Genomic DNA, 72,089 nt, shown 5'->3' with positions numbered 1-72,089 from the left:
CTGACAGAATGATTTAAGGTAGATATTCTGTGTATGACACTAAAAATTTTAGGAATATAATTGACACTCATGGCTTTAAAAGTAAAGGCGGCATGATAAAGCAGCAGATGGTTATACTGATGACATGAAAAGACAAGATTTGGGTTTCTAAACAAAGATATGTTCTAGTATAATGATGAATAGACTCTTGGCAAGAATCTAAGAGGTCCTCTGGAGGACTGGAAATACTATTTGAGGTACTCATGAAGGGAAGTTCAAACTAAAATTTAAAGGAAAGAGAAAAACTAACTTGGGGAAAATAGAGGGAACAAGGAAAGCTAAAAGACCAATTCTACCATTGGAAAAACTATAAAATAATTCTCTGGAGAAAGTAATAGGTAAAATGTTACTTCTAGGTAGCTATGGGCTAAGAAATAGATGCTATAAGTTGATTAGGCTTGAAATTAATTCCTGGTATTTGCCTTGGAGGTTCTAGTCATTCATCAAAGTAGACTAGACTTGGATATTTCTATTAAAGCAAGAGAGTGTTAGAATAGCAGATAATCTAAAAACATAATTGTCTAGATATAAAATAACATACATTTGTAAGCAGCAATAAAATATCAAGATACTGCACTCATCCTACATTAAAGAATCACAACTGAGAGGAGGCGATGGATATGAAGAACAGATATGTACAGTCTACTGAAGAAGTTTGGAGAATCCAGATTGTAGGGACCTCTACTCCTCTTTGGGAAGTTAAGTCCAGGAAAGTAGCAAGAATCTAAAATTTTCCTATTGCTTGTATGATTCAAGGAGAAAAGATATGTATTAGAGAGTCTAAGCAAATGGGCTTAGGTCAGAATTATAGAAGGCATGTTTTCTCAGCAGGGTTCATGGAAGACTGAAATATTTTCTGCCAACAAAGTGAAGGTGCTTCACAGATCCAGGTGACTGAAAGGCCATGCGCAGTTGAGATGAAGAGGATGTAGCAATGACATTCATAAACTAAATTTCCCAGAGAAATAAAAAGGTATCACTGGGTATCAGTGTGGAGTCTTTACAATACTTATGTCACTCAGAACATAGAGAAACTGATGAGGATGCTGAACTGGTTAAGATAAAGTTTCTGCCTCTTTAGAGGCAGAAGGGGAGTTTGTGATAGAAATTTAGTGCAGTTAAAAACAAAAACAAAAACCAATGGTATTACATTTTTTGCCCCCTAGGATTATATACACTGCCCTTTCAAGCAATCGGGTAAAAAACGGCCAAATAGAGTCTGGAAAAGAAAACATTCAAGGAAACATGATGGTTGTCTTCCAACATTCGAAGGAATTAAAAATGTAATTTCTGCTGGGTATAGTTTCAGGAGACAGATGATATTTTCAGTGAGTGGAAATTATAGAGTGACATATTCTTGGTAAATTAAGCAAACAACCAATTATATTGGTGACAGTCTTTTAACAATGGAATGAACTCTGTATTGATACATTAAGCTCTGCCACTGAGACCTGGAAGAGAATCAATATGAAGGGCTATAGAAGCAACTCTTCAGTTTGGAAGACAACAGTGTGCTAGTCTTTCTAATGTGCTATCATGATGGCATGAATTTTCACAGTATATCAAAGCCTCAGCACATGAAGTAGAGACAGTTACTCTGACTAGGAAACTAAAAGAGTGCCAAAATAACAAGAATTTTAACCTGTATCTTAACAAAATTTAAACAAAAAAGGACTTGTGAAAATATGTAAAAACACTCATCAGCTTAGCAAGTTCTGTTTGAACGGTTATGCCTTTTATGTTTTGCTGAAGCATTTATCCAACTCTGAGACTAATGTATGATAAGACTCTGTCAAGGATAATACGAGTTCTGTCACACATCTACAGCAATAAAACTTGAAATTATGTGAATTCATTCTTGTGGGGAAAGTAATGACATGAGGAATTCAACATTCACATTGGGAAAAGACTGTGTGAATAAAGAATGTTTGTCATTCTTGTCATGCTTTCCTAACTGTGACAAAGACATGTAGGTGACAGAGCTGTAACTGAGTAGTTAATTCTTTTGCATCTTATCAGCTCTTTACAATGGATGATTAAACACTTGGCTAATCACAAGTTATTTAATGAGAGAGTTTTTATATGATTTTTTAATTTAAGAGTTGTTAATTCAGTGGCTGCAGGGATCATTTTATGAGATATCTCATAGAAAATGTTTTAAAACCACTGAGATATTCACAAGCAGCATTCAATTATTCATAACTGTGTCTCTAGCATTATCTTACCCTCTATCCTTATGGACACTGGCTTGGATAATCATCAAAATAATTACTTCTATCACACTGGATAGCAGGCATCATTAATTGAAAATTGTTGATGTAGAACAGCATCAATATTAGATCAACCGGTAGGAAATCTAATATATTCAATTAAAATAATTCATAACAAAAACACAAGCTAATAAGTATAAATAGGGATGAGGATGCTAACAATATTCATTTATCATATTTAATACATTAAAGTTTATGCACACAAAGTTGATTTTTATATATGATTACTTTGATAAACAAAAAGAAGATATAATGAAAACATTTTAATTACTGGTGGAGGCTTTCAGTCAGTCATTTGCAGAATTAGCACTCAGAGCCTCAAGCTTGGTACACCTAATAGAGTTGTATTTCAAGTGCCATCAATAATTTCTTACAAATTTGGCTTCATTTGTTATTTGTTAGTTTATACTAAATGGTTCTTAAGCCACACATCATTCATAGACACTCAACATTACTCATGATTGCAAATGAAAATAGCACTGTAGGTACATAGCTACATAAAATGTCATAGCTACATGGAATTGCATGGTAATTCCAGAAAGTGAGGTTTTCAATATATTTTTATTTTATCTTTGTCATACCGTTTCTTGTGCTGAACAATACACTATATTAATGATATCTACTGTTCATGGAATGTATATGCTGTAACTATTTTAAGTGTTTTAAACATATTCTCATTTGATCCATACAACACATGATACAGGTACTATTTTATTCTAAGTTGACCACATGGAAACTGAGCATCAAAGAAGTTAACTAACTTGTCCAGGATGTCTAATAAGTGGAGGATCAGTTTCTAAGTAGGTTTTGAAGTCTATTCATGTCACCACTAATCTATGCTGACTCTTGTACATGGTCCTTGTACTTTTAAAAAGTTGCTTAAATAAGTCTTTCCTTTTTATTTTCACTTTTGGATGGATCCCCAGCTCTGAGAATGTTTATTTAATGCCTGAACATTCTAGAAAGAAACATCATACCATCCTTAGCAAATTTAATTGGTAGACACTAAAAATCAGTTTAATGACCTTTAGGCTATCACTGACCTTGAAAGTATATAAAAACTTGAATATTGATTAGGAAAGTGAATATTTCTTTAGGAAGAAGAGTAATTTTAGAGTGTAGTAGTCTCTTTCCCTCTTTCAACTTCATAGTATGGTGGGATTACTTCCCTTAACCGAATCCAAGGACACCAACTAGTTTCTTGCCACATAACTAACCACCACAAAATTTAAAGATGGAAAATAACAGCCATTGATTTTGGTTTTAATTATGTGGCTCAACCACTGGGGCTGCATTCAGTTGAGCAGTCCCTGGTTTCAGCTGGACTCACGCCTCTGCCTTTAGCTATGTGACAGATGAGGGAGGGCTGACCTAGGGAAAGTTCAGCTGAGATGGCTTATGTGGATTCCGTGTGGCCTCTCACCCTCCAGCTGCTTCGCCCATACTTATCCACATGGCAGAGGTGATAGGGCCCCAAGTGGGACAGTAGAAATATGCAAGATCTTCCGAGTACTAGCCTTGGGACTAGCCCAACAATGCTTTTTCCTGCTCAGACTAAGTCCCTTTTTAAGGGTGGAGAAGTAGACTCAACCCTCTGATGAGAGGTGCCGCAAAGTCATGTTGCAAAGAGTGTGGATACAGGAAGAGTAGAGAATTTGGGCCATTTTTGCACTTTACACCCTCAAGTGAAGTGTGCTCTGAAAGAACCATCCAAAGAGTTTGGCCTGTATCTTTTGAAATGCTGAAAATTCAGAGCCTGGCACATGACTCACTGATGGAAAAAAATAAAATCAATGCTATAGGAAGAGGAAGAGAGATGACTCCAGAGGAAGAAAGCCCTACTACCTTGTTTGTAGTAACAAGTAGTCATGTTTTCTGTGGGACATGCATAAACCCCTCAGAGTTACACTGTAAGTCCTCTATCCAAAAAGACCTCCTTCAGGTGAGCCTCCTACGGAGTGGACTGCAGAAAAATAAGAGCAGAGGGGAAACTATAAGTAGCTAGATAGCAAAGACTTTTGGTCCTGCTAAAAAAGTATAGTCAGAGGAACTCAATAATTTGTATCTTAGAAGAATAACAACCAAAAAAAAATTTTTAATCCACAATATAGAATATAAGTATTGATGACTGTTGCCCACACAGCATATCATACTAGATTACAACTCCAGTAGTCAAGTAAAATTTTTCTGATCCTGTATGTCTTGTCCCTTAGGTTCAATAGTGGAGGTCTGAGGTAACAAAATAATTGGAGATGAGGACTAGGTCAGAAGAGCAAGGGTAGGTACTGAAGAATCCAGCACATCAGAAAGCAGCTAAGTGACACTGTGCAACCAGAATGCCACCATTTCTTACCACCTCTACCACCACTGCCCTGGTCTGGGGCATTAACTCTTAAGAATTATCACATTAACTTCCTCCCTGCTTTTACCCTTGCCCACTACAGTCTATTCTTGACACAGCCAAAGTGATTCTGCTCAAAATAAAGTCAAACCATGTATTCCTCTGTTTAGATTCCCTTTCTCTTAGACTAAAAATCAAAGCCATAAAATGGCCTGAAGGCCTACAGCAGACATAAAGGTGTGCCGCTCAGATCTCCCTTAGAAAAATAATTTGACATCCAGCTGCTTATATTAGCTGATGGCTTCTAGCTGAAGGACATCAGTATCTGCTGCAGCATTTAAAGCCCCACTCTTCCCAAGCAGTCCCCAGCCAATGACGCACATACAGTGGGGGTACTAGACCTGGCTATCTATTCCTGCCAACTGCAAAACTACTCTTATAGGCCATCTTTGCTCTGAACCATTAGTTTGGCTGAGAATATACCAAATATGAATCACAATGAGGTTGTCCCTGTTCAATTCTGTCTCCTTTCCTCTTGCATTTCACAGATATTAGATTTGCATTGCAGTCTGAAGCCTGTCCCTAACCAATTCTGCCCCTTTCTGCCTCTTTTTTAAGATACAGTATAATTGATTTACAATATTATATTAGTTTCAGGTGTACAGCATAGTGACTCAGTATTTTTACAGTTCATACTTCACTAAAGCTATTACAAGATAACAGCTATAATTCTCTGTGCTATACAATATATCCTTGTTGTTTATGTATTTGATACATCGTTTGTATCTCTTAGTCCTATTCCTCTAATATGCCTCTCCCTCTTCCCTCTCCTCTTGGATAGTTTGTTTTCTATATCTATGAATGTTTTGCTATATATATTTGTTTGTATTATTTTTTAGATTCCACATATAAGTGATATGATACAGTGTTTCTCTTTCTCTGCCTTATTTCACTAAGCATGATATTCTCTAGGTCCATCCACATTGCTGTAAATGACAAAATTTCATTCTTTTTTATGGCTAAGTAATAGTCAGTATAGATATATACCACATCTTCTTTAGCCACTTGTCTGTTTATGGACACTTGGATTGCTCCCATATTTTGGCTATTGTAAATAGTGCTGCTATGAACATCGGGGTGCATGCATCTTTTCAAATTAGTGTTTTTGGGTTTTTCCAGGTATATATCCAGGAATGGAATTGATAGGTCATATTGTAGTTCTATTTTTAGTTTTTTGAGAAACCTCCATACTGTTTTCCGTAGTTGCTATACCAATTTACACTCCCACCAACAGTGTACGAGGGTTCCCTTTTCTCCATATCCTTGCCAACACTTGTCAATTGTAGACTTTCTCATGCTAGCCATTCTGACAGGTGTGAGGTGATGTCTCATTGTTTTGATTTGCATTTCTCTACTATTAGTGATGTTAAGCAGTTTTTCATGTACTTGTTAGCCATCTGTATGTCTTCCTTGGAAAAATATCTATTCGTCTTCTGCTCATTTTTTTGATTGGCTAGTTTGGGTTTTTTTGATACTAAGTTGTGTGAGCTGTTTATGTATTTTGGATATTAGTCCCTTGTTGGTCATATCATTTGCAAATATTTTCTCCCATTTGGTAGTGTTTTGTTTTGTTTTGTTTTGTTGATGGTTTCCTTTGCTATGCAAAAGGTTTTAAGTTTAATTAGGTCCCATTTGTTTATTTTTGCTTTTATTTCTAATAAATGAATTTAGCAATGTTTCAGGATATAAGATTAAGATATAGAAATCTATTGCTTTTCTATACACTAATAATGAGCCATTAGAAAAAGAAAGTTCAAAAAATCATTTAAAATCACATCAAAAATTATTATAGAACCTAAGAACAAACTTAACCAAGGAGGTGAAAGACCTGTACTCTGAAAAAAATAAAATACTGATGAAGGAAATTGAAGATAACACAAAAAAATGGAAAGATACTGTATACTCCTGGATTGGAAGAATTAATATTGTTAAAATGGCCATACTGCTCAAAGCAATCTACAGACTTCATGCAATTGCTATCAAAATACCCATGACAGTTTTCACTGAACTAGAACAAATAATCTTAAAATTCATATGCAACCACAAGAGACTCCAAACTGCCAAAGAAATCTTGAGGAAAAAAAGAACAAAACTGAAGGTTCCACTCTCCCAGATTTCAGACTACACTACAAAGCTACAGTAATCAAAACAGCCTGGTACTGGCACAAAAACATACACATACTTCAATGGAACAGAATAGAGAGCCCCGAAATAAACCCATGCATCTTTGATCAATTAATCTACAACAGAGGAAGCAAGAATATACAATAGAGAAAAGACAGTCTCTTCAATAAGTGGTTCTGGGAAAACCAGAATGAGATTAGAACATTTCCTCACATCATATACAAAAATAAACTCAAAATGGATTGACGACCTAACTGTACAACCTGAGGCCATAAAAATCCTAGATGAGAGCATGGGCAGAACACTCTTTGACATAAATCTTAGTAATATTTTTTGGATCTGTCTCCTAAAGCAAAAGAAATAAAAGCGAAAATAAACAAAATGGGACCCATTCTTCATTTTTCATTCACAGGATGCTGCCCCTAATAAACTTCTTGCACTCCTAACTCTATATCAGCATCTGCTTGCTGGGGGACCCACACTGACCATGACCTGGCCTTTGTGTTTCTGTGACCTTATGTCTCCTACTTTCCACCTCATTCTCTCTACTTTACCTTCACTGGCCTCCTCACCATGCTCTGAATGTGCCAGGCCCTTTCTCTGTCTCCTCTGCCCACATATTAGCATGGCCAACTCTTTAACATTATTCGTATCTTTATCAAATATCAATTTCTCCACAAGGCCTACCGAAACTAATCCATTTATTTCTGCAACCTGACACTCTCCTACCACCATGTTTAGTACTTATGTTCTCTCTTACTCTGCTCAGCTTTTCCCATTTTCTCTAACGTGTAAGCTGAATTTAAGCTCCTTATGGGTAGAATCGCTATTTGGATCACTGAAATATCTCTAACACTAGCATGTGCCTGCCACGTCACTATTTTTTTTTAATATTAAATTCCTTCTTCTGTGCTATAGATGCAGCCTTCTTATCGGAGTCTGGCCCAAAATGGGAAAAGGAAAAGCTCTGAACTGAATAAAAGGTAGAAACTTTAAACCAAAAAGATTTTCAACACCTGTAATTGAGATCTGATTTACCTGGATGTGACAGGAAGACTGTGCAATTATCAAGATATTGTCAGGAACACATGACGAAGAATCAACAGGACAGGAGTGTTGAGGAAAAAAAATAGTTGCTTTCTGTTTGTATCCTGCTGAATCCAGTTAGTCCAATATATAATATTATACACAAAACAACTACATTCTAATCAGATCTGTGGTGCGCAAGAAATAAAATATAAAAACAAAAAACCTACAGAGTTAGAGAACTGAATTTAAGTCTAACCAGAAATGACTAGTTGGGTAAACTAAATGGATTTGTCTTCTCTCTGACAGATTTCTCACCTACAAAATGGTAACAGTTACACTTAATTCACAGGGGTCTTGTGTCACCCTAATCTACTCAAAATAGAGAAATGTAAAAGTAACCTGGAAACTATAAAAATTGTCATGTTGATATAATTTGAATTCACAAAGAAGTGTTGTTTTTTCTATGATTATTCTCTGATAAATATTTTTGGCTGATCTAAATCCAGAGCATGACAACTTATTAACAATTCCAACAAGTATATAGAAAAGAAAAAGGGAAAGAAATTGAAATAGTTTCCTTTATTAGATGTTTGTTTTACTTCTGGATCATCCCACCCATTTTTTTTTTTACAAATGACCCCTATCTACCTTAAAGATGACAATGGAAAATAAAGGAAAAACTCCTCACTATTTTAGAAATATGAGAATGAATCAACTCAAAACCCTGCATATTCATTCAAGCAGAATTATTGAAGAGCACAAGATCTTTTTTTTTTCAAAAGGGAAAGTATTAAAAGACAAATCAGTGATGTGTTACTTGGAAGACATGAACAAGGGAGATGGACTTCCAAAAATATAGAATTTATCACCACTATTTCAAAGATCTTTTAATTAAAAGGTAAACTCCAAATCAAGGTATGACTTGTATCGGCTCAGCCAATGATAATCATTTGAAGAGGAATAGACAGTTTGATATGTTTGAAGGATGGCTGTAACTCTTTGTTTCTACTCACAGTTTGAATTGGGTGGTTCTGAGTAGATGATAGAGTAGTATGAAAAAACCAAAGTATAAAGAAATGTGCATGTTAGGTTGCAGCAATTTATTTTTGGCTGTTTCGTTACCTTAGTGATAATCTTGCAAGGTATTTAAATCCTGTTCATTTCTAAACACAATATTATACTCATTATAAAACAGACACACCATTTCACACACGAATTCTTTTGATGGTTTGATATTTTACTAATATTCACATCCCTAAACCAAGTCTAAATAATAAAATGACAAAGAGATGGGTAGAAAAAATTTGTTCACTGATTTCAGCTGCTTCAGTTAGTCAGAGTCTATATGTTTGATTCTTTTCCTGAATTAACCAGTGGTTAATGAACACAACTAATACAGCCAACATAAATAACTGATGGTGATAAATTATCTGACTTATCTGGGACCATTCTGACTATTCTAAACCAATAGTCCATTCATTATTAACATCAACACAACAGTGGACCAGTCTAACAGCACATTTACTACTACTAGAAAACAACTGAATTGTTAGGAATGCCAAAATATTCTGAGTTGGATCTAATTCTTTGAGCACACTATTTACAACAACTTCTTTGAACAAAATAAATGATGTCAAAGACCCAAAAGTATTCATCCTAATAAGGACAAATAACAAAAAGTCACAAAGTATCCCACATATAGTTTAGAGTTTTCATAAGTATATGTTTAATGACAGTAATCACTCTTCCTCCACAGAAAAACAGCATTTATGTCTTTCAATAGCTGGGCCTGAATGATCTTATTCAGCTTTTTGATTTAATTTAATCTTCTGGTCCTAAGAGCAAGTGAAGAAGTTCCATCACAGCATGCAATAAAGTTCCTTATACTTCACTCTCTTGAGGTATATCTCAAGTCCCACTCCATCCAAAAGTCATTCCTATGTATTCCAGCCAATTGGGGAGCACCTACTGTGTACGAGATCTGACTCTACTTTCAGGATGAATGAATAGTGATATAAATTACCTGCCTCCAGAAAACATATGCACCTCGGGCCTCAACTGTCTCATGAAGATTAAGAACATGGAACTTGGAAAGAGCATCTAACTCTGCACTGGAGAGAACAGGTCAGGGAAGACAGCACTGAGGAAATGACAGTAGTGATGTGTAATCAGGAACAAGAGTAAGGTGAGCAGCAGCAGTTTGCGATCAAAGAAGAAGAAAAGAGATGGAAGGAGGGAGATGAATTTCACTGTGTTTCAGTCTATGCTAGATTTAGAGCTCTCTTCTCTCTGGGCTTCTGCTCTGTTTCCCTCAAAGAGAAACAAACAGTTGTAGCTCCCCATTGTTATAAAAGAGTTCCACGGTCTATTGCAAACCATATTGTCAATTCTCTGCTTCTCCATCACTCTCACTCAGTACCCAGCACAGCACTGCGCACAGAGAATGTTCTCAATAACCAGTGGGTTAAGTGAAAATAGAAATTTCAGAATAGGAATTTTTTAAAGATTGTATATCACCTTCAAAAAACCACTGTAAAGACACATTCAATCTACATCTTTATACAGATCCACACCAGTAGGTATTTCACCAAGTTCTTCATCTCCCTTCCTTTCTTGTTGTCAGAACAGCATGAGGATTTTGTGCATACTGACAGAATTGAGTCTGTGATGCTAATTTCTTAAATAAAGTTTAACAGAGATCAGTGCCAAACTGCCTTTGATGCTTCCCCAAAGTACAGAAAGGGCAATGTGGCTTAGGGATAAAAACTGACCATTTTTCACCCCAAAATTATTCTGTCATTCCATGTTGAATGAAGCAATTCTATTTTTTAAAGTTATTTGTAGACACTTCGAAGAGAAAAGATGCTGTCAACGTATGTTAGCATCGATTTTTTTTTTCTGGCATAAATGCTGAAACTGGAAAAGTAGATATTAAAAAATAGACATATCTCTAGATTTGATTTTTGCTTTTTTTGAGGTTTCTGTCTGACATTCAACCTTTTTCAAAGCAATTACAGTAACAAAATAATATGCTTATTAAGAATGTATTCCCTTTTAAAAGACTGGTTTTTTATTTGAAGAAGGAAAAGAAAGGATTTTAAACAGAGAACCCAGTGCATAATATTTTAAATTAGAATAAATATTTTAAAAGGTAGCCACATTAGCAAAGTTTTCAAATTATGCCAAAACATGAGAGCATGTTGTAATTCTAAAAATGCAGAAATTGCTGCCTTAAGTGATATGCAAATAGACTTATCATTCAGGTATGGCCTTAAATAACATTCATTTCCCTGAAACTCATAATTAGGTCAAATACACCATTATCATTCACCTTGAGGTCGGTTAAGAAAGTACAGCTTTATATAAAAAAATTAACATAGGAAGTTACTCTTGATGTTAAAAAGGGGAGGAAAAAAAATCCCTAACGTTGATATTGAAAATGAATGTATCCAGCTGCTATATGAGGAATTCTCCCTTTCCAGGCAATCTCCTCAGAGCCAGATTCATCACTGATAAAATCAGGTCACTTCCAGCTTTTCAGAATTTGAAAATTCTATAAGTAATGAATCTATGCCCTTTCCAATAACATGACTTTGCACTAAGACCCTCACTTGGTTAAGAATGAAGGGAAAGAAGCACATATGGAGTCTTTTCTACTTCTCTTTCTCTTTTTCGCCTGCTCTAGGGCTCTTCCAAAGGGCCGGCTGATGATCGATCCTTGCACTTAATAGGTTCTTCTAAGCCAAGAACCTATTCTCTACTTATTCAAACATGGAAGGTTATGTTGGTAGAGCTGACTGCGAATCCACATCCTGAGCAGTTGACATAGCCACAGCAGGACTGCCTTACTCACTAACCACAGTTAGAGAAGCTGAACCAGAGCACTCAGGTATGATGGAGCCAGCTTCTAGGAGGCTTTATGCCCAGACTGTGCTTGAAATTGATTCCTGCATTAAAGGCATGGAAGCCCAGCCCACTGATATAATTAGGTCCAGTGACCAGACTAACAACTCTTTTTTCTTTCTTTAGAAAGGTAGGTCAGAAGATGGGCAGGGATTTCTTCGAGAAGTTGAAGGAACTTTTGAGAAATTCCCTTCTCAAAAGACTGAGACAGAAAAAAGACAAAGAAGAGTTAATTTTTCTACCTAATATTCTAATGTTAGCTTAACTCAGCATTTTCCAATATGTGTTTCAATATAATAGACACATCTTTGAAAATCCATGGATTTTTCCATTTCACTTAAATTGTGATGTCATTAGCTTTTAATGTGTTAAATCAGTGGTTTTCAAGGTTTCAGGAGGAGAGAGAATAGGTAGAACAATAAAGCCATTGATTGTTAGACTAGGACAACTTGTTGTAGAAGTTTTTTAAAAAGTGGTTAGACAGAATTTCAAAAATTGTGAAGTTGTATCCCTGAACAGACAGAAGGCTTTGGGCAGAAAGAGGGAAAGAAATAATGCCAGTAGACAACTGTAATTAGCAGCTCCATGTGCCATGTACTTTTCAAGAACTTAATACATACTGTCTCATTTAAATCTTTATAATAACTTTCTGATATTATCTTCAGTCTACAGTTATGGAACTGTGGAAACTAAGGGAGAGGATTTAAGTAACTTGCTCAAGTTTACACAGCTATAAATGGCAGAAGGTGAGTTCAAACTCAGGAATTCTGGGTCAAGAGCTGATGTTTTCATGTTACACTCTTCTACTTCTGCTATTCTGCAGAGTTCTGACATACTTTTTCTCACTTGCAACAACTTCATCTTCACAGGGTCAAACTGTAGGTCAAAAGGTAGGAAGGAGAAGAAAAGGTCATACAATAGAAGTCTCAGAGAGATTAAGGAGAGGTTGCCTAAAGAGAGAGTCATACACCTGGCTTCATGTTTGGAAATCTGGAAGGAGACCACCTTTTCCACCAGGGGAAGAAAAAGTGCCCCTGTGCCTTCATGGGCAGCCACAGTGATAAGTAAATGGTGTCACTGACATTTAGGCACAGAGATGGCTTGAGTTATACTTCTCTGTGGCATCAAATCAGTACAGAAGTCCCTGCATGTGTTAGAGGGGAAGAGAAAGACAGCTGAGTTAAGAGGAGTTGAGAAGAAAGCCATAGGACTTCTCTGACACAAGGCAATGTGGCTACAAGATTGAGAGACTAAATGCTGGCTGAGACTCAAAGATCTGCAGTGTCAATGCAAACCAAAGTGAGGTCCAGGCATCAAGGATTTTGACCACACCAGTAGGATGGACCATGGGTACACCAGCACAGATGACAGTGGTGATTTCTAGCAAACAAATCAGTGGACAGACTCTAAAGGAAAACAAGTCCACTGCTTAAGACCACTTATGGGTCCAAGGTCACAATCCCTACCCCTTGGTATCATGGACACCAGTTAAGTTCCCTCTTGATTCCAGGTTTGTATAGGATTGGATATGGAGGCCAGAAGAGTCTCTGAATTTCTGAATATTTACCAAAAAGTGTCTTTGTCAGAAATTGTTTTGAATTGGGAAGATCTGAGATACAGTGAAGATAACCTGATGTACAGTGTTCAATTGCAAGTAGCAGCTGCAGAAAGCACTAGTTCTGTATGTTGTTAATAAATATTATTGAGAAATTTATTTTCTTGCTGCATAAGATTCAGAATACTGAGTTGAAAAATACACAGGTTTTCATGGTATAGGAATTCTCAGAAATTAAATTAGGGTCATTAACAGTGTGAATCTGAGAGCAGATTATATAACTTCAAGTTTTAAAATGCCCCAAACATTTTTTCCATGTTAAATTTTCCATATTAAATTTTTATGTTAAATTTTCCATTTAGTATAATTAGCATTTCACAGAACACTCTTTAGGAAAAAAATGGTTTGTTTCAGTACAAGGGATCTATGTGATTATCAAACACAAAGGCAGGATCCAGGGTAAATATGGTAACTCACACACAGTCATATACACACATACAGGAGACTGACAGTGAGAGAGAGTTCTAAATCTCCTTGCAGAGTAAGCATTCCACAATTACTTATTAATATTTTAGTGACAGTTACCAGACCTGGCAATCTTATTCAACTCATCTGCATCATATATTCATTTTGTGCTAGACAGTGAGACAGTAAGGTTGTTTTTTTCCCTTCAGATTAATTGTCTTGCACAGGGCCAACTGAGTACAATTAGATATACTAAGATGGTTTAAATTTTGAATTAATATTTGTTGAGAAAAGCTAAGCAAGCTTTCTTCCCTGGGTGTTCAAACACATTGTTCACTTTAGTACAGAGAATCCGAGGCTGTGGGATATTTTCCCTATCATTTATTACTGTGTACTAAAATTTTATCTGAATATTTTCCAGTAAAATCTAGATGACCATAGGATCTAATGCTAAAATCCACATATTTTGACTCTTTTTTCTAATCTGCATAAGTTGCACCTGAAAAATTCAGTTGTATAAAATAATGAACATTTTGCTCCTTAAACCCCTCTTTTAAGGCTGTTCCATTTTACCGGATTAATCAACCTTCAGGGACATCACTTTTAACTCTCAAAACAGGTGTTGCAACAGGTAGAAAACAGGTAGAAAATCCATAGCACATTATAATCAGTTATTCTGAAATGATCCTAATGTTGTACCAACACAAATAAGCTGTTTAAATTCATTTTTAGCAGCATCTGTTGCTAGTGGATTTAATACCTGATTGTTGGATCAGGATTTCTAAATCCTTTCATCCAGGAAAAATACTAGGACCTAGTTAAACCATGTGTCAGATAAATCCTTATCCTAAGAGTCGAGGTTTCACCTGGGGAGGTTATCATCTTTGTATCCTTTGTTAGCTCATCTCTTTCCAGTTAAAAGAAGCAGAGTCACATTCTGGTTACTTTAAGTCAGGGAGGCACATTATAAGTAAACATAGAAAAGCAAGGAAAATCACATTGCCTGGAAGTGTATATTACCACTCAGAAATTAGCAGTTTACCCAGATGTCCAAGAGCAGCTGTGATGTCCTTGCTGAAGAACTTGACTCTAAAGGATGCATAACTAGGTCTCTCCATTCTAATGCTTAACCAGTTGGTTGGCTTATGCACCACTCTCAATAACTGGCACTCTCTCTGTATCTCACAGTCAAGCCCCTAGAGAGTGGATTAGATGAGATGAGATGAGATAAGATGAGATGAGATGAACTGACAATTGAGCAAGCCTCTCATATTGGGCCACATCATAATCTCTGCAAACCCATGTCTGTTTACATACATAAATCTATTCTGGCTTCAAGTAAACCCTATCAGGAAGGGAGGTAACATTGTAAGATTTCCTCAGAAAGAAATCTAGGAGCTGTAAGCACTGTGAATCTAATAAATTCTTTTTCAGTGCATCTTAGTGTGAAGACTCTTTCAAGCACTTTAAACGATATAAGATCTTAGCCCACCTTTAACAAACACACTAGCCTGCCACAATTCTATAGATGTCAGCAGAAGACACATGATTCCTGAATCAGAGACAATGGCAGTTCATTATTCATAGCCACTGCTATGTACCTCTTTGCCAAGCCACTATTCCCACAGGGCAACAGAAAGAGGGCAAGGGAATACCTGCACAAGAAGAATCCCAAGCTTAGGAAACCTGAATCTTTTACATGGGCAGTAAACCTGCCTGAACTTTTCCCCAGAGGGAGACACTGTCTTTATTATATCTGCTTTAATATGAATGTTTTTGTCCCTCCAAAATTTGTATGTTGAAATTCTAATGCCAAATATGATGGTATTAGGAGATGAGACCTTTGGGAGGTGTTCAGGTCATGAGAGTGAAGCCTTCATGAAAGGGCTTAATGTTCTTATAAGAGACACCACAGAGATCCCTCACCCATTCCATCATGTGAGATACAATGAGAAGTCTGTAACTGGAAAGAGAGCCTTCACCTGATCATGCTGGCACCCCAGCCTCCAGAATTGTGAGAAATAATTGTCTATATAAGTCACCTCATTTGTGGTATTTCCTTATGGCAGCCCCAATGGACTAAGACAATTTTGGACAGTAAACAAACCTGAAGTTTGCTGCAGAGAGAAACAGCATCTCTATATTCCAGGACTATTCACTAGACAAACATCCTTGAAGGGTATTTCAGAGAAAAAGGCAGTGAGTGCCTCTGCTTCTAAGACATGCAGAAATACAAAACTGTTTCCCAGAAGGAAACCCTAGCTCAAAGGATACTATACATGATTTATACGAAGAGGTATAATCAAACCAAAATAATATTGCCAACAAGAAATATTTGAGTTACATATGAAAATTAAAAACACCAAGTATAAAGTGCTCTTTTCAACTCTCAGAGTCACTGGAGGAATCCATCTATGCTTTTGCCCCATTCCAAGACCTCGACAAGATTCTGCCTTAAACTCATTGCTTCTTTTGTTTAGTGATTTTATGACAAAGTACTGAGAAAATAGACAGCCTGTTACTCAAACACCCAGGGTCTCCACAGAGATAACTTGTTCCCTACCTATCTTAGCAACATTATTTCCTTCTTCATCTTTTTTTTTTCCTAAACTGCTAAGAGATATGAAAAAAAAAACTCTACTGCTCTCAAGAACAGAGAAATCACTGCAAGATTCCTCCATCCCAAATATTTACTAGTATTTTTCTCTTAGGAAAGCCCATTTGCATGGTTAAGAATGGACACTTCAGGAAAAAATAAATAAACATCCAGAAAGTAGCAGGATTTCACCAGGGTGTTTGTTTTGCTTTGCTTTGATTGTATTTGCTTAGGCACATATGTTATATATTTCTGATTTCAAGATAATAACTGATTTTGGCAGAGACTTCATGCCTATCCAACATCTATTTTCCCCCTCTTCTATTATAATATCAGACCTATTCAGACCTTTAAGATAACCAGTCACAGGAATACATTACTTGGCTTTTCTTGGAGCTACACATTGCCATGAGGCTAAGGTCTGCCGGGACCTTATGATAATGATAGAAGCAGATGTGCTGGAGGAAAATTAGGGAAGACTCTGTGAGGGAGCTGATTCTGCATGGAAGTGTGCTCTTTTCACCTTTCCCTCCACTTTATCACTGCTAACGTGGATGTGAGGACTGGAGCTTTTGCAGCCCTTGCAAAGGACTGTGGACCAAGTTAGAAGTAGCCTGGGTCCCTAATGACTTTCTGAAACCATTTTACCAGCTTTATACTCTCTATCTCCAAATTCCTATTATATGAGACCATAAACAAACAAACAAACAAAACTTCCTAATGTATTTAAGTCACTATGTTTTTTGTTTGTTTTTGGAGGGGGGTATATGTTTCATTCTTTGCAGCCCTAAATAACTGCAAACTATGTAATAATCCTTACAGAAAATCTGGAGAATATATTAAAAAATATAAGAAAAGCAAAACCACCTGTATTTTTGACTCAGTGGCAAAATTTATTCAGATTATCAATGTGTTATAAATGAATGAATCAAAACATCTCTAGGAACATCTATGAGGAAACAAGCACTTTATATTTAGAACTTTATTTTAATATTTATTTTTAACTTACTTTCTAAGCAGATCCTATTCTTGGCTTTAGAAATCAAGGATCTAATTTCTACTCTGGAGGTCCTCAAAAAGGTCCATGAGCTAAAAATACCATCACATGAGATTTTTGCTAGGCCTCAGGGTTTCGTGGTGTGTCTAATGCCCTACATTCATAGATATTTTATTAGGAATATAATGCAAGCCCATGATACATTCAAATGATACAAAGTGTACAAAATGAAAAGGAAATGTCTTCATTAAATCCCCTTCCCTTCCTATCAAAATCTAAATGGTAAACAAGTTTTATGCTGTCGAGTAAAAAATGCAAAACCTAAAAGCTGAGAGTTACGTTTTATTTGGTGGACATTTTTGAGGACTTAAGCCTGGGATACAGCCTCTCAGGTAGCTCTAAGAGACTGCTCTGAAGAAATAGGGGAGATGCCAGGATAAACAAGAGTTTCGGCAACAAAGACCAGGTAGTTGGAAAATTAAAAGATTACTGTTAACTAAAGAAAGCCAGATATCTCAAGTTAAGGAATTTAGTACTTTTCTATGTACCACAGAATGCAAAAGTCTGGGTTCATAGAAATTACTCCTTTGATGTGTACCTAGCTATCTAGGGCCAGTATCCTGTTCTTTCCCATCCTGAGTTAACCTCAGGGTGCACTGTTGGGTGTGGCAGGAGAAGCCAGGCTATCTGCTTGTCTGCATCCTGAGTTACCTCTGGCTCAGTCAGGAGCAGCGGTAGTGGCTGATGACTTGATGGCTGTAGCATCCTTTGTTTACTGATATGGCAGGCAATATTTTTCATTCACATGTATTGTTCCTAAAAATTGTCATGTCTCTAAGACATATATATACACACAATAGACACTTATTTTATGCAAGGCACTATTTTTAAATCCTAGGATTCACCAGTGAATAAGGCAAATACTTAGGCCTCCTGCAATTTTCATGGGAAAATACTCTTCATGAAAAGAATAAATAAAGAAATAAGCAAATAAATGGATGTGTGTGTGATGGAGTGTGATATGTATGTTGTATCAGTTGATTTTTTTATTTAACAATATATCTTGGAGATATTTTCATTTGCATATTCATTTCAAACATACAGCAGGTTTTCATTTCACAGTAAAGGACCAACGTTGCAGACATTTCGGAACTTAATGAATGTCATGAGGTATAAGTTTATGAAAAAAAATTGTATCATCAACTCTAATTTCCTTATTTTAGAAATGGAGATACTGAAACATAGATGTGTTCAATGACGTAGCTAAGGACATACAGGTGGAATATGGAGGATGAGTCTCAGTTGTGGGCCTTGGTATTATTTCACACATTATTAATACAGTTCAAAACTAAAAATTAAAACTCAGATCCCTCAATTCCAAAATACTATACTTCCTCTTTAAGTAATTAAGTAATACAGTTCATCATCATTTGGGGTGAAAATGATTGTTTCTCAGAGCAATGTTTGGCATAGTCTCTATTCAAATGTCAGTGCACTTGATAGCTAAGTTATAAAATTAATTGCTAGCTCAAGAACAGATCCCAGGAATGGACAGGATGCAAAAATTCTATTGACAATGCTGTACAGTTTAAAATATTTATATACATGTATGTATTGTATACATACATATATGTGTGCATCTGTGTATGTTTATATAAATATGTTATATGTATATGCACAATAGGTAATTCAATTTAAGAAGAACTGTGACCACATTTTAGTTACAGTAGCTACTTGCCTGGATTGATGTTGTGGCCATGGTAATTATTCTTCCAGATGAGCTGGCTGAAACTTCAATCTCATTCTGGTTAAAATAAATAATGTTTTAGTCAATGACCTAAATTATTAACTATTAGGTCTAGATGTTTTATAAACATTCAAGAATGTTCAGTTGCCTTGAGAAGGGACCACAGTACTTTCAAATTCATAACTTTACTAAGTGAATAATTTGACATTTGTTTTGAAAACATAAGGAAATAAAGAAGTGATAAGATGTGACAAATATAAGAAATATAAAAGTGTAAAAAAATCTTTACACTATACATTAATCCTCCCATAAAAGATTTCATTAAATTAGGTGTCTGTGTTAAAATAAACATATGAAAGACCTAGAGATTGTTGAGGAAACAGAGACCAAGATTTTAAAAGAATAGCAACTTAAAAACCTGGAAAATGTATTTGAAAATTTAAAATGAACCCTAGAGTGATGACATTTTTTTCTCCTGCTCTTCAAATAAATGAATGGGAGAGAGAAACTGTTTTAGCTTCTAGTGCACAAAAAGAGAGTAGGAACAAGTTGAATTTTGATCAAACATGAGTGGCTTCACCAGCAGCATAATTAACATTTCACCTCATTTTGGGAGCCCTGAGGACATGACAGTTAAAGGTAAACATCTACCTGGGTGATTTAGGTGCTCACCTAATTTGAGGCTAAATAATCTAGCCATCTGAGTTCACCCAGCTTCATCATTCCCTCATCTTTTATCCTGTTAAACACACTTCCTCTCCAGACATTTTGTCCATCAATTTATGGTGGTAATCTCAGAAATGAAATTGCATGCCATAAATAGTTTCAAAATACAAACTGCTATTCGGAACAAAATTTAAACACGGTAGGTGTTTGTGATTTAAATTACCTGCAACAAAGGCAGCTTGTGTTGCAGCTTCTTTCAGCCATCCAAAATGAAGAGAAACTGCTATTTCTTTTCAAGCCTTTACTATCTAAACGTTTTCACTCACAGTAATGATTAAAATAAAGACTAAGATTGAATTGAGTGGCAAAATCACAAGTTGAAGTGTTAAGATCATTTTCCAAGATAAAGATTTCTCCATGATGATGGAGAAGTTTTTTTTTGTTGTCACTGAAAAGCTGAAAATGTTTAAATAAATTGGATAAAGAGAAAGTACAATTTAGAAGAGAAATGTAAGCACAATTTTTAAAAAAAAGCAGAAATCAGAGAATAAAATGGATCACAGATGCATAACAAGGGAAAATAATTTTTCACATAAAAGAACTTGGAAATTGGGTCTTCATAAATATGAACAAAAAGGATAACGCTAATGTTCTATATTCTGTATAAATCAGTTTCTAGATCTTTTCCATTTAAATAAAAACTGTAAATAATAAATGTATACAGATTTATTTATTTTAAAAAGTGTGTTGAGTGCACCAGTTCTAGTCCCTGTTTTTATTACTGTGGAGGATTCACAGATCAAACTAATACTGTGTTTATTATGCAAAAGTTTGGATGTGGTTAAGATCATAGTAAAAAGTCATCAGAGGAACAAATGTGAGAAGAAAAAAAGGTAAGGAAGCTAGTGAATGGGTGGTACCTTTTTCGGAATTTGCTTCTTTACTTACCAGTAAGCCCTTCTCCTCTTACTCCAACCCCCAGGTTAAAATATAAATGTAAATGCTATCTTCCTGTTCTCAAGAAGTTCAAGGAAATAGATCATATCTGTAAGCAAGTAAAGTTCTACTTATATTTAGAATATTTCAGTCTAACCAAAAAAAAAAAAAGTTCTCTTCTGTATACCTTCTTTAACTGAATTTCAAGACTGATGTGTGATGTTCCAGCAAAAGGGAGCCAGGATCAGTACTTCTTCAGATGAAACATACATTCACAAGTAAGGAAGCAGCTGAGGACACAAACAGGCTTCAGTTAGAAGGATCCTAATCACGTGTCCTTCCCTGGTTAGGAAATCATCTCAGTGTGAGACTGCTTTCTCCTTGGGAATCCTATTTTTAGTTGAGAAAATAATAAGTGTCTGCCTTGAAAATGGCTCCTATGGCTTAGAAATACCCTCAGTGTGTGTGCTGTCTTTTTTTTTACTTAGTGAAAGAGAGAAATTGGCCAATTCTCTCAATGTAGCTGTTTTCCTTTCAAATTCCTATGTGTTGGTTATACATCATAATCTTCATTTGAGGATTTTATCTCAAAGGGCAGTACTCCCTTTACTGGATAGATAACCACACTTAGATCATTGATCACGTCTTAGAGCTTAAACATTTTACCTTATATTCTCGTTACAGGCTTTACTCCTCAACCCACTCAGTATGAAAAGACTTGCCACACTCCCATTGAATCAGATTCAACAAGTCTCATTTCATAGAAAGGAACTTTTGCTGGAACATCACAAATCCCTGGTCAAAGTAACCATTTTCAGGAAAAAAATTCTTGTACTTAATGTTGTTTTTAAAAAACAAAGTGTATTGACTCACCTGATATATTATTATTCTGATCAATCCTGAAACTATTCTTACAAAAAGAGTATGTTTTCTACATAATGAAGGAATTAAAGTTGCTTATATATGTGAAATTGCAGCTGATGGTTAAATGCTGATTTTTTTGTAAGATAATCATTTGGTATGTATTGATATTTCACAGAAAATAACATTAATTAAATCTAGATGTCTCAAATGGACTTCTTATAAACTATCTAGCACACATTTATGATTACAAGATAGAGAACAGGTGTAAGTTTGATATGAAGAGTTCTTTCTTTCCTATAATGTGGGTAAAGATGTAGAGTTTTAACCTCTAAGTCAAAGGGCTTTGAGATGTCAGCCTTTATTTTTACCATCTATCTCTGAATACTTCTTTATCTTAGAGTCATGTCTCCGCAATGTAGCTGAGTCAACAAAAGTTTGCCCCAAATATTTTTATGAATAACTATTAATTTAAGGTTGCAACCTCTGGCCTTAGCAGAATTTTTATGAAGTAGGGCTAAGCCAAAGAAAATGAAGCTGACAGTTTTCTGTTTCAATGCAAACAATACAATATAAATTTTATGAAAGAAAAATAGATTTTTAGTCTAATAGGGAAACAATATAGATTTCAGATTTAAGCTGATAGCTGGAAAATGAGCAGGAATTAATCAAAGAGTAGATAAAGGAGCACTTTTAGTGGTAAGATTAACATGTGCAAAGGCCCTGAAGCAGGAGAGAGCTAGATATGATCAAGAAAATGAATCTTAAAAAATATCTTGTGATGGAAGCTTATCAGCTAGGATAAAAAAACACAGATGCTCTAATAAATAATACAAAGTCACAACAACCTAACATAATGAAAATGTATTTTTTGTTGCTGTCCAATGCCAGTGGTGATTCAGGCACACAGGCTGTTTCCATCAGCAATTTTAGAACACTTCTCTTCCAAGGAAAAGAGTGAATCACATGGGAAATGTTGGCATTATAAATGGGGTACCTCCCTCTTATTCACACTCCATTGATAAAAACTGTTTATTTGTTCCCAACTTAGGGGAAAGAGTAAATAAGAAATACAGCCTTTCTTTTGTGTTCAGAAAGGGTAAATATCTATGCCATCTCTACCCCGAAGGGAGAAGAGAGATAAAAGTTGAAGCCAGAGAGCTAAGCAGGTGTCACATGATACAGAGTCTCATAATCCACCAAGATACTGAATTACAGGTAAAATAGGAAGTCGATGGATGACTTCGAACAACAGAGTGATATAATTTAACTTATACTTTTACAAGATCACTCCAATTATAATCACTCTAATTATAAATGTGGCTAGCAGGTAGGGAGATAGGTATACTGGTCTGAAGCTCAAAAAGAGGGCAATTTGGCAACAAAATCTAGAATTTGATGCCCTATGGAAAGTAATTAAAGTAAATGGATATGGATGAGCTTACTATAGAAGGAGAAAAATCCAGATATTTTCCAAACAAAAAGTGACTCAAATAATACCGTTTTTTATTTAACTCTTGTTTTCTATACAGCTTAAAGGCCAATGAAATATCTTCAACTTTCAGACCAATAATCATTATTATACTATACATTCAGAAAAGGGAGGGGAAGGAGAGCGTGTGGACCTGGCAATGTGTTTTCCTTTTACCATCTGGAAAGCACTGACACAGTGTGAGTGGCTTTATTGTACCTACTTCTTGGACTAATTTTGGAAAGAGCACAAATAACCTACATTTTTATTTCCAGAACATTTCTTTTTATGTGTGAAAAGATTTAAGTATATTGGATGAGTCAAAGGATACGTTTCTGTGAGTCACTGAAAAGTAAAGAATAGAAATGCCAATTTCAATCGCTAGTAACTGACAGTTTTGATAAACATTTATAAAACAAGACTATCTGTACCATAACATGCAGCAATATGAAACTGCAATGTAGAGTTCTCCCTTCACCAAAAGTTCCTGAATACAAGAGCTGAAATGACTGATAAAGAAGGGTCATCCGTAAGGCATCACAAGTGGGAAGGAAAAAGCACCAGAGCCAAGTTATTCTAAGTCAGTTATATTTTCCAGAGGAAGCATTTGCTTGCAAGTAAAAATCTGGTTTCAATGACCATTAGGGCTAATTTACACATTCCCATTAATTGTCATTTGGTAATACAATAAAGAGAAGGTATGAACAGATATGAAATGGTCTTTGCCTTCTATAGTTACCAGGGAAGACCAGAGTAAGAGAATGACCCAGACAGTAGGCACTCTATGTATAAAGCTCCACTTGGCAGAATCTTCAAAATCAGCTAAATACAGATATTAATTTCATTTCTTACCCAAAGTTATATATCTGACATAACTGTTTCACCACTGGTATGCCTTAGTTGGCATGCCCATTCAAGACTGAGTAATAAGAGCTCTACCCCTAAAGCAATTTTTCCCCCAAAAATGCTAATTAGTGTATTGATAGCAAGCATTCTTAAGTTGGTCTTCATTCTTTTAAATTGAGGTATGATTGACACATAACATTATATATCTTCAGGTGTAAAAATAATGATTTGATATCTGTATGTATTGTAAAATGATCACCACAATAAGTCTAGTGAACATCTGTCACCATACATAGTTAATTTTTTTTTCTTGTGATGAAAACTTTTAAGATCAACTCTCTTATCAACTTTCAAATATGCAAATAATACTATTAGCTATAGTCACCATGCTGTGCATTATATCTCCATGACCTATTTATTTTATAATTGGAATTTTAAAACTTTTGACCCTTTTCATCCATTTTGCTCACCCTCCCACACCCACCTTTGGCAACCACCAACCTCACCAATCTGCTTTCTGTATCTATGAGCTCATCTGTTTGTTTGTTTTTATGTATAAGTGAAATCATATGGTATTTGTCTTTCTCTGACTTTAGTCACTTAGCATAATGCCCTCAAGGTCCAACCATATTGTTGCAAATGGCAAGATTTCCTTCTTTTTAATGGCTGAATATTCCACTGTACTTCTATACCACAATTTCTTTATCCATTCATCCTTTTATGGGAGGTTGTTTCCATGTCTTGGCTACTGTAAATAATGCTGCAGTGAACACGAGGGTTCATATATCTTTTGGAGTTAGTGTTTTTGGGTTTTTTTTTTTGATAAATACCCAGGAGTAGAATTGCTGTATCATATGATAGTTCTATTTTTAATTTCGGGGAGAACTTCCATACATTTTTGTAAAGCAATTTGTTTTAAAGCAACAGGGAAGTTGTATGGAAACAAAAGATTTCCAAAATTCTACTATTCTAGTTGCCATAGAATGTTATAAATATGTGCATTTGTAGGGCTCAAATAGACTTCAAATCTTTTTTACATCACAAAGATTCTTTGAGAATCTTGTAACAGCTACATACCTCTCATTCAGGAAATAAAAGGTCACATATAGTGACATAATTTTTAGTTCCTTTTTTGTCTCCTGAACTCAACTGTGTATCAGAAATTTATGGTTTAGAGATTTATCTTTCCAAATCTAGGAGTCGTACTCATCATTCCTTCCACTCTTGGTCCACTACTATAGCCTACCATTATTCTTATCTTCATTCTATTTTTATAAGCATGCATTCATTCTGTAATTTTTACTGACAGAAGGATTTGCTGACTCTGCAGTGTGCTCCATAATCAAATTCACATAGAACTTGTCATCTGGTTTAACATTCCCTCCTTAATAATGTAACCACAGCCTTCCTGATACCCTCTCAATTGGAGATGTATATTTCCAAAAGCTTTATCTTCTCTACTCTTCAGAATTATGTAGTTCCATTTCCATAATGTGACACTCAACACAGGACATTACTTGATCTGGGTTTTCACCATACTAATTTTAAAAACTGTAGAGTCAGCACTTTTGTTTTATAAGTTGTATTTCTAATAATATATCCATATCTGGCATGGTCCCAGTTTTACTGTAACTAGACCAAAGACAGACAGACAGGAAGAAACTAGTGGACAGTTGTCACTATTTTAATATATTTTCTCTTTTATAATATGTAAAAATATCAAATCACTATGTTATACACCCAAAACTAATATAATATTTTACATCAATTATACTTCAATAAAGTATGTTTTTCTCTCAATGCAAAAAAGAGACAGCTTTTTCAAAACCAATGAGATTCAGAATGGGCTCAAATGACAAAAAAAATCATTAGAGATTTTCTTCTAACCTACTTTATAGCCTCTCTCATCATTCCTACTGGTTTGCCTACACATTAATTATTTTTAAGCTTATTCTATTCTGGAAAGTTAGTGACTGTGAACAAATGCAAGAGTTTTTCCTAATCACTTAGCATGTGGTTAGAATTGTTAGAAAAAAAAGTAACAAAATTTTATTTCATGCACATAATATATGAGCCCAAATCCAAAACTTTATACTTATACACTTATCCCAAATCTAAGCCATCATCATTGGAGCCTGAAGATTTTTACCTATAGGGACTTCATGAGGTCTTTCTTCTTTCCTGGACTTTAAGATTATTTTGCCTTGAGTAGGAGGAAAATAGAATGATTATAAAATAAATTGACAATAAAGAAACCAAGAGTCAACAGCTTCAAAGGAAAAAATATGCAAAAAAAAAAAAAATCCAGTAGGAGAGGGGCCTGGGAGAATTCCAAGAATACAAAGGACAGTAATTAAATTGTTTTAGTTGCTTCCAGACAAAGAGCTTTAGCCTTAGTTTGGATTAGTCAGCACCACAGAAGGGAATGGCAGACAATAGCCACCAATGAGAAGCACAGGGTGGAATTAAATAGTGAAAAGGCCAAGCAATTATCCCTATGTCCTGTTGTGGAAGGGCAGACCTTTACTGTGGAGCATGGATGCTCTTGTCTCTAAGGGCTTCCTTTTCTTATGGAGCAAGCAAATATATTTGCTACAGCAAGGAAAAGATCCAGCTTCTTGAAAAATACAATGTTATTTTGGTGTGCTTAAAGACATCATTTCTGCAGGACACATTTGACATCTTTAATATCTCATCTAACTTTTATTTAATACAGGGCTGGAGCTACAAGGATATTCAATAGGAAGCAAATTCTATAGTAGAAAAAAATGGAGCATGAGAAGTCCTGGATGCTCAAAATTACTTTCCTCTTCCTTTTTCAATGTCTAATGTTTCACAGTGAATCATCTCCTGGGTTAAATGCATTGTCTCTGAATGTCCTCTTTACAGTGCAGATTCTGTTGCTTTTTTAAAAATCAGGAAATGCATTAACCAATTAGTAATCACTAATTGGCCTGGATTTGGGTATAAGCAATTTGATCTATAATAGGTATGTTAGGTTTTTTCACTGGGAGCAAATTTGGAAACTTAAACATGGAGATACCCAGAAACAACTGACATAATTGTACTGCTAAAAATAGCTTGCTATAATCCAGAAGAGGAAAACTAAACTCTCAGTTTGGGTTAGCACCCTAAGGAGAACTTGGAATGTGGAAAACTAAGTGAGGAGAACACTGAAAGCAATATCCAGTCTCAGTGTTGCTAAATTTTGTGTGCATACAAAAATGAGGTTTACCTAGGACATTCCAGGTTTACTCCTGTTTTAATTATAATTATTATTGCTATTAACTACCTTTTTACTCTTAGAAGGGTCCTAATTTGGTCTATAAATTTTATGGTCACACTATCAAAAGCCATCCTTTCTAGGTATCTCTTTTCAATAGAAGAGAAAAGTTTTGGAGGGGAAATGTTTTACATGTGGATATGAAAGTAAATAGTGATATTGTTGAAGACATTAGATGCCATGCTAGGGCATTAGGAAGTTAGTCTTTACAGCCAGTCTGTGGTTCAGAGGGAAATTTGTTTTTCTCGGTGTCTGCTCTGTAAATGCAAGAACTTCCCTTCTGCTCATGAGTTCACTTTCTCACTTAAAGGAGCATGTGTGTTTGGTCATACCACACTGCTCTCTTTTTTCTATGCTAGCCATGCCATCTCCATTGCTGGTTTATCATCCTCAAACCAATCTTTTAATGCTCTGGTTCCTTAAGTACTGATGTCTACCACATTTAAATCTCCAGTCCAGTCTTCTCCTTTGAGTTCCCAACAGATACACAGTTATTTGACTTTTATATTTAAGTGCTCAGAGACATCTTAAAATGGAACTTTTTACCTCTGCCCATAATAATTTCCATTTCAGTAAATGGCTCAAGTCAGAAACCAATGAGGCACAGCCTCATTTTCTCTCACTCATCCTTAATAAACAATCCATTAAAGGAGTCTGATCAGATCTACTTAGAAAGCATACCTACAACCCACTGAGTCTTTCCTATTCCATTTTATTCATTTTATTCTGGTCACCATCCCACTTCACCTGACCTACCACAACAGCCTTCTAACTGGTCTCCCTACTTCCACTCTTGGCCCTCCAACACACTCTCCACATCTTGGCCAGAGATATCTTAATATACAAACCAACCACGTCACTGACCCTTTAAAGGCTGTCTATTGCATATTGAATAATATTCCTTATTATGGCTTGTAAGGTTGTGTTTGACCTGGCCCCCAGCTATCACCTCGACCCTATCTTATAACACCCTTCTCCTTGGGCCTCATTCATCATCCTCCTTGCTCTTCCTTGGAGACACCACAGTTTCTCACTTTAGGTCCTTTGAACACACTTCTCTTTCTACTGAAATGCCACTCTTTACATGCATAAAACATTCCTTTCTCCCACTTTAGGCTTTGGCTTAACTTTCACCTTTTCAGGGACTACTTCTTTGCCAGTCTTAGTCCCTTCTTTCTATAACAAATTGCAATTTTTAATCATCTCATATATAACTACTTTCACTAATTTACTGATTTTTCAAATATAAGCTCCAGGATAGCAGTGGCCATTTCTGTGCTTATTATCTGATGACTCCAGGGCCTGTAACCCAAGTAAATACTAAAGTTTGTTTTCCAAAGCAGTCTGCTCTAGAAATGATTTAAAAGAAAAAAAAAGAACGTAGAGAGACATATTTTCTCTACAGATCACTAAAACACGTCTCTTTAGGTCTGCTTATGGGATCTACAAGCTAGTTACTAATACACAAGAAATTAATCCCAGTGTTAACTATGCAGTGCCCACTTTACTAACTCAAAGCAGATATCTGTGCTTTATTTGACGGGCACCCTTACCATTTAAATGCTCAATCCCACACTTCAAGTCTAGCATCCAATTAAACTGCATGGGGGAAGTTCACACCTTGGTATCTGCCTACATAGCTATCTATTTATGTAGCAAAAGCTGTCAACATGACAAGAAGAGATAGAATTTTTTCCCCTGTTCAGGAAGTACACTAACAATATTAACAACAGAATTTAGAGCAAATTGAATCCATGTACTTCTACCCATCTCAAGGAACATGAAGATGAGTAAGTATACTTTTAAGTTGCTCCAAGTGTAACTACAGGTGGACTCCCTGGTTTCTAATTTTCTAACTTTCTACTTCATAGTTCCTTGTACCTTTCTGTTCTTCTTCCCTATCCACCACTAGGGTTGCATACATTTATGACACAGTGATCACAATGAAGATTTAGGTGGCCAAAATGCAATCTCTCTCTCTCTCCAAATGCATGCCCACATACATGTATACATTTATTTAGCCATTTAGAGTTGGTCATATATATTACAGGCCTTTACTCTTCTGTACTTAATATGTATAGTACACTTTTGAATGAATGAATCAAAATATAAAACATTAAGCATTAGCTAAGCATTAGCTAAGCATTAGGGTGGCTGGGTGGCCCAATTAGGACATTGTCCAGAATATGAGTAAACTGGAGCATAGTGAAAGAATTTAACCAATCATGGTGTCAGGTAGCTCTTTTTGGTGACAAATCATCCCCAAACTCAGTGGCATACAATAACAAACACTTATTCTCATACTCATAGGTCTGTGGCTCTATTCCATGTATATTCATCCTGGACCCAGGCTGAAGGGACAATAGCCACTTGGGCCATGTTCTTCTCATTGGAAAGTTCCGGAACTTCAGGAGGGACAATCAGAAACATCCAGTTCTTCCTAAAGTATATGCCTACAACTGGCCCACTGCCACCTCTGCTCACATTCTTTTGACCAAGTTAAGTTATAATGCCAAATCCAGTAGCAGCAGGGCAGATAAATATACTTTTCTGAAGAAAGAGAGATGGAAAACAAGTGAATATTTGCTAAATAATCTACTCTACTACACTCCACTTTCTTTGTTTACAATTATGCATGTGTCTTCCCCATGCAAAATACTGCTCCCTAAAGAAGATACTTCAAATATTGCATCCAATCCAATCATGGCACCAGACTTTAAGTCCAGAATGCTGTGGAGGGGAGGAGGAAGAATTTCCACCTATATCTAAATTCAGTTCCTCTTGATCCAGAGACATAAGAACTAAAGGGGCAAGTTATATGCCCCCACATTGCCTATGTGGAAGAGGGACAAAATAACTCCAATGATATTACTATTCAAAAAGCAGAAGACTTTCCAGCACACAGCAGTCACCACTCCCCCAAACTTCTATTATATTGCTGGAAAATATCACAAGTTTGCCCTACTCTGGGGTGGGTTGTTTTCCTTCATTAAAGTTCTAGTTATTCTGCCAGGAACAGCTCCCTCGTCCATTGTTCCCCATAGTTCTTGGCTCTGTACTCTGAGAGGTCTTTTCCTTTTTCACCATTTTGGACATGTATTTCTGAAATAGGGCAAAGGACAATATATGCCTTTGAGTGGGAACAAGAGGTCCTTTTTTATCTCAAATAGATCTCTGACTCTTTTTGTTTAGGCTGGCAAATGTTTTGCCAACATAGCTCTTTCAAACACTTGCATCTCAAGCATAGCTCTCTAGGTATTTGATTCTAGACAATTACATGTGCCCAAATCCATTCCACAGTTGTTTTCTAAGACAGGCCTCTTTCTATAGATTTAATTATGGATACATTGAGTCCTTTGGGCTTTTTAAAGACCCTATCCTTAGGTTTCTCTTGAAAGTCTTTTTTCCAATTGAAAGAATCCACTAAATATCCTCATAAATTCTTCCTGTGTGCTAACAAAGACTGTACTGGCCACAGCTTTAATTTGGTCTTTAAACTGAAGCAATACCATAATGGCCACACTTCGGATTTGTTGAGAAGTAATGTCATTTACAACACTGTGATTTCTGAATTATTTATCTTCCCTCTAAATTCTGCTTGCAAACAATTTGTTTTTCCTCCAAGCTTCTTTCTTTCTTGAGTACTTCATCAAATGCAGTTACTTGCAACTGGCTCCCACTTTCAATGTTTTGCCTCAATAGCACCTAGACCAAATTTACACGATTATTCACTATATATACTTTCTTCTTAGTCAACACAGGTGCAGTTTTACCAAAATTGTTGCCACTCACTAAAACGGCTCACCATTTTCCCATGCCCAAGGAAAACCCCTTCCTGCTTACCACTTGTTCCCAAAGTGAGTGGCCCACATTTCAGGTTTTAGTAATGTCACCAATCTACTATTAGATGTTTCTGTAGCAGAGTGTCTGTCATATTAGTTACCTAATTCTATGTAATAAAGTACAACAAACTTATTAAAATAATACACATTTATTATATCACAGTTTGGGGGAGTCAAGATATGGCTCAGCTGGCCTCTCGGCTTCAAGCTCCCACATGAAGTTGCATTCACAGTGCCAGGGTAAGGTCTCCCCTAGAGGCTCAACTGCAGGAAAGGCTACCTGCCCATCTGGGTGGCCGGCAATACTCACTTCCCTGCAGCTGCAGAATTCACAGCAACTTACTTCTTCAAAGCGAGCGATGAAGGGACTCCATCAAGAGAGGTCCTATATATATGGCCCTATGTAATCTCACACATGTAATCCACATGCATCCCATTACCTTTGCCATCTTTTGTAGAAACAGGTCACAGACCCTGCCCATGCTTAAGGGGAGGGTATCATAAAGGGATGTGAGTACAGGAGATAAAGATCATGGGGGCACTACATCTGCTGTTCACTCACCACCACCAATCTCCTTTCTAAAGGGGCAACTACATTCTCAGAATCTTCTAACTAGTATATATGACTCTGGGTTAGAGTTTGCCAGTGAGAAGAACTTCCATATAATTTGGAAAATAGAAGTGAAGTAAAAGCCATTATTCACAGAAGGCTGTAGCACCCAGATGTAGAGACTTTACAGACTTCTTCAGGATCTCTCATGTTTTTCATGGCAGCATCTCAGATTCTCCCGTAAGTTCTGTCTGCTCCACATACTCCAGTGCTTCTAGCCAAAGTCATTACTGGCTGTTTCTCTGACCCTCTATCTACCTGTTTTAGACCTTTATTACCTTAGTTTCTCCCTAATTCATGTAAACTCTAATGTGCATATCAAATATCTTATTCCCATAATAGTTGTGATGGTTCTATTCTTTGACTGAACCCAGATAGATATACATGCACTGCAGACTTACAATTTGCAAACCTGTGTTACAACTGAATTATCTTGGGAGTACTTTTTAAAAGCCTGTACTCCAAGTCAGAATCTTTAGGAGGTGGGCTCTCGGATCTGGATTTTCAAAACAGTTTCCCAAGTGATTTTAATACAAAAATCAGTTTGGGGAGCCAATGAAGTCACATTAACCTGTATATTAGGAGATCTGGACCAAAGTCTCAGCTCTTTTATCAGTTAACAATCTGACACTTAATAAGTCACCTAATATCTCCATGTCCCTGTATGTCACGTACAATATTTCCTTATATATGAAAAGAGATTAGATTATTTCTAAGGTTCCCACGATCTGAAATTTGATCTTGTGACTCTATTTCAAACACAAATATCTTTATCTGGGTTTTAATCCAAGCTGCATAACTTACTAGATCTGTGACCTTGAGAAGGTCACCTCAGTCCTCTAGGCCACAGCTTCCTCATCTATAAAATGAGGATGGTAATAGCGTCTACCTCAATGGGTGGTTATGAGTATTAAATTCATTAAGTCATATAGTGTCTGTAAAATATTTAAAATAGTGTCTGGAATATTATAAGCACATTATAAGTGCTTATTAAAATAAAATTTAGAAGCAATTTGGAGGCTAACAAACATTTACTACTGGCACTAATATTCTAAGCTAATAGTGTAACATTGTAGGCAATAGGGATAGACAATAAATATGGTAAGAACAGTACCTTGTGGAGCTCACAAGCTGATAGGAAAGATACAGATACAAAGAAAGAATTGTAAGAGAATGTGGCAAGTGGTCCATGTCTAGGGTTCCCTAGGAGCCCTGGAAATGATGAATGAGTTTTGTCTGAAGGGAATAGGGGCAGACTCTCTGAGGAGATGACATTTGAATTGTTTAAAAGAACACTGTTTGGCGGACAAAGTAGTAATCCAAGAGAGTAATTACATATTCACAGAGAGAGAAAGAACAGATTGTCAAAAATATTTTTCCTCGGGCAATATATAGGCTTTCAAAGTAGATATTTCACGTGAAATATCTATAACATTGTAGCTAGTTGGAACTGTGATTAGTAGCAGTTACCAGAACACTCAACTTTGGTGGTTAAATAAGTATGAGAATAGACAGCTCAGTCCTGATGAGGTGGCTTAATGACATCTACTAATGGGGACACAGGCAAGGCATCTGCATATGGCTGCACAATCTGTGCAGCGCACAATACAAGGGGCCGCCAGTGCCATCAACTGCAAAGTAAATCCAATCCTCCATCCCCTAGTCTTAGGCTCTTTCTATCTCTCACATCACCATCCTTAAAATGCAGGGATTGACCCTCATGATGGAAGACGGTTGCTGTATCTCCAGGACCTCATATCTGCCTTCCAGACAGAAAAGCGGGGAAGGGCAAATGGGGTGAAAATGATTTATCCTAATTAGGTTTTGGCTTTTATTCAAAAGTGATGCTCTTCACTGGGACTTTTCCAACATCTCATTGCCCAGATCCATGGCACAACCTGGCTGTTAGTATGGTGGCAAGATGGAGCAAGCAGCTTTCCAGAAGATGAAAGTAATAAAGAGGATTTAATTGGAGGTTGACATTTATTGACATAACCCATTCTGAGATCATTTTGAGGGCATTATGCAATGTTTTGAGCTTCAAGATTTCTACGTAATATACAGTATTTAAGAGGCAATAACCTTCCCCCTGCTTATTTCCTTTCTTTCTACTCTGCTTGCATCTATGCACCAGTCACGCTGGACTTCATTTCTTGGACATACCGTGTTCTTCTTTGCTACAAGATCTTTGCCTTGCTCTTCCTTCTGTCTGAACCTATTTTCTCCTCTCTTTCCCCTTTCCTAGCTAATTCCTACCCATTACTCAAGTCTCAATTTAAATGCCACGTTCAAGGAATTCACACAAACTCCCAGGCCAGGTTAGTTCTACATCCAATAACACTGTATACTCAGCACACTTTAAATTCAGTTCCATATCTGTCTTCTGCTCTAGTTTGTAAGCTTTATCTAGGAAGGGATTCTGTCCTGGCTTACCTACCACAGTTGCTGGACAATAATATAATTTTGCTGACTTATTTGATCAATTGTTTAATCAAAGAGATGGTAAAATTGTACGAATTTTTACATGTTTTAGCTTTCCCTAAAATCAACAATGTAGTGTTATCTATATGCCACAGGAAATACTTCAAAATAAACTGACTTCTTGATATCACAGAAATTAAGATGTTAAAAATATACTAATAATTTATAAGAGCCACTGATAGAAGTGTGTCTATATGAGATCATATTTTTCAGGGCCACATAAATGGTAACCTTGTCTAAGAGACATCAATTGAATCACCTCTTTTACCCTTCAATCTTTCCCCTGGGGCTACCACTAGTAACTTAAGATGAATGTTCATGCCTTTTATCCTTTTAGAAATATGAGTAATTAAAAATTGACTTTCAGGATTTCATGCTTCTTCTTAAATTCAATATCCTGGTCTAGTTAGTGCATTCCTTGCACACATCATGCCAGTTTCTAAGATAATTTATAATTTTTTTTTCATTTATCAAATACACATTTTTTTCTCTACTATATATGAAGTATTTCTTCTCTGTGAATTTTAATAAAAATTATTTCAGTGGGGTGAAAAATGCACATATTAACCTCGAATTGCCATATATAGGTCATCTAGAAATGAATTCATTTTCTAAATAAATTAAACCACTGTAACCATCAAGAATGAACATCAATGTGTTGATAATTTTATTATAGTGCATTTTATTACCTGAAATTTTTGTGACACTTCATTAATAGTAAGCCTAACATGATAGAAGAAAGGAGGATAAAATTTAAAACCTCTCTTCTGATTCTGAAACAAAGGAAATGAATGGTTTATGCTTTCAGTCATTTACGATCTATTGTTGGTTCTTAAAATCTCTGTCCTTTACTAATTTGCTGGCTTCTGTTTTCCTCTGGTCACCTTTATCTTTAATATAATCAAAATGGTTAGTCTACTTCATGAAAATTTTTTTCCATAGGGAAATCTGCTCTGTGACTCCATTCTACTTTTCTGAGTTTACAAAATATCCTTTATATCCTCATTGCCACAGATGTTGGCTTTGTTGTAATGCAATTAGACATGAAACAATTAAATGATGCATAAAGAACATCAATGTCAGATTAGGCTCCCAAACTCGTTAGTAGAAAGCACAATGATTACCCCAAGAGAGTATATTTTTGAAGAAGCAATAGTCAATGTACTTTCCACTTATTTCCTATCTCTTTTTAGAAGCAAACAGGACAGTACTTTATTTGCTTCAGTAATCATGCTTCCAGAAACTAAAAGAAAAGAATCTCATCTATGTCAAGTTATGGTCAAACTCATTTTCTAAATTGAAAAGAATCTTGAAATTGATGGTACATCAAGCTGTGAAAACGAGTCAAGTGAAAAAGGAAAGCATACAATTAGGCTTGTTTCTGGTTGGCTTGGACACTAGGGAACAGAGAAACATAATCAGTAATCTTGAATGTCTAGGGATATACAGGTAAACATCTTTTTATTCTATTCAAAGTTATATCAAGCAAAAAATTAAAGTTTTTAAAAAGTAATTAACATTAAGTGAAAGCAAGATACTTAGGAGTTTAGAATATTAAACTACTTGTTAGTTAGCAATTGCTCCTTTGGGATACACATTTGGCTTCAGTTAAAATGGAGACTGAAAGAACCCAATTTGATTTGCATCGTAACTTCAGTATAAAGCGCTTACAATGAAATTCTAGTTTCCCAAGCACCTGCTGAGCCACATTACTACTTCTGCGGACCAGAGTATCCTCCAATGTACCATATGACTCTTCATTTATTGTTGTTAAAGTACTCCTTGTTGCAACTTTGAATAGTATATTTTTTATTATTTTGATGGGTCATTTTCAAATTAGAGTTTTAAGTTTATAAGATTTTTTTTGTAAAACTCCCAAATTCTATAATAAAAATTAGATAATTTTTTAAAAGAAGACATAGTATATATAGGATCTGAGATTACACATTTAGGTGTTCCCCTGCTCAAAAGAAGTATCTATTTATTTACATGTAATTATTTTATTTTCAGTCCTGTATTAGTCAGGGTTCTCCAGAGATACAGAACCTATATGATATATAGAAATATATAGAAAGAGATTTATTATGAGGAATTGCCTCAAATGATTATGGAGGCTGAGAATTCTATGATATGTCACCTGCACACTAGAGGCCCAGGGAAGCCAGTGGTGTAGTTCCAGTCCAAACCCAAATGTCTGAGAACTGGGAACACCAATGTCCCAGGGCAGGAGAAGATGGACTTTCCAGTTTAAGAAAGAAGAGCAAATACACTCTTCCTCCACCTTTTCTATTCTAATCAAGCCCTCAATGGATTGAATGTTGCCCACCAGCACTGGTGAGGACATCTTTACTTAATCTACCTTTTCAAATGCTAATCTCTTCTGGAAACACTCTCACAGACACACCTTCAGATAATGTTTTACCAGCTATCTGGGTAGCCCTTAGCCTGGTCAAGCTGACATGTAAAATTAACCCTCACAACTCTCCATTCCTTTGATAACCAAAACAACTGTAACCAAATCAAAAGTGCTTTTAAGTTTTTCAAAGTTTTATTTATCTCCTTTTCTGTCCTAGAAGTGTATCTAAATCCTTAAGATATATGTAGGCCAAGGAGTCAGAAGAGGCATTTAGTCCTTGACCATTTTTCATACTTGTGGACATCTGCTGAGATGTCTTCTTTTACATTTTTGTCTCCATTTAATGATCAACTTATATCTTTGTAAGCCTTCCTCATACTTACTGATCTATAAATCTATTCAGGCTTAACTCATGTCTTGAATATGCTCTGGTATTTGCTTACTTATGGTAATAATCCAACAAAGAAAAAGAAAAATTCTGATTTAGAAGAGGTGAGAAAATTTGTCAGATAATGTGTTCAGATATCAATGCAGGATAGGAAATAGCACATAAGTAAAGGCTTTAGTCCTAGAAGTGAGACAGAAAAATTGATTTATTAAAAACAAAAGAGAAGGTAGAGGTTAAAGGGTAGATGTGTTCTGGGAACTTATGGAAATCCTTTTCTAATTGTTTCTTTTTTCTCAATGTAATGAGAAGGAAGTTCATCCAATAACTGCCCATGAAGGTAGTGGAGGACGTGTTTTGTACAGCAGATGTTAGATATTACAAGAGAAAAGGAGCAAATTCTCATCTAGAAGATTAGAAACTCGATGGACTACAAATTTTAGGCAATAATCTTATATGTATTTTTTTCAGCCCCCTTCAACTTCATGGGGACAAGCATGAGTAGTCTAAAAGCTGAGTGTTACCAAAATTGGTTTAGCCAAGCATGTACAAGGGTGCAAGAGAAAGGCAAAGGAGTTGAAGGTGTACATATTCATAAAGATTGATTATACAATATATATATCACTATCTAGCTCTTTCTACAAGTGATTTTAATCATTAGCTTCTGTCTTTTCCTCCCCCATTTGAGCTTTTTAAAGGTAGGAACTAGGTTTTATTTTTATTTGTACCCCTAGCACCCAGCACAGTTTCTGCCAATATATTTGTTGGCTGAGTGAATGGATAAAAGAATCTTCTCTTTCATGGCATTTCTTCTTGGTTAGAAATAATCCTTTTATCATTATTACATCAAAATCATTATCTCATTCTCAAAATTACTTTATTGTAAAAGAAGAATGCTATATCCTCAGCCATCATAACCACAGTTCAAGAAATCAAAATTAGGGAGAAGGGAATATTTTGAAAGTCCAAAACACCAACTCCTGCTTTCATGCCACTGCTGAGAATTTGGTGACTTTGCTACTTTTAACCACAAGGGAGTCCAGAAAGTACAGTGTTTCAGTTAGGCATTGGCACTTAAATTTAAAATGGTGAAGATTTTACCCTATTTACAAAAAGATAAGTTATCCTGTCAAAGTTTTATATATAAGTAATGACAGGAGCCTCATGGTTTCTGGATCATAATTTCAGACAGCTAATTACTCAGACTGAGTCAGTTCCTCACACTCCAATTTTTCACAAAACAACAGAACTAAGAACTAAGACACTGCCTGCATACACAATACATTTACATCACAGGAGTCACAATTATGATACTCTAAGTCAAAACTTTGACTCACGTGAATCAAGATTATGAACGTCAGAGTTTATAGAGAGAATTCTGGCACAATTACCCATCTCCTCGTCCAGAAAAAAAAAGACTTTTACTCTGGAATATAAACAAATGTCCTCTGGAGGAGAGAGATGAATTAAGGCTTTAGGTTTCTTAAACTGGAAAGCAAGTGATTGTCTTTGGGGAGATATATCTCTATGTCCTACGATACTATTGCTAGCTCTCAAGACATGTTAGCTGTTCATTTATCCTTTAATAAACCTTGTCAGTAATTGCTCAGAAGTCTCCAACCATGCAGAAACATAAAAATATTCATAGAAAATTTCCTCCCAACAATTACACATATACACACAAAAATCAGAGTCCTGCTTTTAGTATAAAGAATGGAATGGATATGTTGGTAAACAGACAATGGTTTCTGTGACAATCAGAATTTTGAATTAAAATTTTAAATGTTCTTATTATGTTGCATTATTTTAAACATTAAAATTTCACTATTTTTTAAAATATTGCTTTTCATAGTGAAGTAAGTGCTTTTAGATAAGTCACACAAGTTTTCTGGACCTCAGTGTCATTATTAACAAAATGAGCAGATTTGATTGAATAACCATTAAGACTGCTTACAAATTTAAAAAGGTATATTTTAAATAAATTGTAAATTAAATATATCTAGACTAGGAATAGGAGACCTTTTATAATACATTTTTTAAAAAATAGATGCTGAGTGACAAAAACAAACCTATATTGAATTATTTAAAAATGTTCATTATGGTATGTCTAGGTAACGGTTTTTTTTATACTTACTCTGCTTGCAATTTTTAATGCATCCTGATTCTGTGAAATGAGATTTTTCTTTTTTTATTGAAGTATATTTGACTTATAATAGTATGTTACTTTCAGGTGTATAGCAAAGTGATTCAGTTATATATATATTTTTTCAGATTCTTTTCCATTATAGGTTATTATAAGATATTGAATACAGTTCCCTGTGCTATACACTAAATGCTTGTTGCTTATCTATTTTATATATAGTGTATGTTATCTGTTAATCCCATACTCCTAATTTATACCTCCCCTTGAGATTTTTCTTAATTAAAACAAATTTTTGGCCATCATCTGCTAAAATGTGGCTTCTGTCACTTTTTCTCTACCACTCTTTCCTGGACTTGTTATATATATCTAAGACATTTTCACCATATCCCGTTTGACTCATACTTACTAGTCTGAATTTTCTTTCATTTTTCACTTCATGTTTCAGTCTATTATTTTCTTTCTTCTGACATATTTTGTAGGTCACTAGTTCTCCCCTTTAGCTCTTCTGATTTGTTGTAAAATTTCTACTGAGGTATTAATTGATTATATTTTGAATTTCTAGAACTTCCATTTGGTATTTTCATAAATCCTTTTTGTTCTATATTGAAAATCTTCATCTAGACATTTATTTTCTTATACATGTTAATCTGTATATGCAACTTTGTATATGTATATCTGTGAGTCTATTCCTAGTGTCGGTTTTATTCTCTTGGTCTTGTCTCCTGGCATGCCCAGTAATTTTTGTACTGTCTGCCAGACATTACATACAAACAATTTTTGAGGCTCTGGAAGACAACTGTTTTCCATTAATGATGATTTGTTGTTGCTCTGGTAGAGCATTAAAGGTAAAAGTAGATCATTTCAACCCAAAGTTAAAATGATTCCAAAATTTGACTTTAATCTTTATAAAGGCTTTTTGTTTGTTTGTTCTTAATCATGTAATTTAGCTATTGAATGTCTCAACTGAATGCGTAAGATATTTGCAAGTGTCTGCTTTTCTTAGTGGATATTAAACCACATGTTTTGTCTCTTCAATTCTTGTGGGACTTCTAAAATCTTAGTTCATCTTCTTGGCTGCTTAGATTCTGCTCTCTGCTTGAGTTCTTGACTTTTGCATTGCTCTACTTAACAATCAGAAAATCCCTCAGTGGGAAAAGCAGTCCAAGAACAGGGTAACATTTCTTCTCTCCTCCTTACGTTCTTGCTCTCTGAAATTTTCTCCTGCTATAAGTGCTGGCTGCCTTTCCAATCCTGAAAGACCTCAAATTTTGTTTTTTTAGGCCTTTAAGAATGCTGAAAACTCTGCTCAGATTCTTAGACCTTTAGCTGCCCCTTTTGCTCATCTTCTTATTTTCTCAGACTTAAGACTTAAAAATAGGCAAAATTCCTTGCAAAGCAAATTGATGTAAAATGTCAGACTCTCCTCAAAGCTTTTCCCTTCTCTCCAAATCTCAGGTTCTTTAGTACTCGGCTGTCTTGACACCACTCTAATTCCTGAAAACATTTTTTAAAATGTATTTAGCTTTTCTAGTTGTTCTTTTCAGAACTGTTCTGATTCAAGCTAATGAGGAATATTATTTCATATAAATATTTTCAGTACAGCCTTTAAGAAGCAGTTAATAACGTATGTATATGCCTATTTAATTGTATTATTTTTATTTGTACAAAGCATTATTTAATTCTTATGTTTATAGGAAAATTACTTGTCTTGACAGTATATTGCCCTGGATAAAAGGCAAATGTGTAATCTGTAATTATTTTCTACCTGAGCATTTAAGATTAATGATAATGATGATTTACTAATAAAAAGTAACATGTATTGCTTACTATCGGCCAAGCACTGTCCTAAAGTTTTACATGCTTTAGTTGAATTTTCACAACAACACTGTAAGGTCCTTCAATTATCCCAATTTAAACAGATGAGGAAATTTTGGCATAACTTGTCAAATGTTATACACCTGTGCTGCAATGGAACAGGTAGCAGGAATGAAGTAAGGTTTGTTTGTAGGCCTAGTAAATTAAAAGAATGTTTCTGAAAAGATTGTTAAAAATGAACAAATCTTAAATCCTACCAGAATGAGTTACTAACAGTGACATTTCAAGCCTTGATAGACAAACAAAGGAAGATATTTGGGCAATTCAACAAAAAAATTACTCAGTTCCTACTTTGTTTCAGAACACAGAAAAGAAGTGGATCTCAGTCTGGCTTGGAGGGGACCCTGGGATTTCTACAGAAGGACACTAAAAACCCCACCTTCCATCCCCTAGTGATCATATTCACTGTATGTGTCCACAGCCTACACTGAATGGAGTTTCCCTGAGTAGCAAGGTGGATCTTTGACACACTGGCACCTAATCTCATGATTGACCTAATATATTTTCAACTAAACAAAGTTCTGTAAAACAATGTTTGAAGTAAAAATGCTTAACTGCTAAGATGATAGGGAAAAGGCTTAATAATAGGAAGGTGGGTGGAAATTAGTGGAAAACTGTATTTGGTGACTTGCAGCATTGAAATTTCAGCAGGAACCATCCTCTCAATTTCCCAAACTCTGCTCCTCTTAACAAAGTATATTTAATACTTTTCTCTTTTTAACACTTTAAATATAAGCAAGAAACAAAATTGTCATTATTTGAAGATGTGATGATTGCCTGTATAAAAAAAAAGACTCTAAAGACAAATTCTTACAACTAATAAGAAAGTTCAACAAGATTGCTGAATGTACAGCAATGTGCATGTTAGTAGTATTCCTACACACCAGTAATAACTAATTTAAAAATGTAATGTTTAAAAATGTATCATTAGTGATAACAAAAACTATAAAGATCTGAAAAATAAACCTAGCAAAAAATAAAATGATGAAATGAAAACATTCCATTACATAAAAGAATGCCTACATTAATGAAAAGATATACTGTATTCACAAATGGGAAGACTCAATATTGTAAGAATTGCCTTTCTTCCTCAACATCTAACTACATATTTAATGCATCAGCCAAAGTTTCAATTCTTTTCAGAATTTTAAAAGGTAGTCCTAAAGTGCTACATAAAGTCCTAGGAAAAACCTCATCAATTTTGAAAAAGAAAGGGTATATGTTCTCTCAAATATCATGGCATAGTATCAATCTGTAATTTAATTATCATGGTATTACTATAGGAGACAGACACACCAGTGGAATAGAATTGACAGCCTGAAACTGGACCATTTACATGGGAATTGGGTAGTTGACAGAGATGAATTATATGTTAATGGGAAAAAAATGCACAGTTCAATAAATGATGCTGAACAACTGGTCATCTACTTGGAAGATGATCAAATTGGACGCAAACCTCACAACATATACAAAAATAAATTCCAGAAAAATGGAAGACCTAAACAGAGGAAGCAAATATGTAAACACTCCTGAAGTACACAGACAGCATATGACTTTGGGGTAGGGAGTAAGTTATTAAACTAGGTGCAAAATGTATAAACTAAAATGAAAGATCGATAAATCTGGCTATATTAAAATTATTTTTTTCATTAAAAAGAAACCAAAGTTAAAATACAGACCACAGACTTGAAAATGGATTTTCATTGTGTAGAATAAACAAAAATTAATATTCAGAATATGTACAGCACTCCAATATAAATAAGAAAAACAATCTCATAGAAAAAATGGGCAAAGAGATATGAACAGTTTCCAGATGAACAAAAATTAATATTCAATAAACATCTGGAAAAAAGCTCAAATTCATTATTGAAAATATAAATTTTAAAAAATGATACCTATTGGATTGGTAACATTTTAAAGTCTGTTACATAACATGGATGTATGTATAACATTTATGTATATATGCATACATATATACACATATACATACATGTTTAATCCTATGTGCATATATATACAAACATACACACATACTTCATCCTGTCTTCTAACAGACTTCTCAATATATATAAAACTAGTGTACAACTTAGAAATAAAGCCAAATATGTGAAAAACCTAACCATTTTATGTATCAATTAGGAACGATAACAAATATTTCACAGAAATAATATATACCAATTTCAAGGTACTGAATCTCCAGAAAAATTAACAGAAGACATGCAGAAAGAATGGAGGTGATTTTTTAGTTGTATCTATAAGGTTTATTTCTGTTATTTTAAAATAAAGAGATCAGAAGTAAAACCATGAAAATGTTTATATCTATTAAGTCCAGATGGGATGCACATTAGTGCCTATTATATTCTCAATTCTCTATTTGAAATATTTCATACATTAAATATATTAACTAGAACCATGAATTACAAACCACTTTTAAGGAACTGAAGAAACATCACATACCTTGAGTGTGGAAAGACAAAAAATGGCTAAAAAATTTATAAATTACACAAGTGCCTATGTTAGTGGATACAATTTTAAAATAAATTCACACTTTATATTTTATAAAGTAATCCAAATATTTTAATATTATATTGTATTCTCATGGCAATAACTTTTCTATAGTAGAGTACAAACATTTCCCAAGGCATAAAAATCCCCCCATGTTATGCACCTTGCAATTAAGTTAGAAATGTGACTACGTTTGGCTGAATTCACGGCAGCCAAAAAAGTATTCTAAACCGAACTTTCGGAGACTTTTGGAGACCTCAAAAAGGTTTTGACAGTCTTTGGTAATGATGTATCTTGGGAATGAGAAAATATAGCCTCCCCAACGTGTAGCTGGTTTTGATTTTACCTCCTATCTCCTTCCTTTTTAAGCCCAGCCTTACTTTTTCCAACAGGGAGGCCAATAGGCCTGCATTAATTTGCATGGCTGATGTAGACACTAATCAATGTCTGCCACACAATATATGACAGCTTATTAACACAGAAACCAGGAAATTAATTACCATAGTTTAATTCTGGAAATGGCCTTTAATTTGGTCAATACTTTCCATTAGTGATAGAATTAATTGCTTGAAAACTGATTAATGAGAAGATCCAGCAGGTAGTAATTAACATCAAAGTAAAAAAATGTTTAAGTCCTATGAAAATTATTTAGGTACACGAGAGAAAATTCTAGTCAACAGCTAGTGGAAACCACAGCTATTCTTTAAATTTAGCATTTACTGAGCTGACTCAATATTCTGGAGTCTATAACATAATTAAAAGAAATATTCAGTGATGATGACTTAGTGCTGCAAATAATGTCATGACTACATAATTAGTATCTTTTATTTCATTCTGTATAACTCAAGGTTAGATACCAATTAATTCATAATTCAACAGCAAAACTTTTAAAGAGCTTCAAATCATTAAAGTTTATTGGAAGTAAGCCATCTTTGTACATTAATTATTTTAAATCATCTTTTGCTACCAAACTTGGGGGATGATTCTTGCATTAGTCAATTTAATTGTTCAAAGAGAATTAAATTTATCATTGACCCAGCAACTAAATAGGTCAAAATATTAATGACTATCAGAGGCTAAGCATCCTATTAACTTATTAATTAGTATTCTAACACTTGCGCTGATTTTAGGAAAACCATTAAACAAGTCTGATCATGGTTAACAATAACATCTCCGGAAATTATACATCTGAGAGGTTTTGTGGCTGCAATCCCTTTGGGAGTAGGGGCTAGAGGATTTGTCTTAAGGTCTTATTTGTGTAAGAAGCACATACAGTTTTTACAAGGATAGTATGTTTACTGAAGTGGCTTAAGGGCTGATGGAGATTACCAAGGACCTTTATCATTCCTGCCTCTTCTTACAATTCCCCCACACTTCTGTCTTTGATTCCACCACACCAGATTCATAATACTGCTTTCATTTTAGGGAATAAAAATATATTCACCTACCACATATGCCTTATTTTTCCTTCTGAGTTGTTCAAGGATATAAAAACATATTTGTATTATTTGCTAATACTTCCATTAGGAATCAGGACAAAGAAGGCTGGAAGCAATGGTACAGACTTGAGCTGGGGATAGTTGATGACAAGAAAGTGGGAATTCAGAGGAAGTAGCAGGGGAGCCTTAGGAGAGGAAGGACTTGCCAGCCAATTTTATGACATGCTTAGAGGACTAACTGATTCTCCAGTCTGAAAATTCTCTTTTCAATGACCATTTTTAGAGAGTACACCACAGCTAAAAGGCAAGTATTTATAGGAGCCAAAATAGAGTCACTTTTCATCATTAGAACTTTTGGATATAATTGTTTTTAATCTGGTGTTTCATTAAAATCATTAAAATATGCATTAGCTATCCATTGCTGCATGAGAAATTATTTGAAGATTAGTAACTTAAATAATAAACATTAATTATCTCACCGTTTCTGTAAGTCAGGGTTCTTCGCTGGGTGGTTCTGGCTTAGGGGTCACTCATGAAATTGTGGTCAACATGTCAGCTGGGGCTGCAGTCAATGAAGACTTGACTGGAGCTGGAAGAGTCATTTCCAAGGTGGCTGACCCACATGGCTGTTAGCAGGAAGTCTCTGTTTCTGGCCCTGTAAACCTCTCCACGGGGTTTTTGTGTTTCTTCAAGACACGGCTGTTGTATTCCCTCAGAGAGAATGATCTTTGAAAGAGAAGAAAAGACCATAATATAAGTGAATTGATTTAAAAAAGGTAAGAGAGGATAAGATTTAAAATAATATTCTCCAAATTTTGATCACTGGTCTGTAAATGGTATGTGAAGTATTAATGTAAATAGACATTTACCAAAGAAAAAAGAAATCTGCATTCAAATAAGTTTGAAAAAAAATTAGCTTAACCAAGAAACAAATTTAAACAACATTTTTTTAACTGAGAGATTTCATATACTTTATGAATTCCCAAAGGAGAAATATATTTTGCAGTTAATATAAGCCACTTTAGCTGTTTAAAAATCTTCAGGGTTCTTTTAATAAAATTCAGTAATTAGAGGTAAGAGGAAGACATATTTCTTCCTTACTGTCTTAGTATCAAGAGGAACATTACAGGAAGTATAAGTTTTGGACAAAAGTCTGCCAAACATACAGACATTTATTTGCAAACTGACTCAATGAGCTATTACAGCTTTAGAAACCATCAGATGAGATCTGTCAATAGAGAGCTTCATAAAGTACCAGGACACAGAACACAGTTCTTAATTTTGAGCTCTGCTATTAAGGGCTAGTTTAGCTTGGAAGAAACATATTCACGAATGAAAAATTATTACCAGTGTATCTCATGCTAATTGGCAAACCACCACTGAGTGTGGGTTCCTGAGCAGAGATGTTTCTTACTGGCTAATCATCTCTAAAAGTTGGACTGAAATCAATTTGCACACATATATATCACACTTTCTGTTAAAATAAATTGCCACAAAGACAACATAGAAATAACATTTTTCAAATATTTTACCACATCCTTCTTTTTTTCTGAGAGCATTTGGGGGATTAATATTTTTAGAAAAGACATGGAAAAATCCCTACAAGGGAAACAATCAGGTCCAGGTTACCTAGAAGGAATTGGCTCCTAAAGAGAAAGCAATAATTCCCTGTGCTATACAGTATAAACTTGTTTATCTATTATATACAAATTAGTATCTGCAAATATCAAACTCCCAATTTATCTTGTAGTAACTTATGGTGAAAAAGAATAGGAAAACGAATATATGTATGTATGAAGCATTCATTATGCTGTACACCAGAAATTGACACAACACTGTAAACTCACTTTACTTCAATAAAAATATATATACTAGGGGTAAAAAAAGGATGCATTTAACATTAAAAAAAGAGAGAAGGCAATAAAATTATAATGGGAAATTTATAATGATAGATGCTGGTAAGAGACCATACCTGGATCTCATTCTCTCAATGAAAGAACTATGAGTCAAATGATTTCCAGTATAAAGAAGGTGTTACTCATCAGGACACATCACTGAAGGAAGGCTAATTAAAAGTCTTAAGGCCTGTTGCCTCAGGAGGGGCACAACAATATCTTGAGATACACGGGAAAAACATTAATTAAATCAGTGGACTTCTTAATTGTAAAAAACAAGCAATAAACAATCTAGTAATTTTACTGCCATTCTGATCCTAGATTCAAAATTATCAAATATACAGGGCCAAGTTTATATTTATACAATAAAATGTGTTTATGAAAAGACATGACAGTAAATTCACTCCCCAAAGAGTGCCATCCACAATTGGAAATGTAATGGAAGTGCAGTATGTTTAGTGTTTCCTGTAAGCTGGGTGTTTTACGTGAATAATCTACTACTTCATACGTGTAACCTTACAAACCCTCACAACAACCATGTGAGGATGAAACTATTACTATTTCCGTTTTACAGATGAAGATGGAATGTGGGTAATTTTTTTAAGGACAAAATGCTTGGACTCTAAACCAAGTCTGTCTTACTCTACAGCTCATGCTGAACGTTTCTCTACACTGCCCTTGGGAGACGAACATTGGTCCAGAGAGACCAACTTCTGGCAGTAAACCAAAAGGCAAAAATGTACAATATTGTTTAGGAGAACTTACTAAAATCAGTATCTTTTAGCAGTAAAACAATAAAGAACACAGGATCTCACATGCCAGAATCAAGAAGAATTAGAATCGCATTTCACAAGAAATGTGAAATTATCCCAGGGACCAACTATCTCTATTCTCTGTTTCACATAGCCCCTCACCATTATGAATCATTTTGTAATATGGATTTTTGGAATATAAAAAACATTCTTAGTTGATTCTCAAGCTTTTTGTGTTTTAAACCCTTAATGTCAATCCTTTATTACGAAAAAGAAAAAAGTCTTTTTCTTAGAGTTAATTTCATCCAACAATTCTAAGACCACATTGCTTTCTTTAAAAGAGAAAAAAAGTTTATAAAAACAGAAAATAACTTCAAATTAGTAAATCACCAAAAAATATTCGTCCACTATTAGTGTGAATTTCAATTCAATAAGCTTTTATCTTGTACATTCTATGTGTCTAATATTACTATACTAAGTGCTGTGGGAACATAGAAAGCATGTAATTCTTTATCAATGCCTTCAAAGAAACTGTATTTTCATGAGAGAAGCAAGACATCTAAATGTTGAACTGTTGAATCATTATTCTGGGCATCATATCAGTAAGTGCCCAAATAAAAAGTATAGACTAGAATTCCCCTGACTGCATTTCAGGAGATACTTAAAAGGGGTTCATTTTTGTTGTTGTTAATTATCTGGTACTAAAAAAATTTAAAAACCACACAATATCTCCTTCTTGAATATTATCTTTGCAAATTATTTCATCATCATCATCAATATCATCAAACATTTACTGTACCTAGGCAATAAAAATACTAAGTGCATTAGATAAATTATTTCATTTAATTCTTCAAATAATACCATGAAATAGATACTGTTATTAGCTTCATTTTATAGTTGAGAAAGATGAGATTTGGAAAGCTAGCATTCTGATTGCAGATTATACTTAATGTTATATGTGGAGCTAAGCTGCTAGACCCAAAAATATGGGTTCTAACCTGAAAAAGGACCATGTCTCTGAGGTCCCTGAATATTTTATGTAAAAATAGGCCCATTTTTCACTTTTTATACCATCAACCTGTTTTCCTTCTATGAAATTTGCATTTCAAAATTTGCATTTTTTTACTCCCTTATTTTCTGTCTACTCTAAAGAACTGCATCAACCTTTCTCACCAATATATGTGATGCTAACCTAATTCCTATCACATCATTGGTATGCAATTAATATTTACTGGAAGGAAGGAAAAAACAATCAAAGGAAAAATTGCACTAGACAAAGTTAAACAGGCAAGGAAGCCCCTTAATTCAAGGCTATTGTGATAGGAAAGAAAGCCCAGAATTCAGTGTGACCTCAACTTCACTGATACAAAACAAAGAACCAGATAGGTTTAAGAGCTGGGATCGGGGAATCATAGGCCATCTGTGTTTCCTAATTGGCATTAGTTAAGGGAAAAGGAAACTTCCTCTCATCTTCATGACAGGAGGTAGTTTTGCAACTTGGAGTAAGCTGCCCACCGAAATATCTCTCACAGAGACTAGGAAGTAGGGGGATGGCTTTCCTTAATGAATGCATTTCAAAGGAATGGTTCCCACGTCCTTGAGAAAGACATTCCCAGGTTATAAAAGTGGAAAGAGGCTTTGAAAAAAATTCCATCTAAAGAGACAGAGAACTAATTTATAATTTTACAAGTTTTCTAAAGTAAAGGCACTAAGAAAAGGTCAGGAAGAAATTTGTCTGAATTTTAGTCAAGATGAGGGGCGTCTTAAGGCCTTCTTGATCAGAAAGAAGGAAGAAAGGAGCAAAGGAGGGAAGAAAGACAATTTGGCAATCATGAAATTGTGCTGCTCAGCTCCTTTCAAAAGAACCTGCTGCAAAGGAGGTGGTTGGCTGACACCCTCCAACTGCTGTGCCTTTGGGTCTGTTTGCGATGTTCACACAGAGGCCGAGCTCTCCTGGCTGTTTCCAGCCAATGACTGAGCATGGCCAGCATATGCAAGCTGCGCTTTCCTACTCAATATGGAACTCCTCTAAGGGGGAGATTTGGCTCTAGGGTCTCCATAAGCCTGGCCAAGACGTTTCCGGAGTTGCTGCAGTCTAAGGCCCTCCTATTGACTCTTCTTTCCTTCTCCCCTGCTGCAGCTAAGGCTGAAGGTTTTCCTGCCTAATTCTGCTCCTTCTCCACTTCATTCTTCACAGATGTTTTCCTAATAAATTTCTTGCACATCTAATTTTGTCTTCTCAAAAGATCCAAACTGACACCAAGGGAAACAAATAGAGGCAAGAGGGAGGGGAAGGGAAAGAAAGGGGGAAGAAAACAACAGAAGGCAAAAGGAAAAAAGGAGCAAAGAGGGAGGAAAAAAAAAAAGAGGAAATATGCATGAGAGAAAAAGACAGACAGAAAGCAAGTGAGACCACATAAACTGCACACACTCACCAACCTTGGTTGCAGCCCTAGAGCTTGAAGGTTGAATTTTTGCTTTGTCCCTGTCATTACTAGCAGAGATGTTTTAAAGAAAGCATACACCATGCGTAGAAGGACTTTTGCTTTCTGAGTAATGGTCCTCCAAATGTCTCTTTATGGCACTTATGGGGATAATAAAAGTTTGACACAGTAGGTAACTCACCTGTACTAAAATAAATGGCTACCCTGATGACCCCTCCAGGATGGCCCAAAGTAATGCTACAAAAAAAAAAAAGGACTGGTAAAGTATTTGTGCTTCAAAATCCTGGTTGGAAATATAAACTCCCTTCAGGGGAACCCCTCATCTGCACACAGGTATGAATTGGCCCTACTTGGCCTAAATAAACCAGTGTATCGTAAGTGTGCATTGGCCAAAGGATGGTTAATACAAGGCCATGGACAGGAACTAGCATTACAGGCCAGGGAGCCTATGCAAGGCCTGTTAAGTTTCTTTCCCAGTTTTTTCTGCAGTGGGGAACACAAAGAACATCAGGCACACACATCCTTCCTGGGGAGATGTGGCCACACAATCACTAGTGAGCAAATCATTGGATGCAAAGATAAATCTCTCTCCAAAGTACGAAGAATGGTTTTCAGGACAAATTCAGTCAAAATCAATACTTAGAAGAAATAAATAATATTTTATCTACCGCTACAAAGGCACAATCAGCTAAAAAGTCATCCGATTTACACTATTTACTGCTTTACTTGTAGCAGGACACTTCTCTCATTCTTTTGTTTTTTTATGAAAATCAGAGCCTACCTGGCAAACCAGAGTCAGTCTTACCACAGCTCTTGGTTGTCTCCCAAGTCTTTGCGATTATCCAAGCAGTATATTTTATCTTTAATGGCTCCCAGTAGCGGAGGGTGTGTCAAGACCAATCAGTGTCCCACAGGAGAGGATCTCAGGCAGCAGTTAGATGCAGGTGGCTTGGAAGCCATACCCTCAAGGCAGCAGCTGTTAACGCAAATATATACAGTTCTGTGGGCAGGCAAGTGTAAGCCCTGCAGGCCACCAAAGTCAGGTGATGAGGAGAGAGCGCTGTCCCCTGGGCGGCAGTTCCAGAAATCAGGACTCCAGACAGCGTATAGGCTCTTTGCTGGGAGATACTCGCCGCGCTGTAGCCAAGCAGAGGGCAAAGAGGGCGTCCGCGCGCGTCTTCTCCGAGACGAAGTTCGAAGCCTCTAGACGCTGCCAAACCGGAAGTGTGCCCGTCAGGCTACGCCCCCCTTCCCAACCCAGGCTCAGCAAGCGGCCCCCCTCACAGGCAGGCTGGGGGTGGGCGGTGTCCGAGTCGCTGTCTCGTGTCCTGGGTGGTGGCTTGCCTCGACTGTCTTTGGGTCATAACCCGTCCGTGGGACCGAGGAACTCAAGCTAAGAGACCAAGGGGCGTCCCCTCGGTGGCAGCCGCAGAAACTGGGTCACAAGTGAAAACCGGGACACAGGCGTGTGTAGAAGTTCCCCGGCGTCTCCCGCCGGCGCTCCCGGGGGCGGAGGGGGAGCGCCAAGATGGCGCCCGCGGGCGGCAGCCAGGCTGAGGCGGGGCAACCACGGCGCCCGCCGGGAAAGGAAAAAGAAAAGATGGCGGGAAAAGAGGAAGAAAAAGATGGCACCTGCCAGTTTAAGCAAGGCCAGGGAGAGCACGAAGATGGCACCCACCCGCCTCGGAACCCAGGCAGGCTCCCACAGGCCCCTCACCTTCAGACCCAATTAGCGAAGGAGCCACTTGGACAGAAAGTTCGGGTGCTTTTCGAGGAGCTGCTTCTGTGCCGGGCCCTGAGCAGGTGAGTCCACTGCGGGCCCTTTCAGAGGTGTTCCTCAGGTCACCACAGTCCCCCGGCAGGGCTCAGGCACAGGCTCTTTTGTTCTTTAAAGCCAGGTGTTTGGGGGGCTTGTCTCTCAGGAGCCGGATGTGGGGTACGAATTCTTCGCTCCTCAGGGAGAAGCTCTGGCTTTTGAGTTCCCTCTGGATTGTGGGTCTCAGCCCCGGGTGTGGTTTATGGAGAGATTGTGCCTCAGCCTCTCCTACCCACTTCGGTGGGGTTTCCCTTTCATTTGCCTGATATGAATGGGTCACTCTACCAAGTTTTAAGTTTTTTTCGGAGGAAATTTTCCATTTATAGCTGTTGATTTCTTATGTCTGAGGGAGGAGGTGCGTTCGGGATCTTCCTACGTCGCCATCTTGCATCTTTTTTTTTTTTTATTTCCATTTATAAAGTTTATCTTGAAGATCATTTTAAAAACAAAATTAAAAACAATCTGAGGAAAAGTTGCACGGAATACACTCGTTAATAAGTACGGTGGTTGAATCAAAATAAGGGAAATAGATTTTATTCTGCAACTCTGGAAATAAGTTCTGTTGTTCTGAAGATTTTTTTATTTACAAAAAAGGGATGAGGCTGGAAACCATGGCAGTTAAAGCTGCCTCTTAATTATGTAAATATATACTAGATAACCAAATTTTTCTGTTCTTCTCAATAAGTCAGTTTTGATCTACAGACTGTATTGTTTTTTAAAAGATAAGATGCTATAAATTCAGTGGGATTTGGTGGTCTCTCCTTTGCGAGCAAAGTAAGTCCCTGAAAGAACGTAGGCACAGTTGTCAGATCCAAGTAGGCACAAGTTGGCAAATACTGGAGATCCACTATTCTGCATTAATCTTCTCTATCCTTCCACTCTCCTTATTTTTTCTCACTTTACTATGGAAATAGATCTGAAGCGTGAGAGAAAGCATTTGGTATCACTACTTTAGAGTTTCATGGTTCTGCCTTCGTATATAAAGCAGTGTCATTCATTTTGATCATAGTTTCTTCAAAAACAATAGGTGGGTTTCTTTTTCTTTTCCTTTTCTTTCTTTCTTTCTTTCTTTCTTTTTTTTTTTTTTTGCTTAAGGGAACTTTTGATGAATTTTTTCAGCATAAACATTGCCCATTCTAAAGGAAGCCTTCAAGCCTAGCGTCAGAGCACTGCTAGCAGCTTTCAAATTGCATTTCCCAGATTCAGAAATACTACTTTAACTGGTATCCCTGATACAAAGAGAACGTCAGAATCACACAGTGAGAAGCCAGGATCTGGTGCCATCAACAACATAAACTCAGATGGTACGATAAGAAAACCAAGGCATAGCTTGATAAAAAGTAGCAACATCCATCACTGGGCAGTTGGCAGAGCCCTAAACGCTCTTTGTAGGCTGAGAACATAAAACTACAAAGTAGCACAAGCTGAAACCAAGGTAGCTGAAACACAATACTGTGCAAGAAAAGAGAAAATGTTCGGGAAAGAACAATAAAAAATCTGGGAATAAAACAATGAAATGGGAGAACAGGAGATGAAAAATGAAATTTGTAATGTAACACAAGCATTTGAAATATAAAAGTAAGAATCAAGATTTTTTGATGCAATCTACAAGTATTAAGAGCTTACCATATTCTAGGCATATTTTAGGCACTTGGGACACATCCACAAGTAAAAAGACAATGAATGAACTCTGCCGTCAAGTAGATTACATTGTGTAGGCGGATTAGGGAGGCAAACAAAGAGGAGAGATGGCCGAAGCCAAGGTAAAGGGCTTGAAATCTGTATTCATGATAAGAATAAGGTCTACACATACAGAAGGGGTTTTAGGAAACTTCCAAAACATCAAAGACTGAAGGGTCTATGCTTCACATCTTGTGAGTTTACCAGCTTTAAAACACAGCACAAGTCTAACATAATGAAATATTGAATTCATCTTTAAAGAGTCTAATTATTTTTTAAATATTTATCCACATCACGGCCCTTTGAAGTAGGATACATGAAGTGATACTTAACAGATGTTTTATTAATAACCACTGTAGTTTGGCAAAAGTTATCATGTTGTCATTGTTTCGAGATAGAAGTCCTGTCATTCTCCTCAAATCCTTTTGTCATCACAGAGTTCTGAGATTAATCTTCCTCTAGGTGTCTATGCATCACTAGCATTAGACACCCAGACTGGATACCTTGACTATTGATTTAAGATTTATTGCCTCATGTGAAATGCATGCATGTGCACACATGCACAAACACACAACAATCCACTTTAGAAAATTATTTCTTAGCCAGGATTATTTCTGCATGGGTCTGCTGTATCTACCATTTTCAGTTATATTTCTCTTATTCCACTTGTAGAGTCATGTCCAAGTGTCTCCTGGCAGATCATGGATAGTCTTATCATTCAGAGCAGGAAGATAAGCAGTAATACTTCTGATGTTGTGTCAGCTTAGAAGGTAATTCAGTTTGCTTGCTTGGTTTGGAGTAATTGTTTGAAGAAGTGAAGCTCTGCCACAAATCATTTTGGCAGCTACCATTAACTTGGGCTGTGAAATGGACATTACATAGACTCATATGTCAGTCATTATAATGCCAGTCAAGGGAAATTTTAAGAGGGGAAATCTGGGGAAAAACATATCCCATATGTATTCTCTGCCCACTATACTTTTATCAGTGCTGGTTTCCAGTTCTTTTATAAATCTGTTTTCTTTTATCCTTTATCTCCATCTCATGGTCCTATTTTCTTTTAAATTAGACAAATCTGTGTCCTAATGCCAATGGTTATTTTGGTGGTTATCCTGAGCCAGTGGCCTTACCTCTCTCAGCCTCAGTTCTCTCATCTGTAAAATGGGCATCATGATACTGCCTACCTACCACAGTTTTGTTTTGCTTTATTTTTTATAAGAATTAACTGATGGAATGCAAATAAAGGACTTATTCACAGTGCATTCAATCCACCATTCAATAATTATTTATTTGATATTATCATGTCCAAGACATTGTATAAACATTTAATAAATAGCATTTACTTTTATTACTATTCTAATAAGTATGTCATATTTTAATGTATACCAGGAACTATGCTAGGAGTGAAAAGAAACCAAAAGAGCATAACAGTATCTCTTGTCTTTCAAAAGCAGTAGCCATATTGATATATGTGACCATATTTATATACAAATATTCCTTCTATAAGCATGAAGATTCTAAGGGGTTAGAAGAGGTTGAGTATGTGCCCAAGTTTCTATATCAGGTAGAGGTTTTATTAAAAGCCAGCTCAGTGCCATTTCTTTTGGACTTAGGCAAATACAATGTTCCATAATATAATAAAAAATATGAACAATTGTAAATAAAATTTCCCACATGACTTTCCAAAACCCACACCAGCAACAGGGCTATATGAGAGAAACAACAATAGAGGAAAATTTCAATATGAAGTACGACATATCTTCTTCAGTCTGATAAATTACTCGTATTACTAACCCAAACTACCCCCAATGGATTTGTGAGTAAAAATAGTAAGAGCAATACCTAAATCAGTTACCAGATCTGCTTGCAGTCATGTTTGATTCTGCAACCAGACATTTGCCCATAGAAAGAACAACCCTATTCTTCATGGCAGAAGAAAGAAACTTGGTCAAACCTTACCACTTATGTTCCTTTATTGTAATCTTTATCTGTGCAAGTTATGAAATCACTTTGTATATATTTTGAAGGAGTCCTTTCATCCCTGCTGTCTCTGATTCCTGCTTCCTCCCTCCAAAGTTATCATTTTCAAAAAAATATCTTTTATCTTCATTTCTCTTTCATAAAATGGGCATGGTGAATCACTAATTCAGGACATCTACAATATGTCCACAGAAGAGAAATTTAATTTGCAGAGTTCAACCAAATCCCTTAGGATGGAAACGTGTCAAAAAGCTGTGGAATTGTTTCTGAGACAAACAACAGACAGCGCATAGTTCACTACTGTGTCAGATGATTTTTGTTTGCAGATGTGAGGATGAGGAGTGATACCACATTTCAGCAGCAGAAGAGCAATAAAAAGGCAGAAGGCATTGATAATAACATACAGGAGTAATATTGATGGCTATAATTTATTGCATGCTTACTCATGCAAGAACTATATTACATGTTTTACAAGGACTTAGTCCTCACAATAAAACCCTGTCTAGTATTAGTATTTTATTATAGCTTCCCTATTGCCACCAGCAAATAGGTGGTGGAATTTCAATTTGGACCCACCTTGGGCATTCAGCAGCCTAGGGCTACACAGGGGTGTACACAGCTACAAATGGGGGTGGAGTGGCCAGCAGAGAGATTCTGAGGAAGCAAATCTGTAGCAGAGATCTACTGCAGAGAGCCCACTCCATGTACACAGACCATGGCTTTGGAGAAACCCATATCCTAAATAGTGTGGGTTAAGCTTAAAGTCCCATCAGATAACCAGATACATCCTCAGTAGAGGAAGTAAAATTCAGTTAAATAGAAACTTTCATTAAGTTGCAATCCCTATGTTTATTAGCCTTTTTGTTATTTCTTTCTGTCTTTTTTTTTTCCTTTTCTGAAACTCAGACAACTTTCTAGGTCACCCATTCTTTGAAAATAACTCTACAGAGATTGTAAATAGCTAATTGAACTTTAGCACCTTCTGCCTCAGAATGTACTGCTTAAAAAAGAGAGAAAGAGAAAAACAAAGAAAAGAGTACATTAACTGTGACTCTAGACAACTCTAACTCAAATCATCTTTCACTCAGCTGGAAGGAAACTAGAGCACAATGTGTAAACTACATAGATTTTATTTAATTTATCTTAAAAATGTTTTCTTTTAACTGAAAATAATAGTTACCTGGATATCAACATTAAGTAAAATTTATTTTGCCTATGTTCAAAAGTTCCTTCCTCCTTAGAGAGACTGTAGAGGCACATGTTTCTTTTGTTCTAAACAATTCAGTGATATTTGAAGCTGACAGGATATTGATTGGTTGGGAATATCTATGACTCTCCTTCCTCAGCTAATGAGAAAGAAAGAAAGGGATCTCTAAAAGGAACGATGTAGTGGGCACTGTGCCCCAGGGACACAGAAATATCACTGAGATTTAGGTTCGTGGCTCCCAGGGTTTTGTTTTTTTGTCTGAAAGTCACAAAATTAAAACTTTTTCCTCTTTTCCAAAGATTGAGGTTAATTCAGCCTGTAAAGAAGACACACATCTTCACTAATAACACTAATACGAAAAAAATCTATAAAGAGACACATTCTCAGCAACATTCACCTTTAAAAATAGGCAAACTCTGCCCATAGTGGATATGCCCAAATTCTGGAGAATCAGAGATGTTCAAAGCTATTAGAAGTTTAATTTAAACCAGCATTTGCCCAATAGGATATACTGCTGACTTTCTAAGCTTTCAATATAATCTTGGCAGTACAACAGCCAATAGTTATGAAGATGAATATACAGAACTTCCCCTTGTCATGCTCCTGCTTTCTGGCCTGGTGAGTCAGCTCTAGATTAGCCTTTGTTACGCAGAAAGTGACCGAGAGAAAGTAAGAGCTGGAGACAAGCCTGTAGTACGTATGGGTTCAAGTCCAATGAGGTGGGTTCTGTTTTGATATACAGTATGCTATGCTTAGGTTGGAGGTGACAGGAGCAGCAGGCCAACAATGGGACTGTGTGGTTTGTCAAAGGAAAAGTTGTTTTTGCTTTGTTTTGGTTTGGTTTTTTTGTTTGTTTTTTGTTTTTGTTTTTGCCCGCCCCCACCCCGCACTGAAAGCTTAGAGAAAAACACAATAGCTGTGTCTATACTTTGGAGACAATTTTTGGTTGGAAACAGTTGTGTGGAGAGAACATTTAAGACACTGAGTGTATCATAACTACCCAAACCCTACTCCATCTCAACTTTGGTTTTCTTGAGACACTGACTAGAGATATAATATCTTTTAATAATATTTTTCTGTCAGAATGCTGTTTCTGTGAATAAGACATCCTGTTATATAAACTCCCCATTATATTTAGGTTGTAGTGGTAACTTCTAAGATAATAGTTTCCAACAGTCCCTCCAGTTCTATCTTCCCCTTTAAAAGCACAAAACATTTAGTAACAAACACTACCTTTAAAAAGAGAATTTACACATGATTACTTCTTTTTTTTAACATTCAAAGCTTTAATGATTTATTATATGAAGAGCTACTGGGAATTGATAGGAAAACTACTAAGGTTTAATAGGTAAATAGAAAAAACACAAACATTTCATAAAAGAGGAACTAAAATAAGCAAATGTAAAAATGTTTTTTAGTATTGAATTTTTTTAATGTTTCTTTACAGGAAATAAAATTAATTGATATACATTGTATATATACATTAAATATATGTATATGTTTAGAGAGTTGTGCTCATATTCATATTGTGTGGCTTCTCAGCATCAGTGGTCCCTTTCCTTAGAGCCCCACATCCAATGTTATCCTCTTAGCAGGATACTGGAAGCTCCTTCCACCAGGTGTTCCCCTCCCTATTCTGATATGCCAGGAGGTAAGCACATGACCCAAGCTGGGTCAATCAAATGCTTATTCCTGTGAATTCGACTCTTGACTATAATGACAGAAGGACATAGAATAGCTGCAGTTTATTCATTATAACAATGACTACTGAGTATTTCATGCTTTAACACCTTCTAAAGATAGCTGCCAGTCTATCTTCAGCCTTGCTTAGAACTCCCTCCCCATATATATTTAACAAATTCTCTTTTCAGTTAAAGTATCCAGAATCTATTTTTACTGCCTGCATGCAAATAATCCTATACGTTTGAGTTGCATTTTGAAACTCACTTTTCTTCTGAGTCATCTGACTCATTGTTCAAACAGCTTTGACACTTAAATGTCATGAATTGTTGTTTCACATATATGTTATTATAGCAAACAGCTGGTTAAGATATTGTAGTCATAATGGAGTCATTTTGAAAATGAATAAATACATTTGGTCAGTATGTTTGCAACTTCCTCGTTGTCAGCCAGTTCCAGAGTCATAAATTTTGTTTATTGCTTCATTGAGAACTGTACCAGGATAGAATCGCTAAAAGATCGAGCAGGCCGAGCGTTACTTAGATGAGCATGCAAGGGCATGACCCTCAAGCAGGCCGAGAGTTACTTAGATGAGCATGCAAGGACATGACCCTTGTCTTCTATCTTTTTGCCAAGTGAAGACTGGTCCACAGACCAGCATCATCATCACCTTGGCATTTGTTAGAAATGCACACCCTCAGCCCTTATTCTTGACCTGCTGACACAGAATCTGCATTTCAAACCATTCCACAAGATAGGTGTTTACACATTAAAGTTTAAAAAAGTCTATCCTATCCCACTTCGCATTTATCACATTATAATTTACTATTTTAAGTCTCTGCTCTAACTATACTGGCAGATTGCCTCTATATAGGTCCTTTTCAAAGCACTTTAATATCAATTTTCTCTTCATTTTCATCATAATCCTGAGAGGTATGGGCAGATAATATTGCTTCCCATTCTAAAAAGCCAAGAACTGAGGCCTGGAGAAGCTGACTGGTGAGGCCACACTGTAGAGTGGTGCAGTCAGGATTAGCGCAAAGGAGTCTGTAGTTAAAGAAGCAGTGTTGCCTCTGGATTGACTATCCTGTTTAGTAATCTTCTAAGAAGGAATCATTTCCACAGTGTCTCCTTTAAAGAGTTTGTTCAGCCTCTGCTTGTACCCACTAATGGGTCATGGACTTACTACGTCAAAAATCAGCTGTTCATTTGTGGACTATTTTACCGTTTATAAAATTCTCTTATTTGAAATGTGCTTCTCATCTTTGAGTCTAGAAAAAAAAAAAAGAATGTTTCAATCTTTTCCCACAATAGCCCTTCAAATACCAGAATAGAAATCTTTCTTTAAGTCTGTTCTTGTCCAGGGCAAATTATTTCAACCATTATCCAGTGACATATTGTCTAATTCCTCATCTTGGTTATCCCTATTAAGAACACTCAAGATATGTGGGGTTCTTGTTTAAAAAAAAATTGCAAATAATCTAGTACAGTCTGACCAGCATAAAGTAGACTGGGATAATTACTTCCATTAATCCAGACATTGAAATGTTGCAGAAAAAATGTGTTACAGCTCAGTGTTATAACTCAGTGTTACAGCTCAGTTGTGACAGAAACCTGGATCTGGGCGAGAGAGTAGCACTTGGAGAGTTGGAGAACTCAGGTTTATTATGCCCGTGGTCCCAAAGGAGTTAACACTCCAAACTCTGGACCCCATCTGTAGGTTTACACAGGCTTTTATAGGCTGCCAGTTTACACTTTGCAACATCGTATGCAAGTAAGGTATAACGAAAGTTGACTAATGAGGAACAAGCTTTGTAGAAATGGACCAATCAGGAGGGAGAGAAATAACCAATCAGGAGTGAGGGAAATGGACCATCAGGAGGGAGAGAAATAACCAAACAGGAGTGAGCTCAGAGAACCAATAGAATTTTAGGGGTAAGTTCCACTTTCCTAGAAGTAAGCCATTTCAGAGACAAAAAGTGAGATAGAGCCTCTTGGCCAGGGAACTGGATGGTGCTGACAGGAGAGTAGTGGACCTGCCTGGGAGTCCTGCTGGTATGTTTGTATGGGGCTTCCCACCTCACTACTATTATTAAGGCTGCCTAAGATTCAGTCAACCTTGGTAACATTCACATAGTATTTTTGTCTTATACTGAGATTGTATCTTCATTTTCACGTAACGTTTTCTCTTGTCACGTTGCCCCCATCATATCTGTGAACTAGTATTTTTTGTTGTTTTTGGTGGTGGTGGTTAATTTTTGCACCTGATACAGAGCATAACCCTTATTTAGTAATGTGTCATTGGGTTATAGAGCATCATTCCAGACTCAAGGTCATTTGAAAACTTTGTTTTACTATGAAGGCTGGACCATGGGGGAAGATTCTTCTACTCTGAGACAACCAGAGCCAATTTTTTTCCTTTCTTCAGCCTCACAAACAAACAGTCCAGGCCCAAATAAATCTCTGTGCATCAGCATAAGACCAGCCATCATCACCCCACTATCTACTAAGAACTGTTGAGGTTTTAAGAGGCCAGTTTCTCACCCTTCTCTCTGAATTCTAAATCATTTGAGCAATAGGTAACAGATTCCAATAAACATCAAAATACAAGTTTTATTGCTCGCAAAACTAATCAGGGACTGTAATTTAAAGCAGAGGCCAATATTGACTTTTGATGTCCATGCCCCTCTCTCCTTTCTCCCTCACAGGAAGCTGTCCTATGTAACACATGGTGGGCAGGAATAGAGAGAAGAACACATTCAGCCTATAGACAAGCGGCTTGGAAACAGAACCAATAAGAGGCAAGAAGGGGCAGTTCAATTAGACAGAACCCCTTTCCCTAATCTCAGTCATCAGATCAATCACTCCACCTCCAATGGAGAGAACCACTAAGGAGAGGAGGGCCAGGAATGTTCTCTCAATGTGTTCCCTGCTGGGGTGGAAAGTGGAAGCTACACTCCTCCCAAAATGGAAGGAACAAAATAATGTGTTCCCCCTAACAAGATGCCCATGAGTAGGGTGTTGATTCTGCCAGGCAGGCTGTTTGCTGTCTCTTGCATGAGATTTGTTCATTTCTCCCTCTAATCTTTTGCAAATACCACTGCTTGATTAGAATCCTTCCCCCTTCTCCACTAAAGCAAATCTCCCTGTGGCTCTGTTTACTTACAGGGAATACATTATTTGAGTCATTGAATGTTAAAACACCTAAAAATAAAATTTGTTTCAAAGGCAGACATACCAAATTTAAATAGCTGCTGCCCATGAGCTGGTATAAGGCTCTTAGGTATCCAGTGATCAAGGCCTTCACTCCTTATGCATGAAACACAGATTTAAAGACTGTTGCAATGCCCAATTCAGTCTCCCTGGAAGAAGTTAAGACTATGACAAAACATCAGTGCAGGCATTAACCTATGTATATTCTTAGAAAAAAATGTGAGTAGTGATATGTTACTTTAAATTTTTCAAGAATAAAATTATGGGTAGACATGTGTTATTAACTAGGCTAAATTTTAAAACAGTATAGGCTTAAAGCAACTTAACTCTAAGTTTTTATTTTACTTATAATATTTCCAAAAATTGAAAATCCACTCAAATTTAGAACAAAGGTCAGCAAATACTTTTTGTAAAAGGCCAGAGAGTAACTATTTTAGGCTTTGAGGTTCCTTTAGCCCCTGTTGGAACTACTCAACTCTACTCTGCTATTGGAATGTGAACACAGCCATGGACAATACACTTTTGAGATTGTATGCTCCTTAAATGACCAGCTTTTATCCAGATCTGATTTACCAAACTGTGCCTCTTAAACGGGTTTGAATATTTCTGCTGAAGATCTTTTCAACTTCTGGAGGTTTTACATCATTTATGCATAGCAAAAACTATTATTTTCAAAAGGCAAAACTTTTTTCTTTTTCCCAGGGTTATTAAAGTTTAATTATTTTGGACAGATGAAACATAATAAAATGTATAAACCAAATTTCTGCTTGGTCCAAAGCTAAGTCTGACATCCTGCATATTTAAACAATAAAGGGAGCATTAGGTGTTTGGTAGAGGACTTACTAGATGGAAATTCTTTGGTGAGTTAGTTCCTTAGGAAGAACCTGGAATTATGAAGCTCTATGTTAAGTAAGAGAACCCTGTGGCTTCCACTCTAGAGACTCATGAAGTATCTGCTTTATATGCTTAGTTTTTATTCTGAGATGCTTCTACTATAGATAATAAATGAAACAAGTAGGAAGAACGTTAATATATTAATCATTACTAATATGTTAATAATGTTATCAATACATTTTAATTATGTTAATATTTAATATGGCAACACTATATAACGCTGTATTATTATTTTCTATTAAATTATATTTGATATTATCAAATTCTTATCATTTTAATAATGTAATAATTATGAACATATTATGATAGTATTATTCAGACACAGGCCTAAGGACATATACACACTGTCTTGGACACATAATACTAATTTCTATCTAAATATTAGAAAGTTTTGTTGGAGGACAGAAATCCTAATTTGTATTTGAAGATAAAATGAAAACTATTATTTTAGCTATGGACATTTTCTCACCATGATCCAAGTTTAAATACCTATTTTTTTTTTCTTTTCTCAATTCTAACCCCAAAGAAACATGTACGGAAGGAAGAAACAAGTAATGCAAAGTAAGACAAGGTTTGTCTTTCCATTTCCTTGTAGAGGTTTTGTCAAACTGCTCATTAATCAGTGCTATCTATTACTTTCAAACAATGATTGATAGTTATTATATTAAGAAACATATCAGGTTAAAAAATATTAGAATAAAAATATAAATAAATAAATAAACTGATCAAGATGATTAAGAATGATTTCTTCTGCAGTTATTGACAATGGCAGTCTACATTAGGTCAACCAAGGATGTTACCTACTCAAAAACACTCTGCTGAGAAATGTCTTATTCACTGTCGGGGAGTGAACAAGGGGAAATGATGCTGAGCCCGGGCCAGCTCTTTGTGGAAAGCGGGACACACACGAGCTCCAAGCGTGTATGCAGAGAGGTGGTTGTCTTGATGGCCAGTGGTTTGAAGGACTTCCAAGTGAAGGCTAGAAATTATGGGCACAATTTCTCACAAATACGAACACAATGTGGCTCACATGCAATTGACATCAGAATCACAAAGATTAAGTATTTAAAATGCAGATTCCTGGTTCCCTCTTCAGAGTGACTCCATGAAAATCTGTGGAATTACGGCCCAGGAATTTGCCCTTGTTTTTCATCATCTTTGATGGATTTTATGCATATGAAAGTTTGAAAAGCACTGAATCAGTGGCTCATGCTGTAGAATGGTCTACTGTTTCATACTCCACTAGAGATTTCAAATAATGACCTGTTGGATCTTAGGAAGATCTTGTGCTTATTTGAAAGGCAGATTCTCCAAGCCTACTTGCACAAAAGCATTGATTCTTTATTACCTTGGAGTTGTTGACCTTGGCAGATTAAGAGTACCCTGATTTATGCATAAAGTGTGGAGAGTTTCTGTATTTTTCTGGGGTAAAGGTGTTTAGTCTTTATCAGATTTTCAAATAGCTCCCTAACTCTCTCCTGAATTTCTGGATCACTGGACTAAAGGAATCAAACTCATCTAATTGCAACTAATTTATTCTATTGTAGATTTCATTTACCATGTTCAGAACAGCAGGTCATTTGCTTGATGACAAGAAGAATTCGTCCTTAAAATGTTTTGCAGCATTTTATCTTAAGTGTTTCATTTCCCAAATTATCACCTGTTTCTGAAGTAAAATACCATACATATCATCAAGCTAATATCAGAAATCTGGTTCTAAATGTTCAATCAATTGAATGCAAAATTCACATCAAGAATAGGAAATAGCTAAACTTAAGATCACAGAATACATCCTCTATTTCCCACTGTCTGTCTATAACAGCTTTTACTTCCATAAAAAGGAAGAGGATTTTGTGACTGAAATTACCTGTGATTTTTGTTCTAGCATTATCTCACCGAAAGTACTGTAAATCTCCATTGTTGTGTGGTAGTCTTTGTGCAAGAGGTTGTAACAAGAAGAAATGAAGCTAAGTGAAAGTGAATAAGGATAGAACCTACAGCTATTTATAACATTGTGATTCTGGGTTAGTGATAAAAAGCTTTATTTATGTCTAGTTAATAATACTGTGTCTGGAAAGACAGCCTCAGACAAAACAGATGAGTTCTCTATAATGTGAATTTTACAAAAGACAAATTCTTTCCTTAATATATACATAAGCAAATAACTATTGCAAGCCAATATTCTCTGATGACAGAGTCAGAACTTAAATTTTGGCGTATATTAATAGTACAAATAGTAAATCTAGGTAAGAAAGAAGTGCTTGATTCTCTTTGAATACAAAGGAGACAAAACATTTGGCTCAGGAAAACTGCCTCAGAGCAAAATCCTTGGCCCTTGGACACTGCAGAGATGCTTAAGTTCTAATGTTAGTTTTCCACATGTGTTTGCCACTTTCTAGCTTATATTTGTAGTTACTAGCAATGTCTGTGACACAGAGAGAACACATAATAAATAATTCCTCAATAGGTACATGAATAAAAGACATTCACTAAATAAGATAGAAGATAGTTGAGATTCCCATTATATTAGGGTAAATAAATGACCTAAACGAAAAAAAAAAAAAAAAACTCAATGGCCCAATACAATACACTTTAATTCTAGCTCCCAGAAAGCTCAATGCATGATGATGGTATATACTGTCCCATGTAGCAGTTCAGAGACCAATATAAATTCTGGACTCTTCTTTCCTAGGAGTCCACATCTAGCCATGAGGCAGAAAAGAAAGAATGGAGAAAAATCATGAGAGATTTTAATAGGCCACTCCTGGATGTGACATACATCACTTTCACCTATATTTCATCCATCAGATCTCCATTACATGGAGTGGGAAAAGTGGACAGTCTGTGTACTGCAGGGTCAAGTGGAGGAATAACGGGTTTCACTTAACAATTAGCTTATCTCTGCCATACCAGAATTAGGGCCAGCTCTTTCCTTAGGTAGTGAGAATGTATGTAAGTAATACCTACCTACCTACCCATAGCCAACTCTAGGGTTACTTACATACTTTGTGGTCTCTGCAGTGGGATTTTTTCACTAGCTACTATCCTAAGTAGTAAAATCAACCTGGTTGTAATCTCGAGCAAGGGAGACGCATGTTAATCTAACAGTTCAAGATGGACTCTTCTAAGATTCAGTTGTTACAACTACCTACCTCTTGGTATTTTTAACCATTTATCCAGCAAGCTGTTTGACACTGAATCATTCTTTAGTAGGATTGCCATTATAGTTCTGAAGCTCTTCCTAAAGAGTCCTAGGTTTTCTAAATAGAACCCATCCTAATTCCCCTGTTCTTCCCATAAGCATTAATTAAGCAGTTGACCCTCTTATTCACACTGTTTTGACATGAACAGTGTGTGAAAAACATAGTGAACTAATGGAATTATCTGCTTCAGTCTCATATATTCACCTCTTTGACCCTGTGGGACCATTTCTTAATGAAGACTGTTAGCTGTACATACCAGTAAGGTTGAGATTTATACAATTACCTCTCAAATCTCAGCTGCTCATTAGCAGACTGCCTCTTCAGCAGTTAAATGAATTAACCTATTTCCTACTTCATTGCTTTATCCATTTTCATCTCTAACTTTTAATATATTATAATATGCCTTATATCCACAATACTGCTGGTTTGTGAGCACGGTTTCTGTGTTTAAAAAGAGACACTAAAATTTATTTTTTGCTAACGATAACATCTTTCCCACTTGCCTCCCACCCTCCTCGTCCCATTCCATTTTTCTACATTTCTCCAGTATATGTGCATTGTTACTGTCAAAAAGCAATAAACCTCAATGCTTGTTAATAAACTTAAAAGATACATTTCATCTTTGTTTGTTAAGGAAGAGTCATCTTTGGCAATCTTCATAAATTTGTCCCCAGAAAAAAAAAGTGTCTTGAGTTGGAACATTCATGTATTTGAGAGTATGTATGGGGGGAGGGGCTAGCATATTCTACCATGAAGAAGTACTGTGCATAAAGAGTATTTAGTAACTAAAGCATCAAAAACAAATCTCATAACTGAAAAGCTTATCTATAGGAATAGCCATTACAACATGTTATATTTCTGAAATATGCTGTCCATGTAACCTAGTTTAGAAAATGCTTGGTTTCTTTCATTCCCATCTGCTTTAGCCATTCATTTTAACTCCTCTGTGATATCTAGCTCCTGGAAACATTTTGGATTTCATACATTATTGGGTTAAAAAAGGATGATAATAAGATATTTCCATTGTTCTACAAAACCCATGACTTGACAAATGCCTTAAATGCTAATATCAAAAATACTATGGACTGCAACAACAATCTTCTTTGTTTTTCAAACATTGCAACAGAAGAGAGATTTTTGTATCTCTCATGTCTTTTATTTCTTCTCCCCCTACCCCTGATGAAAGTAGAGTTTTTTAGTACAAATTTTATTGATGGTATCATATGAAAGGCATTAAACACGCAAATAAAACTTGTGTTGTGGATGCTACATCCTACAGAACCTACTATTATAGAAGATTGTGATGATTAGTGTTCAGAGACATCCACTATTGCCATCCTAAGATAAAGCCAGCAATCTTCAGGATGGAGCTGAGATTCTAGAGAACAGAGAAACTCAGAAGGGGTACTAGAAAAGAAAGATTATGGGAGGCCAGATAGTAAAGAAACTCCAGAGAACCAAGCATCCAGCCAAGGTGACTGCATTGAATGTAACATTACCACCAAAACAACCAAAGTTTATTTTGCATAAACCACTGAAAATTGTTATGTATTTATAATTGACTTCTGATACAATTTTATGTTTATTCTTGACAATAAACTGTACCGACCCACTCTTCCAGACAGTGTTCACTAAGTAAATAAATAATGTTATTTCCACTGACCATTGGCAAAATCTTCTAGTGGTGAATGTAAATTGGACAGAATGTAGTCATGTATTTGACAAAATCAATTAGTCAAGAAAATGTTCAGACATTTCCCCGACAAGCTTAGACTTTCTAATGGGACAATCAGTTTTGATCTTCTAGTGACCTTATGAGCAAACAGATTTAAGATGCTTTTTATACATCTGCTACTCTTACCTCTTATTAGAAGCAATTTCTCTAAATAAGGGTACTTTGATCATATATGCTTATAAAATATTGCAAAAAAAACAACAATGTGAATTCAAGAGGACAGCTTCTGCTTATTTTCAGGGGCATTAATTTTATCCTTAAGTCTTTTTAAAATGATGTCCTTATGATTCAGAGGATGATTTTAGTGGCTTCTTATATCAGCCTTTACAAAATGTTACATTTTCCAGCTTACTCTTACTGTGCTGACTTTATAACCAACAGACTGAGCACATAAGCAAACAAATAAAACACCCAAAGACAAAAAACAAAAACAAACAAAACCACAGGTAGGAATTTGAAGTGATCAACCGAAACTGATCTTAGAACAGGATTACAGGTAAATTATCTGATAACATAGGACTCATATTAAGTAAATATCTCTCTCACTCCTTAAATATAATGAAGAATTAATTCCTAAACAGTTTTGCCTAAGGAGAAAAGTATGTAACTAATAAATTTTCATTAATTTTTTAAGTTAGTACATTTCAATCAATTGTTAAATCATATAGAATCTTAGTTGAAAGATACATATCATAGGCAATGAATTGAGAAAATGTTTCTGTTTGTGCTAAATGGTTTACCTACATTTATGGTATATACTAAGTCAAAATTATGCATAATCATACATGTGTGCTACTAGTTGAAAATATTTTATATTTTGAGTTATATATTATAATTATAGTATTTGATAAAATATCAGGTTACTTAAACTCATACACTAAAGTATAGATTAACAATCTGAATTTCAAACTAAAAAAAATTTATGATTTCCACATTTTCTTCAGTTGTACAAAGGTGAGAATATTCAGTGACTTAAATCAAATAGTTGTTTTAGAATCCTACTATGCTGGTGGGTTACAGTTTATAAATTAAAAATAGAGAAGGAAGAAAAAAAATAGAAAAGAAGAAAAAACTGACAGTGAGTTCCACATAATACACATCATCACAAAAGTACCATTAAAACATTTAAACAAAAGCAATAGAAAAATTCAGATTTCAAAATATGGTAAAAATATTACCCTACCCCTTTGAAATCTCAGCGTCATCCATGTAGTAGATGGTGTATCTTAAGGTAAAAATAGATGTCTGCAATTAACTTTAGAGTCAGATGCGATACAATCTTACAGAAAACAGTTATTCTACTGAGCTCATCCAGATTAGTCAAATGATGTAAATGTGTCATTCTTTGGCAAATAATGCATTGAATACACATATTTCAAAAGAAGAAAGATCTAACATCAATAATGTGAACTATTGTATTAGAGAAAAAAGCAATATAAGCTTAAAGCAAAGAGAAGAAATAATATAAATTATAGTAGAAATCAGTGAAATTGAAAACAGGGAAAACTTCTTAGGAAAAAACAGTAAAATTGATAAACTTCTAGCAAGGCTAAACAAGAAAAAAGAGAAAAGACACAATTTATTAATCATCAGTGGAACAGGAATCATCACAATTGATCCCATGGACATTAAAAGGATAATCAAGGAATATTATGAATAACTCTCTACCACAATTTTGATAACTTGGATGAAATGGATGACTTCCTTGGGACAAATAAATAATATTAATATAGGAAAAAATAAAAACTTAATAGACATATCATTTTAAAAAATTGAACCAATAATTAATAAACTTCTGAAGAAGAAAAGTGTCATTCCCAGATGGTTATTTTTTATTGAATTCTACCAAAAATTTTAGGAAGAAATGATACAAATTACCTACAATCTCTTTCAGAAAATGGAAGCAGAGAAAACATTTACTAATTCATTCAATGAGGCCAGTATTACCCCAATAACAGATAAAGATACTATAAGAAATACTGAAGACCAAAACCTCTCCTGAACATAGGTGCAAAAATTCATAATGAAACACTAGAAAATCTAATCCAACAACATATAAAAAGAATTAGACACCATGACCAAGTGGGATTTATTCCAGGATGCAATGCTGGTTAAATATTTGAAAATTAATTACTCTTAATTCATAACCATCACATCAACAGGTTAAAGAAAAAACACATGATTATATCATTGATACAGAAAAAAACTTGACAAAATCCAATATCTAGTCAAGATTTAAAAAAAGAAAACTAAGCAAGCCAAGAATAAAGGGGAACTTTGTGAAGTTCATAAGAACCATCTACAAAAAACCTACAGTTAACATCACACTTCAAATTGAAAAACTAGATGCTTTCTCCCTATGATTGGAGCAAAGCAAGAAAAGCCCCTCTCTGTGCTTTTATTCAACACTATCACAGAAGGCCGAGCTAATTCCAAGAAGACAAGAAAAGTAAGTAAAATATATACAAATTTGAAAGAAATAAATTATCTTTGTTCACAGATAATATGATTGCTGTATAGAAGATCCCAAAGAATCAACAATAGCGATATCAATAACAGAAACCTACTGGAACTAATTAGCAATTAAAGCAAGGTTGCAAGATACAAGTTTAATATAAAAGAGTCAGGGTGGCTAATAGCTCAGTGGTGGAATGCTTGCTTAGCATGCATGAGGTTCTGGGTTCTATGCCCAGTACCTCTGTTAAAAAAAAGAAAGAATAAAGTGGGAGATCAAGATTTGCAGATACTATTATATATAAAATAGATAAACAATAAGTTTATAAGTTTATACTATATAGCACAGGGAACTATATTCAATATCTTGTAGTAACATAATGAAAAATAATATGAGGGAGAGAAGCAAGATGGCGGAGTAGAAAGATGCTTGTAGCTCACCCTCTCCCACAAATACATGAAAACTCACATCTATGGACCTAGTCAGCCAAGCAGAGCACCTGCCAAACTCCGACAGAACATTGCCCTCTTCAAAAGACAAAGACCCCAAAAATCTGGTAGGAGAAAAGGAAAAAAGAAAGAAGAAAAAACAAAACAGTGCAGGACCAGTCCCCCGGGGAGGGAGCGGCAAAGGAGAACTGGCACTCATTCACTGTGTCTCCCCCATCCAGTGGAGAGGCAAGCGGGATGGAGGGGGAGCCTCCGAGGCTCAAATCTGCCCTGGGCACCCCTTGACCAACAGAACTGAGTTAAACAGGCATAAAGGGTCCCTGCAACACCCAGCCCGAGACACGAGCCAGCAGCTGCAGGCCGGGACAGGCTGCCCGAGCCCAGCAGAGGACTAGGGCAGCTGCACTGAGGCAGCCCTGGGGGACTGCAGGGTGCTGCATGCTGTGGCTGGGAGGGGATATGGAGCAGAACAATCTCAGTCCCCCATAAATTGTGAAAAAAGCAAAGCAACAAGGCTGGTGTGCCCTGGAGGAGGGGTGCCATAGCCTTTGTCTCCTCAGACCTGTGCCGCCATTACTGACGCTTTCCGGGAGAAGAGAGGCGGGGCACAGCCACAGCCACCATCTCCTCCTGTGTGCAGCACACAGGCGGGGGCGGGGGCAGGGCCAAGACCTGAATCCGTACCTAGGGTCTCCACAACCTCCTGGGCAGGACTGAGACTTGCATATAGCCTGAGGCAGATAGGATTTTTCTGCCCTGGCACCTCAGAGAACTCCCACCACCAAGACAAGGAGCTGAGATTTGTCACGGAGCAGGGGCAGGGCCATTCCGCGGTCTTCCCCAAGCCCACCTTCAGAGTGCCGACCCGAGGTGGAGCAGGCAGCTGCACAGAGCAGTGGAGCGACCGACTCCCGGAGAGGGTGGGCAGCCAACCACCTCCCTGGCAGGAACACAGCACCTGACCATGGTGCTGGGAGGGGGCACGATCCGCCCACCTGCTTCGAGCACAGTATCTGACCTCGGCATCGGGAGGGGGAATGACCCACCTGCCTACCTGGTAAGAGCTCAGCACCTGACCCAGTGTTGGGAGGGGGCACAATCTGCTAGCCAACAGCCACTGGGAGCAGCACAGATGAGGGTGCCAACAGAGGGCCTCTGGAAACAGCAAGCTGAGTTTGCGAAACAGGCAAAGACACAATGACCTCTCGATAAAATCATTAAGAGCACAGCGTCTCCAGGAGAACTAGATAACTGATACTCCTTAAGCCACAGTGCCAGAGAGATATGAGCAATATGAAGAAGCAGAGGAACCACTCCAAATTAAAAGACCAAGAGAAATCCCCTGAAAGCACGAGCAAGGAAATACACGTTGATGGCCTACTAGATCAAGATTTCAAAAAAGGATTGATCAAAGTACTGAAGGAACTAAAAGAAATAGTGTTTAGATATATAAAATATGTCAAAAATGAAATAGAAGCTATAAAGAAGAACCAAGTAGAATTAGTAAACTCATTTGCTGAAATGAGAGCTAACCTAAAAGCTGAACAAAGCAGGCTAGGTAATGCAGAGGAACTATTAAGCGACCTAGAAGACAGGACAACAGAAAGCACCCAATCAGAACAGCTGAGAGAAAATCAAATAAACACAATGAAAACAATATAAGGGACCTATGGGATAGTATAAAGTGTGCCAATCTACGCATAATAGGAGTTCCAGAAGGGGAAGAAAGAACAAAGGGGATTGAAAAGGTATTTGAAGAAGTCATGACTGAAAACTTCCCAAACCTAAAGAAGGAATCAGATATCCAAGTACAGGAGGCTCAGAGGGTCCCAAACAGGAAGAACCCAAACAGACCCACACC

The sequence above is a fragment of the Vicugna pacos genome, chromosome 2, assembly GCF_048564905.1.
Source record: "Vicugna pacos chromosome 2, VicPac4, whole genome shotgun sequence".
Classification (NCBI taxonomy): domain Eukaryota; kingdom Metazoa; phylum Chordata; class Mammalia; order Artiodactyla; family Camelidae; genus Vicugna; species Vicugna pacos.
The sequence above is the reverse complement of the archived record's forward strand: the minus strand, read 5'-3'. Positions refer to the sequence as shown.